At 36.4% G+C, this 62,665-nt stretch overlaps 1 long non-coding RNA gene across 3 annotated transcripts; it reads right to left on the reverse strand.

Annotated features, from left to right (window-relative positions):
- Positions 1-29,071: 29,071 nt before the first annotated feature.
- On the reverse strand, positions 29,072-60,649 carry LOC106505835 (uncharacterized). Of its 3 annotated transcripts, XR_014823721.1 has the most exons (7): positions 60,562-60,649; positions 58,435-59,441; positions 52,532-52,707; positions 51,786-51,921; positions 39,203-39,233; positions 38,247-38,408; positions 29,072-30,854 (listed from the first exon to the last, which is right to left on the reverse strand). It is a non-coding gene; the product is annotated as an uncharacterized LOC106505835 (long non-coding RNA). The 3 variants fall into 3 exon arrangements; XR_001300635.3 differs by lacking the exon at positions 52,532-52,707; XR_014823720.1 differs by lacking the exon at positions 52,532-52,707 and having other exon boundaries at positions 51,781-51,921.
- Positions 60,650-62,665: the final 2,016 nt, after the last annotated feature.

Consider the following 62,665-nt stretch of genomic DNA (forward strand, 5'->3'; position numbering starts at 1 on the left):
CTTTGTCCTCATGTATGCTAGTCAGGTTCATTAACAGCAATGAACCCAACTAGTATCCATGAGGATGTGGGTTCAAACCCTTTCCTCAATCAGTGGGTTAAGGATCTGGCATTGCCATGCCACAGACATGGCTCAGATGTAGTATTGCTATGGCTGTGGTGTAGCTAGCAGCTACAGCTCTGATTCAATCCCTAGCCCAGGAACTTCCATATGCCACAAGTGTGGCCCTAAAAAGTCATATATATGTATGCATATATATACACACACACATATACACACATGTATATATATATCATCACCTCATTTAAATATCCCTGGTGTCTATAGGGTTAAAGTCAAACTCTTTAGTGGAGTATAAAGTCCATTAGCATATGATGATCATTATCAAACATCCTGGCAACTTCTTCAATATGGAGTAAGCATAAGATGCATCTTTGAACTGAGTGTTGAAGAAATGTCTTACTTCCCTGGGCTCAGGGACATCCAGGAATGGATTGACCGGCTTCCAACATCACGTTTCCACAATACAAATTCTGATGTGGGAGGATTTGTGTGAAAGTGGTTTATTAAGTGGGAATTAGAAAGGACCCAGGAAAAGCAGAATATATGAGGTGAAAAGCCAACCAATGATTTGATTGATCCTGTGGGTAGCTCTGGAATGTAAGCCTTGGGGTGAGGAGGCTGGAAGTCAATCTACTTGAAGTAACAGTTAGTCATTGGCTGCCTGCTGGGCAAAGGTGGTAGGAACAAGGGTTTGTAAACTGCAGATACTTCCAGTTCCACTTCAGTAGCCAAAAAACAATCCTTCAAGAAGGCTGCAGGTGCAAGCAGTTAGAGGGAGAACACAAAGCTGGGAATATACATTTAGAACTGGCAACAGAGGCATGAAGGAATACCAATAACCTCTAATTCATCTGGTTGCAGAGAAGCATTTTAGGAGCTAATCATCACAGGCTCACCCTTTCCCCCTCCAGCAGCAGTAGTAGCAACAACATCAGCAGAACAGAGAAGTGACAACTTTGGCAATAATTTTCTGGGGAGCATGGAGTCCCCTGGCCACACGTGGCTATGTCTGGTCTCACTCGCAAGTGAGGAGATGTACCAAGACCTGGATTCCTGGGTCTTGAATATAGGAAGCACCAGTGGTCTCTGCCCACTCATTGTGCTCAACAGAACAGACTTCCTGAGGGTCACTAGAAGCAGAGCAAAAGCCTAAGAACAAAATAAGCCCAAGAGGAATGCCCAAGCAGAGTAGTTTCAAAAATCATGAAGAGATATCATGGGAAACTTCAGGAATAACTGAGAGGTGGGGGAGATTTTGAGAAAGATAAGCCAGTAGAATCTCTGGAGCCAGTTACACTTTGGGTTATGCTCTGTTCAAGGACTGGTGAGAGACTAGAATCTTCAGCCTCCCAACCCATAAGTAGCTGCATGTGGTTGATCGATCTATCAAGGAGCTAGGAGATGGAGCAAGAGTAGCTCATCTCCTCTCAGGCTTTAAGACCCAGGAACAATGTCCCAACTTGGATGAACTCTTTCCTAACCGCCTCTAGACTCAGTTTCTCCCTCCTCTGTGCTTAAAGAACACGAGCTACTTTTATTACAGAATTTGCTGCACTGGACCTTGGTCTGTTTCAGTTTCTTTCTGACTCCATAAACTCTTTAGGATTTAGCATAATTTGTACCAAATATCATAGTCTTAATAAATGTTAGCTGAATAAATGAGGTAACGAAAACCATGGCTTCATCATTTGAAGGGAGCAAAAATATCTCCAAGAGACTCGTGAAAGCTATGGAACTTCTTCCCTGGGAAATATACAAACACACAAAACCTTGTATACACTAATTGATAAGAATTTCTCAAAACAGAGAAACAAAAAACAAAAAACTATCAACATTGTTACTAAGATAAAACAGGTCCTTCAAGTTCGAGCTTGATAATATAGATCCTCCTGAATGTTTGAAATCTTGGTATGTTCTAACTCTTACAGTAAACTAATGAGAAACTTGAAATCAATCCAAGCATTAAGAATTTAGGAGCTCGCTTCTGAATTATATGCACCAACTACTTCAGAGGAAGTTCATAGGAATTGCAATTAGTGTGAAGTGAAGCACTGATGGGAACCAAGCAAGAAAACAGAAGAGAAGGAAATGAAGAGACTTTTTAGTGAACAAAGAAAACAGGCAGAGCAGGCACGTCTGGCTCTGAAAATGAATGGTGGAGAAAGGCACTATTTTCCCTCTGTTTCTTGTCCCACTCTAGACCACCTCGTTTGACTATGAAATGAGTCACGTCTATGTTCTCTTAGCCAGATGTAGGCAAAATCTCCTTTTTCATGGATTTTATCTTTTCCAAGTGTCCTAAGTCCCCCCTCTTTCATTATTCTAGCCTAAAAATGTTTTTACCCTCTAGAATTGGCTACGGCCAATTACATTGTCATCATTTATTGACGTAAAGCAAACAACTTCCAACGTTCATGTTCAATGTATTAATATTACCAATTTAGAGATTTTTGAGTCCTTTGGTTCTCTGTTGTGTTTCTACTTTTGATGAAGTGTAATAAAATATCTTGCATATAAGTTCCAGTGAATAATTTTTGACTAGCTGACTGTTGATTGTAATGAAAAAGGTATTGATTTATACACTTTATTTCTAATTTTGATGTATTTAAATCTTGTTCTCTCTTTCTCTTTTCTGAACAGATCACCCTGAAATTTCACCTTATAATTTAAGATGGACCCTTAGCTAAACACATGAGGGGAAATTAGTGAGCATACAAAAAGAATCAAATTTTGGTAGACAATTATTTAATGGTAAATTGAAAATACAATCTATTAAGTAATAATCACACTTCTCCTGGCTACAAAAACCCATTACTTCTGTTGCACTACAGCCATAAAATTTCTAAAGTATGTGTCAGCATTGAGAGTAAAAAAATTCAAGTGTGAAATCATATATGTTTGAAAATTTCTTTAAACTCGTCCATAGAAATGAATTAAATCACAATTGATTTCTTACTATCAACTGCTGTTAATGCATGTGCTCTTTTATTATATACTGTTTGAAATATACTAAAATTTTAAATTTCTGATTATTTATGATAAAATAGCACCTATTTCCTTGATTTAAAGACTCAAATATTTCTGAAATTGGGACACATTTTATAGTCTATGTAGACACATAGTGTAAAAGCTGTCTTGAAATTTATAGTGTGTTGTTTAATCAATGGAATCTTAAAATGGAGAAGATAAGATAAATACAATTCTGTTTAGTCTTCCAAAAACACTTTTCAGAGATGACTACTTTTAATTGAAATTCTATAGCTTCTAAGTTCTCTATCCTCTTTCCTCTTTTTTGTCTTCCATCTGAACTAATCTATTCAGGGAATAATTAACTAAGGCTTTCTGGGAATGGGTTAAGAATGAGACATATTTGGTTTTCTGAAACTGTAAGAAATATCCATGCATTTTCAGTGAGTCAATGGCAGATGTCCCTTTGCCACTGATTTGCAAATAGGCTTTAGGGAAGCACCTTCCTACCTGACAATATTGCCATATGGAGTCAGACTGAAATATTCCAACAAAATGTTCAAGTGATATCAAGACCATAGAGTTCCATTTTCACACTGGATGTGCTTTCTCCCCAAACATGGATCTATTTGTGTTAAAACTGGCCAAAGGGTTTGTCTCATTAAACTGTATTCAACTGAAAGCATTTTACCAGTGATGAAAAATAAAATGTTATGTCAAAGTTACTTAAAAGGTGATGGGGGAATGAAAGTCATTTCATGAAACAATGTGAAAAATGAAAAAGCTCTCTTTGATCATAGTTCATAATTGAAGGTTATTTCCATTTCCAAGGTAGTTATTTTGGCAATTAAATCTACTCAAAAGTTTTATCGCTAAAAAAATTAATTGTATGTTGAAACAGTGAATTGGAATAATGTACTCTGTAAAGGTTAAAAGAGGTTATTCCAAATGTTATTTCAGTAACATTAGATTTGTTATCATATGCAGAAAAGTTTAAGATATTAAAAAAAAGCATAAAATACTAAAAAATTCTTTAGTTTTATTATTAAGAATTGTTCTGAGTGTATACATTTGTTACCTTAAACTGCTAATTTAAATTGATTTTTGTAAGAATGATACCAGTCTATGATGCTATGTATCACGCTGCTTATAAATTTCCCTTGATTTAATAACTACATTATAAATTCCTGAGGGTATTTATCATCTTTCATAATTTTAAACAGCTGCATATGTATATATATATACGCATATATATCTGACATACAATAAACTGCATATATTTAAAATATATAATTTGATAATTTGTTCCACAACTCACGTCCTTTATCTTCTTCTAGTATTCTAGTATTTTTTCCTCTCTATTTCATTCTGAATAGTTTCTATTGCTGTGTCTCCAAGTTCACTAGTCTCTTCTTCTGCAGCATCTAATCTGCTGTAAATACCATGCAGTGTATCTTTGATTTCACACATTGTAGTTTTCTAGAGAACATCTCTAGACATTCAGTTTGGATCTTTTTTATACTCTTTTATGTCTCCATATAATATTTTGAACTTATGAAATGTAATCACAATTGCTTTAATATCCTTGGCTATTTATTCTAACATCTATATCAGTTCTGAGTCAGTTTAAACTGATTGATTAAACTTTGTTATGGATTGTATTTTCACGCTTCTTCATATATTGATCATCTTTGATTGGTTGCCAAACATTGTACTGGCATTTGCACTGAATTTTACTGTATTTGATGCTGGCTATTTTTTTTTTTTTTTTTTTAGCTATTTCTTGGGCCACTCCCATGGCATATGGAGGTTCCCAGGCTAGGGGTGGAATTGGAGCTGTAGCCACCTGCCTACGCCAGAGCCACAGCAACACGGGATCCGAGCCATGTCTGCAACCTACACCACAGCTCACGGCAACGCCGGGTTGTTAACCCTCTGAGCAAGGGCAGGGATCAAACCCGCAACCTCATGGTTCCCAGTCAGATTCGTTAACCACTGCACCACGATGGGAACTCCAAGATGCTGGCTATTTTTGTATTGCTGTAGACATTCTTGAATTTTGTTCTGAGGCATGGTTAAGTTAGTTGGTAACAGTTTCACTTTTTCAGATCTTGCTTTTAAGAATTGTTAAGTGAAGTTAGAAAGAGAAAAACAAATACCATATGATATCACATATCTGGAATCTAATATATGGCGCAAATGAACCTTTCTACAGAAAAGAAACGAAACAAACTCATGGACTTGGAGACTTTGGTTGCTAAGGGGGAGAGGGAGGGAAGGGGATGGAGTGGGAGTTTGGGGTTAGTAGATGTAAACTGTTGCATTTGGAGTGGATAAGCCATGAGATGCTGCTGTATGGCACAGGGAACTATATCTAGTTACTTGTGATGGAACATGATGGAGGATAACGTGAGAAAAAGAATATATACATATGTATGACTGAGTCACTGCTGTACAGCAAAAAATGACAGAACATTGTAAATAAACTATAATGGAAAAAATAAAAATCTTAAAAAAAAGTTGTCAGGTGGAACCAGAGTAATGTTTGCTAGGACCAATTATTTTCCACTACTGAGGAAGAATTATTCTGAGTTTCTACCCATGAATTATGACGTTTTCAAGTATGGCTGATGGGAATATGTGCCATTCCAGGCCATTCCAGAAGATTCTTCCCTAGCCTCAGACAACTTCCTTACATGCCTGTACTGATCAGTACTTTGTTGAATGCTGCTTGAAAGGAAATCTCTGCAGATTCCAGATATTTATCTTAGGGCATCCCTCTCCTCTCCAATACTCTGTCTCATGAACTTTGGCTGCCTTGGTCTTCCCCAGACTCTCAGCTCTATCTCTTCATCTCAAGGAGTCTGCCAGCCTCCTTCTGGGCTTTCCCCTTCCTTGTTCTGCATCCTGGAAGCTTTCTTAAAGCAGTAAATGGGGGGAAATCATGGGGCTTATCCCTTTAGGATCACTTCATTTGTGGTTTGATGTTCAGGGTCTTGAAAGCCATTGTTTCAAATATTTTGTCTCTCTCTCTCTTTCGGTTGTTTTAGTGGAAAGGTGAATTCAGTATCTATGTAATATTTTAAATATATATAACATATTATATTATCTTACATACATGAGTATTATCATGTTTTAATCCAAGTAAATCTCAATTATATGGAACATTTTGGGAAAAGTGTTATTACAGACTTTCCAATCCTATAAGAAATATTCATGCATTGTCTGGTCTTGACATTGTTCAAAAGTTTTGTTTGACTGTTTCAGTATGACTTCAAATGGCAACACTGCCAGGTATGAAGGTGGTTTACATTATTATATATAAATGATCACTGCTTCCTCTCTATGCTAAATTCCCATCCCAGTGTATTTTGTGAAGGGATAGAAATTGATGTATTGTTTTTATCAGAAGAACTTTGTTGCTTTTGAAGTTTATTCAGAGTTTCTCTCCTGTACTTTCAATCATCTTTTTGCTCAATTCTCATACTCAAATCTACTGAATCTCTTTTATAATAATAGCAGAAGAATTTATCAAACCTTGCCCATTTGGGGTATGGTTTTATGGGCCATCTATATACTTATTCTAATATCATGAGAACTACTGGAATGAAAAAAACATTGAAAATAAATTGGAAAACATTTCAGTCATCAAAAAAATGGGCTGTCTATGCAATTTATTTCCCTCTGCCACATACAAAAGATATCTTTAATAAGATGCTTGGTCTTAAGAATCACTGTTAAAGAATACAAAAAGTACTCTTTCTCAAGAGTAGTTAAACTTGGCTTCTAGGGTTTGATAATAAAAGCAGGACTATTCATGCATAATAGAATCAGACTTTTTTTTTTTTTAAGACATGCCTTCCTTTGCTATTCTGGACAGGTGTTTCCATAGCGCAGTTTAAACTACAAAAATGGCTCATAATTGCCAACACCTAATTTAACATTCTGAAGCTAATCATAAAACAACCTCCCCTTTCACAGGAGAGACAAAGTCTCAGCTGGGCTTTAAATCCTGATTATATGACAAGGTTCCAATTGAAATTTTAGCTATCAACCAAGTGACCTTCAATGACCACAAGCTGGGAAGCTTGGTAACTAATCTAAACAGATCTCTAGGCAAAATCCCCACCCAGCATTGGTTTCCAGACTCTTGCATTATTCACTTCAGTAAAAAAAGACAAGCAGAATAGGAAAAGCAAATGCTTGCAGCAACCTTCAGCCCTCAATTCTTGAAAGGCCAAAGGCAAGCTGTGAAAATATTCCCATAACCCTATTTCCTGTGTGAAAGTTTAGGACACTGATAAAATGTTTATATTGTCAGCCCATATATAGCAGTCAGTAATTCCTTCTGCCTTTAACAAAGTATTATTTCAAAGAAATATTGTTCATGTTAAAATAAAAAAATCTTACATTTACAGCCCCTTGTAGATCATAATAAAATCATGTTTAATTTGTTTATCTCCCATAATTTTTTTCAGCAAATTTCAGTTTGAGGGAAGCTTAAATGTTAATTATTTTGTGTGAAATTTTCCTCTCTTTATAACAAAATTATCCCATAACAAAATTTTATTTTATCTAGACAAGACTCCTTTTCCAACCTTATTAAAAACAAAATTCTGGCATAGTGGCATATGATGCAGCTTGACAAGAAATACCTCATTCCTCTCTTTAAGATGGGTAAATATATTGACTCTTAAAGGCCAAACCATAAATTTCTAGAGGGTGATCCATTTTTTAAAACAAGTTTGTATTCTCCAAAGTGACAACAAAGCTGACACAATTAAGCATTTGTTGAATGAATGCAGGACTTTATGAATGTAATGAATGAATGAACTGATTTTCCTCTATGGCTTTGGGGATTAGGCCCCTGAGATTTTTTTCCTGGTTTCTAAATTTATAAAATTTTTCCAAATGCATATGATTAAATCACACTTAATTATTCATTGAACCAAGTGTCCATCCTACATTGAATTCAATAGTATTTTATAAAACAGAAAATACCTCCAAAAAAATCTGTCAAATAAAGACATATATTTGTAAGATGTATTTGGTTAAACTCAGCCTTTTTTCTTACACAGATTTTAGCAAACCTATATAGAAAAGTTCCATACAATAATTAGAATAAATTCGAAGAAGGAAAGTTAGCATCGGTCAGAAGAATAAATTAGAGGGGATGAGATTAACATAGACAGACTGCTATATATAAAATAGATAACTAACAAGGACCTATTATATAGCAAAGGGAAATCCATTCAATATCTGTAATAACATATGTGGGGAAAAAAGAACAGATTATATATATATATGTATATATTTACATATGTATTTATATGTATTTGTAACTGATTCACTTTGCTGTATTCTTGAAAATAATACAACATTGTAAGTCAGATATACTCTAATAAATTAAAAAAAAAACAAAAATAGAACAGGCTGAATATTTAAAAATAAAAAAAAAGTTTAGGAAAAAAGGAAGAGGCAAACATGCCAACCGCAAAGGCCAACACAGTGCCAGTGGGTACAATTGCACACAAAAACTGGCTGCGTGGTTTTTTGGCAGCCAAGACAGGAAAAAAAAAAAGGAAACACAATGGCTTACATAACTCACCAATAGAAAGGAAGAAAATTTACTACTTTCTCCAAGAAGTCACATTTCTTTCCTGGTACTAAACCCCAAGCAAGTCCTCATGTGGGCCTTATGTAGGGAACATTGAGTAATTGAATGGACAATGTCCTTATACCAATTTCACAGCAAATGCAGAAATGGGCCTCCTGTGGCTCTTTCCTGTAAAGGCCTTCAATAAAAGTCAAAGGCATAGTATTAGAACACCAGGGAAGAAGACAGTTCTGAGAAGGACCTAGGCAATGAGATGCCAGCGTGTGTTCGATCCTGATCCAAAGGTAGAACTTAGAGGGCAGGGGGCGGGGAAATGCTGAAACTGGTTCTGGGTTGATATTTCTTATTTGTTAGAAGCTAGAGAGCGGCAGACCTTAAAGCAATCCTCAACTGAGGGCCTTGGTTGAGGTTTTCGTGTTTATGGTTAGGAATAAACTAGTAAGGTTTAGAACTCACAAGAGCAGGTGAAAAGCCAATCTATACTTTCAAAATTCAGACCCCTAACGATTGTTGTGGTCTGCAGCTCTCATTCACAAGACAGTGGAATGACAAAGGTGCTATTCAGTACGCCAGAGCTCCTCCATTGTTTCCATCAATCTGCTTCTTTTTTTTTTTTTTTTTTTTCTTCCAATAGCAAAGTCACAAATTACACAAAACAAGAGGATTAAAGTTTCCTAATTGCAACATATACCCCATTAATTGAAAGAACACCAGCCCCAGTGGTGGTTTGCAATGAAAAGCAACTTTGGCCTTTTTCCCAAGTAGGCCTCTCTTCTAACAAGTCAATGGAAATGCTCACCTGCCAAAACATCTGTTTGCACTTGGTGTTTTCAGTTGGCTTCAGTAGCTCAAAACACATGCCAAACATGGTCTCCTTTCTGGAGAAGACCGTTTAGGTAGATAAAGTTTCTCTTTTCACAAACAAGGAAAAGCAGCACATGGCAACACTAGGGTGGCAAGTGCCCTATGGCAATCTCAAAAATGACACAAAAACAAGAGGTTTGAGGCCTCCTACTTGCTAAGCATACTCCATTCATTGAAAGAACACCAGCCCCAATGGTGGTTTGCAATGAAAAGCTAGCCTGGTCTTTTTTCAAACTTGGCCTCTCTTGTAACAAAGTAGACGGGAACCAATCTGCTTCTTAATAAGGTCAAGGTAGACTGTTACCACTAGGATTTAGGATAAATTCCCAGAGATTTCTGCCATAAATTAGCAATCTCTTTAAAACCTCAACTTGAGATTTCAAAATGTACATACATTATTTTTCAATAAAATACTCTTTTTTTTTTTTTTCTTTTTTAGGGCTGTGCCTGTGGCATATGGAACTTCCCAGGCTAGGGATCAAATCAGAGCTGCAGCTGCCAGCCTATGCCACAGCCACCAACGCCAGATCTGAGCATCTGTGAGCTACACCTATGCAGCAGTTTGTGGCAATGCCAGATCCTTAACGCACTAAGCGAGTCCAGGGATGGAACCCATATCCTCATGGATACTAGTCGGCTTCTTAACCTGCTAGCCCACAAGGAGAATTACTACTTGCTTTACTATAAGAATAATAACAACATCACATGCGATGAAGATGTGGAGTCATGATTCACCACTGATGGGAATGCAAAATGGTAGAGACACTGTGGAAGATGGTTCGGAATTTACTGAGAAAGTTAAGAATACTCTTACCATACAATCCAGCAATTGAGCTCCTTGGTATTTACCTCAAAGGAGGTGAAAACTTACGTCCACGCAAAAACTTGCACATAGATGTTTATAACAGAATTATTCACAGTAGCCAAAACTTGGAAGCAACCAAGATGTCCTCCTGCAGGTGAATAGATAAATGAATGATGGTACATCCAGACCAATGGAATATTATTCATCACTAAAAAGAAATGAGTTCTCAAGCCATAAAAAGATATGGAGGAAACAAATGCATGTTACTAAGTAAAATAAGCCAATCTGAAAAGGCTATCTACCTTATGATTCCAACTCTATGATATTCTGGAAAAGACAATTCTATGGAGGCAGTAATAAGATCACTGGCTGCCAGGATTCAGGGGAAAGAGGGGTGAATAGGCAGAACACAGAGGATTTTTAGGGCAGTGAAATCACTCTATATGATACTATAATGGTATACAAACATCATTATACATTTGACCAAATTCATAGAATGTACAACATCAAGAGTGAAGCTTAATACACACTACTTGGGGAATAATGTTGCAATGTAGATTCATTGGTTGTAAAAAAGCCACAGCTCTGGTGGGGAAGGTTGATAATAGGGAAGGCTGGAGTTCCTGCTGTGGCTCTATGGGATCAATGTTGTCTCTGCAGCATCAGGGATGGAGGTTCTATTCCCCCAACCCAGCACAGTGGGCTAAGGATCTGACATTGCTATAACTATGGCATAAGTTGCAACTCCAGCTCAAATTTGATCCCTGGCCTAGGAACTCTGTATGCCATGGGGCAGCCAAAAAAGAAAAAATAATAATTTAAAAAAGTAGGGGAGGCTGTGTGTGTAGGAAGTGGTTATATGAGAGATTTCTGTACTTTCCATTCAAATTTGCTATGAACCTAAAACTGCTCTAAAAAAATGTCTATTTTAAAATGCTTTAAATAAACTCCAAGAAGGAAAGCCTTATGTATAGATTAATTTGGAGGGCTGCCTGTCCCACCTCTCCAAGGATAAGCCTGATCTAGTTTGAGTGGCACAGCCAAAGACTGGCAGGGTGGTTGTAACCTGAAAAACTGTCCACATATGCCACCACCTATCCACAACAGCCCTAAGTGACCCCAGTTAATGTTCCTGTGGAAAGCTGAGGTCTGAGCAGCATGATCTCCCAGAGTGCTTGCTGGAATTATCAGGAAAAAAAATAACTTAAACAACTGACCTGCTGTGAGAACTCAAATGATTCCCACGACATGAATGTCCATCAAGGGAAATAGCTTCATATTTTTTTCAGAGACAATACTGACTCTTCCCTGATAATAGGTACATTTCTCAGACTTTGAATGTTTCGGGATCAAATAATATAGAACTTTTGCCATAAATTTTGTCATTCAAACCTGATAAGACAATAACTAACACTTAACAGCTCATGGTATATGTAGGTTTTATACATATTAACTCTCACATTCATTCTCACAGTCTCATTGTCATTATGTCTACTTTACAAAAGTAGAATTTGGGACACAGAGAACACAAGTAACTTGCCAGCAATCACACAGCCAGCCGGTGGGCAAGCAGGGATTTGAACCAGTCAGCTTGACTTCAGAGCATTGCTTTTAAAGACTTGCTAAGCTGACTTGAGATTATTCTATTTCAAATCTTTAGGTTCTACAACCTTGAGTAACTTTGGAGCTCCTGTCGTGGTTCAGAAGAAATGAACCTGACTAGCATCCATGAGGATGCAGGTTCGATATTTGGCCTTGCTCAGTGGGTTAAGGATCTGGTGTTGCCTGTGAGCTGTGATATAGGTCTCAGACTAGGCTTGTATCTGGCGTTGCTGTGGCTGTGGTGTATGTGGGCAACTGCAGCTCCGATTCGACCCCTAGCCCAGGAACCTCCATATGCTGTGGGTGTGGCCCTAAAAAGACACACACACACACACCCCTTGAGTAACTTCAGGCCTGCATGTGACTTAGAACCATCTTTGGAAATGTATCTGGGCCACAGTAGTCTCAGGTATAAATGATAGGGAAGCTACCACTCTCATTCTCTCCCAGCCTTCTGCTTTCCCTTTCAGTGACTTTCTGGGGGTTCATGGATCTTTTTCTCCACAACAGTTTTACCTCGGGCACATCCCTTCATGCCCTGCAAAACATGTCCCATGTCTCCATTTTATCTTTCCTGCTTTAACTCCCTTTTTATTTTTTTTTTATTTGTTTGTTTTTGTTTTTGGTTACCCCACAGCTTATTGAGTTCTTGGCTTACTGAACCTAAGCTGCAGCTGAGGCAATGCCAGATCCCTAACCCACTGTGCCTGGCTGGGGATCAAACCTGCATCCCAGCACTATGTTGTGGATGCCACGGCTCCTGTTGCACCACAGCGGGAACTCCTAACCCCCATACTTAACCTAATCAATTTGTCCTTTCCAGTGTCTATTCTGAGAGGAAATGTTGTGTCAGCTCCTTTTTCACCTCAGACCATGCCATAATTTCTAGGCAGCCTTGTGTTTGGTGCCCTGATCTGATCTAGGCAGTAGTGGCTGGGCGAACTTGTATTTAGTTCTTTGCATTTAGTTCTATTTAAAGAACAGTGAGGTGGGTGAGCTGTCTCCTGTATGCAGGGTATGTTCACATGACAGGCTTTCTCAGATTTGGGCTGTCCACTGCAAAGTTGAAGTAGATGTTGTATCATTTTTTTGTACTTTCTTGAACTTAGCTCATTCAATAAGCACTTGTCCTTCCTCTATCAAATATACCTTGGTGAACCACTATTAATTTGTATAATAAAGAGGTGACATGGTTTCAGTGGGCACTGTGGCTGGCCCAGGCACCTAGAGTTCTTACTGTAAAAACAGCCTCTGGACTGCCGGGAATGAACACTTGAAAACATTTTTAAATGTTAGAATCCTAGCATTAGTCAATGTGAGTTTTCATGTGGCATTACTCCTTACATATTCAGTTTCTGATTTACAAAAATGTAAATAAATAAATAAAGCAACACTTTTTGTTGTTGCATGAACTTTTCCCACTTTCCAGACAGTTATAATTTTGCCTTCTTCCTCTTTGGTTACATCCTGATTCATAAGAACCTCCCTATGTCTTGGTTCCTCCCCCTCTCCCCCACCACCTCTACTGCTTTCAAATGGCCAGTGCCCTGCTGGGATTTTGCTGTTTAACTGTTTCACATCCACTTAGGTATGTGCTAACTTCGTATAGAAATGACATTGGATTTGTAGATAGATAAATCAGTTATAAGAATGAGATGAATGGTTCTGTGTAATATCTATTAGAAAAGTCTCCCGTGGTTTGGAAGCAATGACTTTTTCACAGTTGTTTTGCTTTTGTTTGTGCTAATGGAATTTTAGCTTCAAGCAATGAAAAACATAAGGTTAAAAAAGTGCATGTTTAAATCTGAAACTTTTTTCCAGAGGGTGATATGCAATTATACTTTTCCTTAGCAAAGCCTCATGTTAAGAGGACTTTTTTTTTTTATTAAAAAAGTCTTGTTGATAAAAATCCTGAAAACTACAGATTTGAGAGGTTCTTCTTTAATGGCAAGAACAACATATAAACTGGTTCACATTTCCAGGAAGAGCAATGTTTATCTTGCTAAAATATTGTGTATAAAATACTACATGAGAATACTACTGTATTTCTTTAGAGAAAGACACTTATTTTCCTTGCAAATCTTCTTTAAAAATTTTCTTTGTCTTGTCATTTCAGACCATTTTTATTATATCAAAAATTTTTAGTTACATAAAAAAAACAGTAAACAGTAAAGACAATAACTAGAATGATATTGTGTGATCTTGATTAGTTGAACGCCTTATATTACTTGTATATTACTGCCTTGCTGGAATATTTATAAACTACTTTTATAATCTCAAGATTTCAAAGACCATAGTGTTTTGCAATGAGTCCTTGATATGCATCTATGTATATCTATATATATGACAAGTATATGTTTATAGCTACTTATGAAATTACTTGTATAATTAATTATAACTAAAATTAAAATCTTCACTCTTTTTTGTGGTCCTGAATACTTTTTGCTGTTTTACTTGCATATTTTTATTTTAATGCTCACTAGCTTGTATAACTTAATCAGTATTTGCCAATATTGCACTTTCAAGTATGACTGATATTTTATGTGGTCAAGGAAATATTAGATTTAAATTAAAAACCATTTTGGAAATTCTGGTGTATATAATCCATTTTAATAGTGACTTAAAAATTAAGAGTTTAAAAAAATACATCACTTTTGAAATGGGACACTGTAATTGAAATCACACACATCATGGCACTAATTTATAATAGAGTGACCTCATTTTAATAATTTTCAGAGTATGAATTAAGCCATTATAAATGATCTTTTAAAGAAAGGGTCTAGGAAAGACAGAAAACATTTTTATAGGCTTGGAGGATATGGATGTGGTCATTTGGAAATGCATCATTAAAGACTCCATCCCAGTCATAATATGGGAGGCAATTCCACAGATGTCCAGAAGAAACACAGAGGATGTGAGGTCGGGAAGGAGGAAAGAATTTTAAAGCTAGGCACATCTGGGCTTGTTAAGAACAATCAAAAGCCATAACATAAAGAAGACAAAAGGGGAAATGCACTTCAGTTGGCTCACAGCCATCTGGCTCAACTGACTTACTGAGCATTGTTGCAAAGACTTCTTTTTTCTTGCTCTGACCTCAGCTACTAGAAAACTACAGTTTATACACAGTCTATCTTTTTGTGGAAGATGGACTGTTAATTCTGGGGTGATACATTTTTTAACAACTTCCAGCTTATGTTAGTCTTATCTTTCTATTAGTGGATTTTCAATGCCCAAGACAATTTATGGTTCACCAGAATTACACCTGGATTGCCATCCTATTGTTTATTTAACTAAGAAAACTTCATGATTTTTCCATTAACAATCAGTAACCATTTGAACTCCTAAGTGAATGGTTAAAACAAATATACTCCTGATGGTTGTTTTTAATATTCAGGATGAAAACTGAAAAGTGTTCTTTTTTAAAAAAAAAAAAATCTATTACAAAAAAAATGTCTATTTTCCTTGAGAGGAAAACCTCAAATTCTTATTTTAATACAAAGAGTGTGAACTAAAGATATGAGAATATCTTTTACAAAGTAATAAAACTTATTTTTAGTACATTTTTAGACTTACAGAATAATTGAGTAGATAATACAAAGAATTCCATATAACCCTCCCCCACCTCTCATGTTTTCCCTATTATTAACATCTTGCATTAGTGTATTACATTTGTTACATTTAATGTGTTTTGATACGTTATTCTTAATTATGGTCCATACTTTTTATTAAGGATTATGCTGCTGTATTTTTAGTTCCATGATTTTTTATTTATTTATTTATTTTGAAATTTTTCTATTTTTTTAATAGTTATTTCCCCAATACATTTTTTTTTGACAAATGGAAAATGGCATGTATTCATTACAGTTTCATACAGAATGATTTCACCACTCTAAACATTCCCGGTTTTCCACCTATGCATCCCTTCTCTCCCTTCAAACACCTGGCAACCACTGACCTTACTGTCTCTATAGTTTTACTTTTTCTAGAATGGCATACAGTTGGAATCATACAGGATGTAGCCTTTTCCGACTGACTTCTTTAATGTAGCAATACACATGTAAGTCTTCTTCATGTCTTTTTGTGACCAGAGAGCTCTTTTCTTTTTATCACTGAATGATTTTTACCTATGCAAAATTTCCCAAATATAGGACTCAAAAGTAAGGATACTTCAAAATGTGTCTTTAAGTAAAATGGAATATTAAAAAATTGTTTATTTCAGATGCACAGTTTTCAACAATCACTAAGCTCAATAAAATTCCTTTTATTCTGAAAAATGTATTAGCCTCATTTACATTTTCCAGCACCACTAAATTGCCTCGAAGTCATACTCAATTCCTTTCATACCCCCTTTGTAATACTTGGACCATCTGTTAATGTTTAATAGGCTCACATACCTATTAAGGAGAAGAGTTGGCTGATAATCAATATTCCATGTATCCCCAAAGCCATAAGAATTAGTGCTCCTCTCCCTGTCCTTCCAAATTGCTCCCTCACGTCCTTGGGCCCAGAATAGTAACCACTGTAATAAACAATCCCACTGCAGAGTGCAAGGTACAATACTAGCTAAGGGACAGTTGCTCCTTGGAATAATGTGTTCATCCCTTGGGTTAAAGAGAAGGGGAAAATCGCTGAGGTTAAGTGACCATCACCTCACCTTGATGACTTAGGAGACTAGAGGAGGGTTGTTACTGGGCATCTTTCCTGCTAAAGTTGCTGAATCCAGAGGAGAATTTAGGAGACTTGTTACATAACCAGTGCAGCCTCTCTGGGAGAATCCTGGACTGGTTCCTGTCCTAATCCTGCCTCTGGCTTTGCTGTGAGATCCTGAGCAAGTCGCTGGACCTATTTTGCCTTCCACTTTCTCAGGAAGGAAAGAGACCTGCCTAATACACAATAAAACACGGGAAGATTCTTCTAAAAAATGGGAAGCACTGTGGGAATGGGCAGTTATCAAAAGTGTTCCTGGGAGTTCCCTTTATGGCTCAGTGGTTAAAAAACATGACAAGGAACCATGAGGATGTGGGTTCAATCCCTGGCCTCGATCAGTGGGTTAAGGATCTGGCGTTGCTGTGAGCTGAGGTGTAGGTTGCAGACTGGGCTCATATCCCTCCTTGCTGTGGCTGTGATGTAGGCCATAGCTGTAGCTCCGTTTTGACCCCTAAGCTGGGAATTTTCATATGCCTTGAGTATAGACCTAAAAAAAAAAAAAAAAAAGAGTTCCTGGATCTACGAGATGCATATTTATTTTCTTCTAGGTTTATTTCAGATTGATTATGAAGAATTTTTTAATTGAAAGACATCTTCAATTAGAAATTTGCCATTTTTAGAAAATGAAAGTAATTCCAAACTTAGATTCTCACTGCAGTCTGATTTCTTACCATGTGATTTCTCACCATATTCTCATAGTTTTCTATGTGGCCTTTTCCTGCTTTTCACATTTTTGTCTCCTTCCCCTTCCTTCCACCCTCTTTTTTCTCCCACTCTCCACCTCCCCTCCACCATTTTCTGCTATAGAATAATTTCTATTTTCAAACCAAATATATTATTACTTTTATTTGACACACACCTACAAACTCTTTGGGATAAATTCTGAAGAGCCGAAATTGTTGTGTAATTTTATGAAAGCCAGGTCCAGCGAAGACTGCTTTGGGTCAAGTGAGTATCATATAGGAATTGTCTGAGGTTAGTTTTAGGTCTGAAAACTGGTAGAAGAAGAATAACAATTTCCTCTAGATTTAGAAAGGACTTTTTAATTATCTAGCAGTTTCTAATAATGCTACTAATAGAGGATTGGAATGTTAGTTTGGAATATAATTGATAGTAGATATCAAAACCTCAAAAAATATGAATTAATCTGCTAACTACAGAATGCTTATCAGAATGAACAGAGGTTTGGAAACTGAAAAAAGTGTGTTCCCTAAGTAGCAGAACCTACATTCATGTAGAAAAATATGTTAGAGTTATAGTTGTATAATTTATTGAATATTAAGCAAACTTTCTGTTATGATTCCCCACTTTCCAAAGAGAAAATCCTAAAAGGTGGGAGGTTTTTTGGTCATGCCCATGGCATGAGGAAATTCCTGGGCCAGGGATCAAACCTGTGCCACAGCAGTGACCCAAACCACAGCAGTGACAATGTAGGATCCTTTACCTGCTGTGCCATGAGGGAATTCCAAAGGAGGGTTTTTTGGTTATTTGCTCTGTTTTTCTTTGTTTGCCAATTTGAATGTAGGGATGTAGTTTAAAGAGCTATTTATAAAATTTAATTATTTTTGGCAACACATTATTTTAAATGATACAGTAATGAACAAACTTTGCTATTTTTCATGCTCTCATTCTATGAAGCAACTATATTAAGACTCCTAACTTGCATGAACACTTTAATAGTGATAGTATTTTCTGAAAATTACCCTCCAGACATCAGTGCCTTTGTTATACCTAGAACCACTTTTTGAATTATCTAAACCAAAGTACTTACCTTCCTTTCCATCTGAGTTGGAAATAGAGCTCTTTCACAATTTGTGGGTTAGGTGATCACTGGAAATTTTATCCCAAGCAACAAATATCCATTTGGGAGTCTCACTGCAACAACGTAAAATCATTACTACTTTCCTTTTTAAAGTGATATATAAGCGGTGTGTTTACATCCAAAACTTGTGATTATCAGGTCATACTTGAGGAGTAATTATTAATGATATATACATTTATTGGCTACCTTAAAAAATTTTAATTCCATTGTTACTTGAGTGATTTTGGATTAGAGTCTCTTTCCTATATAGAATTTTGCAGCTAAAACAAAAGGACACCCTTTAATATAAGAGATCCTATAAGGTGAATTTTTTGTTTCTAAAGAAAAGTTCTGGGAAAAAAACACCTTTACGTAAGCATATATGGTATTAGTGCTTTTTAATGATTGGGTCAATTGAGAGTAATGTAATCAGGACAATATTTCTGAGATACATTCTGAAGTATGTATCTTCTTTTGGGTAACCACTTTCATTCTCTATGGCCCTTCAGCTAACTCTGTCATAAAGAAAGGGATCATGAATTCCCAGGATTGAAGATAAAAGAGCACAAAGAAGCTCCTACCAGCTAGGAGAGGAAGTAGAAAAGCCTTCTGACTCCAGAAAAAGGTAGAGAAGAAAATGAGAGTGAGAGGCAGGTAATGGCAGAATAAGACGTAAGTACTCATTCGTTCCCACTGTTTGGTTAAAACTCAAAGGCAGAAGAGCACATTAATACTCAGATTTGGGCCAGTCCCAGACATATCCTGGAGGAGATAGCAAGCCTCTCAGGGACGCTGTCTCTTTGGGGCCATATTCAATACGACACCAGGCATTAGAACAGAAAAAGTCAAGGGAGGTGATCTGGAGGAAAACTTTACAGAGCTCTGTGCACTTCAGGTGAGAATTCCAGGTGGAAATGAAGAAGAGCAGAGGGAATCTGAGAACCTGCGGTCAGGATGAGGAGACTAGCACCCAGGGACTTCATATGTTCTGGCTACACAGACTTTAGCAGCGGGTAATCAACACCATGCTCTCACCACTTGTGAGAATGGGATCTTCTGATCAAAATACTATTTTAGAAATAGATAAAATACATTTATATTTTGCTAGTCTGCATTATGAAGTTTCAATACTTCATCCTGATTTATATATTGAGGTATCAACCAGGATAGTTTCACTTATATTGCAGTAACAGGCAACCTCCAAATCTCCAGATCTTAAAACAAAAAAGGTAGATTTCTTCTGCTGCACACATGAGAGTTTGTAGGGGCTGCTATTTATTGCAATTACTCAGAAATCAAGGCTGATGGAGGGTGGATCATCTCAGCTAACAGTGACAAAGGAAAAAAGAGAGCATAGCAGTCCTGTCTAAAAGAAGTTAGGAAGTGAACTTATATGTATTTCTTCTGCTCAAATTCTATGGGCCAAAGCAAGTCCCATGGTCACGTCAAATATCGAGGGTACACAGGAGTGTAATCTTCTATATGCCCTTGAGGAGAAACAGAAATAGTTAGTAAAGAGCACTGAGAGACACCATAATTTGTAAGCCCTTTTTAACTTTCTGGATTATGGTTTCCACATGGAAAAACCTCTGACTGGGACCAGAGGTGAGAAATAGGAAAGATAGTGGTGACTGTTAATTTCAGCATAATTAATATATTGCCTATAATGTGTGCCACCATTTTTTTCCTATTTCTTAACATAGCAGCATCAACATCACTCAGAGTTCAGTAAAACCAAGACAGTTTACTCTAGATCAGGAGCTGGCAAACTTTTTGTGTAAAGGGCCAGATAATTAATATTTTAAACTTTGTGGGCCATATGGTCGGCTGCTGTAATGCAAAAGCAAAAGTAGCTATAGCTAATATGCAAATGTGTGGGAGCAGTATGTTCTGATACAATTTTATTTAAGGACACTGAAATTTGAATCTCATATAATTTTTACATGTCACTGAATATTATTTTTCTTTTGATTTTTTTTTTCCAACCAGTTACAAATTTGAAAACCATTTTAAGTTAGCAGACGGTACCAAAACAGACGGTGGGTTGGACTGAGGGTGATAAGGAATCTTCTAGAGAGAACTGAGAATGTACAAAACCATTAAAAGGAATGGAGGAATAGTTTCAGCTTTAACAACCAGGAACAACTAGTAGCTCCAGAAATGACTCTGCCTTTGCCTTTAGCAGGTAAAAAACACTATTAGGCATACAGGAGGCTGAGAAATTATAAATCTGCTGCTAATAGTGCTGACTTCCCAGGCTGCCTTCCCAGGCTACTCTGCCATGATCCAGAAAAATGCCACCGCTGCTCTCGGAAGTGCTGAATCAGGAATCCACCCACCACACTGGGAAGGCACTGCTAGAGCTGTCACCTCGGCCTTGATCCTTGCCAGCAAAATGCATGCCTCAAACTTGCCTTTTTCCTACATTTGATTCAGTTCTTAAACATTCCCACAAGCATATGGTAGAAACTAAATTATCATCTCCTAGCCCTCAAAGAACCTGAGAAATGGTTTGTGACTTTGTAGCTATTACATGCTAACAGTGATTAGTGTAGATGTCAGACAAAGCAATGAAAGGTATCAAACATCACCTAATATAAGGGAGACAGACTCAGTTAAGATGACTTCTTTGGGGGAGTGTCCAATGTGGCTCAGCAGTAATGAACATGACTAGCATCTGTGAGGATAGGGGTTTGATCCCTGGCCTCTCTCAGTGGGTTAAGGATCCAGCGTTGCCGTGAGCTGCGGTGTAGTTCACAGATAGGCCTTGGATCTCACCGTGCTGTGGCTGTGGCATAGGCCTGCACCTGCAGATTGAATAAGATTCGTCCCCTATCCTAGGAACCTCCGGCCATAAAAAGAGAGAAAAAGAAAAGGATTTCAAAATCTTCTGTGAGCTCCCAGGAAAATAAGGTCCCCTGTATAACTCCCACAAAATAGCAGAAAGGTGAAAATAATAATTGTGTCCATGCTTCCTTCCCACCAGGGCTTTGGGAATTCCCAAAGCAATTCTATCCCACTAACCTGGGGACTTCCCACAGTGGCACAAAAAGATTTGTGTATTCATGGTCATGGCAGTGCTGTTGGAAATCGCAGCAAAAAGCATTGGCAAGAGAGAAAAGGGTAAAATTTGAGGTATAGACATGCTATAAAGCAATTAAAAGATACGGTTGAAGATACAAACATGAAAATACTTCTGAGACATGCTGTAAACAAAATGAGTTAAAGGAATAGTTGGTAAAGTATGATCCTACTTTTCCAAAGAAAAAAATTTTTTAAATGCATTACTATCTTTAGCGCTTTGTTTTAATTTTACTTATTTAAATTTTTATTGAAGTATATTTGATTTACAATGTTGTGATAATTTCTTCTGTACAACAAAATGATTCAGTTACACATATAAATACATTCATTCTTTTTCAGATTTTTAATATAGTCCAAAGATGTAAATATGGTTCATAGATGTATAGAAAATAGAAAGCAAGAGTTCTCTATAATCCTAATCTCCCAACATAACTGCTGTCAATTTTTTGGTATTGTGTTACTTTCTTTTGTACACATACAAAATTTAGATTACATTTTTAAAGGAATTTCGTTTTGCGTCAGATGCTCGTTTTTATTTCAGGACTAAGACTTGTGTCAAGGCTCTACTACTCAGGGAACTTGGTGGTGCCCTGAATTCATTTTTGTATGAAATAAACCACAGGATACCACGGATTCCTTCATAGGTACAATTTCTATGGATTAACTAGTTTCATTAATTTGGGTTCAGTGGTTCAGTCTTACACAATTCTAAACAGTAAGCCATTTCAGAAGCTGTTGTTTTCCACTAGTACTGAAGAGGACTATTATTTTCAGGTCAAATATGCCATTTAATCAGTCCGAGACTGACAAGGTACTTGCAAACATTGAACAAAAATTGATAACATATGTGAGAAGCACAGCATTCCATCAGGCCCTCCCTGAACACTTGTGTCTCATAAAGTAAGACTTCTAGACGACATACTTCCTTTCCCTATTGTTGCACAAAAAGAGAATTTACATAAAATAAGTATGGGGGCTAATTCAATCATTACTTAATATTTAATGAGAGCATCTCCATCATAGTTTCCCTATGCAGGTGGGTCCATCATTGCTACCCATGAAATAAGGTACAAAACTTATAAGTTTATCAGATCTGTTACTACAACATTTTTTAAAGTTTCTTTTAAATTTTTTCTATTATAGTTGATTTACAATGTTCTGTCAATTTCTGTTGTACAGCACAGTGACCCAGTCATACACAAGACTTGAGCAAAATATACATAGATGAGTAAGTTACATCTGGAACTAACTGGAAAACATAATATTCAATAGCAATGAAGTCTAGAGGTAATGAGTAACTTAAAGTAATTATAGTTAAACTTCAGTAATTCTGAGTAAATAGAAGAAAAGGAAAACAAAATAGAAAAAGATTGAACAGTAGGATGCATTTAAGCAGTGGTTTAAAACCATTTGGTCTTAGGATTTCTTTATGCTCTTTTTTCCCCTTTTTTCCCACTTTTTTTTATTATTTTGGGATTTCTTTATACTCAAAAAATTATTGATGATGCCAAAGTAGCCTACCAGATAAAATGCGAGATGCCTAGTTAAATTTGAATTTCAAATAAACAATGAACAGTTTATTAGTATAAGTGTGTCTAAATATTACATGGGACATATATATGTATATATTATAAAAACAGTTATGCAATGTTTATCTGAAATTCAAATTTATTCTGTGTCCTGCAGTCTTGTTTTCTAAATCTGACAACCCTACCCCATTTTGCTTCCTTGGCTTATACCTGGTGGTATTTATGATCTTATAAACTAAAACTCAGAGATTTTAAAATACATATGTGTGGATTAATTCACTTAATAAACAAGAGATAGAAAAATTATGTAAGCAACAATTTTTTATTAAAAAAAAAAAACCTTACCTTTTCCTTAAAAAAGTGAGAGGCTTGGAATTATTTTACAGTTTTGGGAGGGACAATCTCTTTAATACCTAGCTTAATTTAGATTCTCAGACCTGCTTCCACATTGAATCTGTTGCAGTATGTTGTTCTGGTTAAAGTATATAAAGAAAATATGGCCTTTCTCAGCTAAGTAGTTTATAAAAGGGAAGGCTATTTTAATACCTTTTCAGATAATTGTAGTTATTCTTCTTTGATCCCAAAATTCACAATGGATAGTTTCTTAAAGGTCAATTGCAATAAAGAATCTGATATCATGGTGGTGTATTTTCCATACTGTCATGTTAAAATCCATTGGTCTTCTTATCCCTTTACCGATATTCTATCCCTGATGATTTGATAACATCATGAGCATTGGCCATTTGAGAAATAATCAGTTTATTGATTTATGTAATTTTCAAGTGATTTTATACAATATGTTTAAAAAATTACATTTGTTAATAGCACTAAAAATCTCATCAGAGAAGTCTTAATTATTGAAAAGTTGTCAAGCTCAAAGTGGTAGATCTATATTTTCCAAAACACTAGTTTTTGCTTGGAAGTTCAATATTGATCATTGGCAACAGATTCTAACAATTCCTTTTTCTTGAAGTAACAGGCTAATTTTGTTTATTTTCAAGAAAACCTCTCAGCCCAAAATACAAGTCTGAATAAATCATAGTTAGTCATTTTCTCAAGCAAAGATGATGCTCCATTTAAAAATGCATCTAGGTGCTCCCACCATGGCACAGTAGGTTAAGACTCTGACTGAAGCAGCTCAGGTTGCTGTGGAGGTGTAGGTTCAGTCCCTGGCCTGCTTCAATGGGTTAATGGATCTGGCCTTGCTATAGTGGTGGAATAGTCCACAGCTATGGCTGGGATTCAATCCCTGGCCCAGAACTTCCCTATGCCGAGGGTGCAGCCACTAAAAAAAAAAAAAAAAAAAAAAAAATTCTAGTTCATCTTGCAACACAAATATTTTCCTTAAGGCTGCCATCATACTTTGGCAGAAGTGCTTTCATGTGTACTTCCAATTTTCACTACACATAATGCTTCAAAATTCATGTATTCAAGGGTAGAGATTTAATTAAATTAATGCTTGATCAAAGGTATTTTCTTTTTCCCATGAAGATGAGGCAGGGAAGGCTACAATGATTACTAGGACAATTTGGTGCCCTTGCCTCGACTCATGCTAAGGTGACAGAATCATTGCTTTCTCACCATCGGTTCAAATGTTGGCACAGTGAAAAAGCAAATGGCTTTGTAGTATTATTACAAAAATAGTTTTGACTTTGTGGACTTCCTGAAGAAGTCTTGGGAAGTCTCAGAGGTCTGCATACCAGGCTTTGAGAAGTGCTACTTTAAACAATTTTTTTTTTTTTACATAGATTTCAATAGTACTTTAAAAAGCAAGTAGTTACAGTAAAAAATAACAGTATATTTATACATACAACAATTAATGGACTAAGCCAATATATTTTCTTTTCTTTCTTTCTTTCTTTCTTTCTTTCTTTCTTTCTTTCTTTCTTTCTTTCTTTCTTTCTTTCTTTCTTCCTTCCTTCCTTCCTTCCTTCCTTCCTTCCTTCCTTTCTTCCTTTCTTTCTTTCTTTCGTCTTTTTAGAGCCATACCTGCGGCATATGGAAGTTCCCAGGCTAGGGGTGGAAACAGAGCTGTAGCTGCAGGCCTGTGCCATGGCCACAGCAACGCTGGATCCTTAATCCACTGAGTAAGGCCAGAAATTGAACCGGTGTCCTCATAGATACTAGTCAGGTTCATTACCCCTGAGCCACAGCGGGAACTCCCACCAAAATATTTTCTTAAACATTTATAACTCAGATGCCTTTATTTTTTGCAGCTCCAATGCACTATCTCTTTTGGATACAGTACCAACTTTTCATTTGCGCCTCTGCTCTTGCACACCAATGATTCTGTCCACTGGTACCTATTTTCAAGATGAAATCATTTATGAGTGCGAAGAAAAATCGGAACAGCTACACATGGAGAGGTCTTGGTTTGTTTGGAGTTAAGCACTACTTAATGTCAGCCATGCACCAATGCCATAGCAACATTGCTCCTGTGAACCTTCTAGCATCACATCTTATCATTTTCTTGTTTAAAAGCTTGCGATGTAACCTTTTCATCCTGATAAGGCTCAAATCCCTTAGCCAGGTGAATAGGTTCCTCATACCTTGGTCTCAATCCAGTCTCCCTTTTACTTTTTTTGTCAACACTACACACACACACACACACACACACACACACACACACTTCAGCCCCACAACTTGCTATTTCCTAAAAATACATTATATTTGTAGGTTTCAATGTCTTTGTGCATGCTCTTTTCAGTCTCGAATGTTTCCTCCAAACCCTCAGCTACCTGGATATTTCTCCTCCAAAAGTCTTTACTCATAATTTATCTTCTCAAGGAGGCCACATAAATCGAAATGTCAAAAATGCCCCCGCTTCAATATTTCATTTCCTTCTTCTCTGCTTTGTCTTTCATTCTCACTTCTTATATATAATATATATTATTAATACTAATTATTTTTTGTCTCACCCCATGGAATGTGCATACATACCATGAGGATAGAGATTTTTGTCTGCATTGCCCACAATTGTATCTTCCATATCCACAGGTACTTTCCAAGTATTTTTAGGTGCTCAAAAGTATTTGTTGGATGAATAAATGGTTTCAGGTAGTGTTGCCTCTGTTACCTACCTTTACTTCAGTAAGGCTAATTTAATCACATGTTTTCCTAATACTTTCATGAAACATAAGTCGCTACACCATTTATCACTTTGCTTTGGCCTTATTTTATTTATGTATTTATTTCTTGGCTGCACCAATAAATATTAGAAGTTCCTGAGCCAGGGTTGGAATCAGAACCATAGCTAGATCCCACGCCACAGCTGCTGTGGCAATGCCAGGTCCTTAACCCACTGTACCATAGTGGGAACTCCTGGCCTTATTTATTTTAAAATGTAGCATTTCTACCAGACTATGAGTCCCTTAACAGATATAACTTGCCTTATTTATCCTCGGTTATTGGCACAGGCCGACCATGTTTTGGAAACACTTGCTGAATCAAAAAGTGAGTGAAGTTCCATAAGACAATTTAAAGCAGAAATGTAGAATAATTCAGGGTCTGCGTAAAATGCTAATATAAGCAGCTATTTTAAATAAAATAATACCATTGAATGGCTTTTACTCACATGGTTTAGAACTGCTATCCCTACTGAAACAAATAGAATCTATAAATGCTGGTTTCTGTATTCAAACACCATTGATATTAACTGGGCCGTCATGAAGCCTAAACTTCCCAGAAATGCTGTCTTTGATGCGGGAGGCCACCTCTTGTTTCGCCACCCTCCTTCTGGTATTCCTTTTGCTCTTACTCCCTCCTTGAAAGTTATTCTGATCTCAATCAGTTTGTAGTTTCATTTCTAATGTATTTATGGGATAGTATTTTCTCCTTTAAAGAAAATTGATACACTAGCCACCTTGAGAAGGAAATGTTTGTCAGAACTGTCCCTTAACCAATGATGTCATACTGTACAAAGGTTCTTCCTGAGGATGTCTGATTTATTCCGTGATTAGTCACAATAAAATGCCTTTATCTTTTAATGTCACTATCCACATTAGAGTTAAAAAATAGAATTGAGAATTTTATCCAAAGGAGAAAAAAATTACCCTTATGGTTCAGATATTTGGCTACTGCAAGCCCTCCAGACCGTAGGGAACCCACTGCAGGGGCTAGAGTAGGAGTGAGAGTAGGGAGAGGTTGGGTGCAGAGGGAGCAGCTGGATGGGCTGTTTGAGAACCCAGCAGGTTTCCTGGGGTCTGAGAGGGGCCGGTGGAGGTGAAAGGGTAGTGGGAAGAGTTCAGGGACCAGCAGCCTGAGGCCAAAGGTCAGACCTTTGACCTTTTATTTTAACATATGTCTGTGGGAAAAGGTCTGCCATGAAGATTGAACTAAATGGTTTACTCTCCAACTTGATCCTCATAGAAATGGGAGAAATGATAGTGAAAAAGAGGAAAGTGAAGATTTAAGGCTTGACTGTATAAAATTAATAGTCATTTATGTAGATTCTGTGTAGCTTGTTGGCATGTGACAATAACAATGGACCTGCTATTCAGTGTGATTTATTAACCGTTATAAACTTTGATTTGATTAGAATTGCTGATGCTTTCTGAGTCGGCTGTTAACAAACAACATTATAATCTGTCTACAATTTTAAAAATGGGTGCATTGTCACAAAGACTCCTGCTAAATTACCTAGGCCAGATAACATTTTGATGTTTAGAGAAAATGTTACCAATGAAAGAGTGCATGTATGTTTCAAATAGAACTTTTGTATGTTATTTGCATTTTATGAGATGTGGTAAACTATTCCCAGCTGACCTTGCTGTTCTTGCTGATTATAGTTTTAAGTTCCGGTGATTCAAGTTCTTGAAAATATCTACGTATGTCTAAGTGATTTCTAAGGCATCTTCTGCAGAAACAAAATATGGCCTATAATACGACCTTTGTTATCCCATGCATAATCTGCAATTGAATATGGCAGGCTTCCATTTCCAAGTAGTCCCCACACATGCGATAAATTTTAGCATCAGAAATGTGTGGAATAAAATGTAAATCACCTAGCCACACAGATCTTGGCATGGTGTGTGATAACACCTTTTAAATTCCTTACCAAGGGAATAAACATAGACTTTTCATAACTCTGCAGAATGTTTGAAAAGAAGGTGTTCACATTTTCAGAGACCAGCTTTCAACTGCGAACATATTTGGTGGCATAATAATGATTGGGTTCACTGGTCCATCAAGCTGTATCCTTCTGTCTGAAGCAGCTTTTCATTTGCATATTGACAAAAAGCTGACCTTCTCTTCTGACCTTTTAACCCCATCCAAGCTAATCTTGCCTTTATTCCAGAAAGAGAGTGGGGGTAGTCCTATTGCTTCAATTGTTTTCCAGATTTAAGAACAGGGATCTTGCCATTTTAACAAAAACTAAGATTATTAACACAATTAATAATTAACAATATAGGATTCCATAAAACATTTGACATGACATTTTGTGCTATATAAAAGCTATTAAGATCAATTGTCATAAAAGTAAAAAAAGTGCATGAACTTCATTGCTCATCACATCAGTAAGCAATAAAATGAATAGTTATATACAGAGCTTTGCCTTTTACTAAGTCAAACAGGCTTTTTTTTTGTTTTTTTTTTTTTTCCTAGCAGTCCTGTAAGACTACTGAACCCAAACATAAACTGGCTGGAGATCTTACTTGTAGTTTGAGAATAAAAGGTAAAAATCTTTCCCATCCATCCCCGACTATCTAACCTTTGGAGCTGATAATCTGAAATAGGACGAAATGTCCCAGAAGAGATATATCTGGGGGTCATCTCTGTTGTAGACTGAAGGTCACTTCCAACAAAGCAATCAAATATCTAATAAAACCTGAAGATCACATCTTTGGCATATTGGCAATCAGAATAAACTCGATAAGAGAGAAAGAGCTTGGAATCCTTTTATCTGTAGTAAGAGAAACATAGTCACTGAATGTTATTCCTTCTCTAAGCATCAATGTGGAGTTTGGCAAATGCTCATTAAGGCTGAATTTGCTTAATAACAAATTTAGGCATCGTGACTTCACCGATTTATAAAGTGAGAAAAGAAAGTTGTTTTATTATCATTGAAAATGTAAATTTTTACAATTATAATTGTAATTTTTACAAAAATACTATAAACTTTATTGTTTTGATTAATTTGACTTTCTGATTGACTCTACAAAGATAATTTCTTCTGGAATTATGGGAGAAACTGAAGTCCTGTTAAAGGGTACATCAATCAGTATTTATCAGATAATATGAAAGTAAGTAAAATAAATATTAATTTATCCCGCTCAACACTTTTCTATGAAGAACAAACATAAATTTGCTTTCAAGACAGTCTTATACTGTTTCTAGTTTTGGTTATTTGAAAAATGTAATTTTGTTGTTTACAGGGGTTGACAATTTAGAGATTTGATTTGAAATAATATAGAAGAGTTCAAAGAAAAGCTCTGAATAAAAGAGAGTTTAAAATATTTATTACCTGCATTACTCATACAAACAAATTCAGTAGGTAACCCATATTTTCTTTTTTCGTCATCAGTCACTGACTTTTCAAATCAGATTATATGGACTGCCTTTAAAGTTGTGTTCATTATAAAATACCATAAATCAAACAAAATATCTTTAAATTCTATTCTCTTTCCCATAACATCCTCCTTTCCTCTATCAAAACCTCATTCAAAAGTAAATCTCTGTAAAGACTTTATCAAATATTAAGTCTCTGACCCAAATTTTCATAGTGCTAATTTATATTTATTAACATAGCTTATTTGTAGCCTCTCCCTGCCCTCCTTAGATGGTCCATGTCTTCCTTTTTTTTTCTGTATTTCATTGAAATAGCTACTTGAATAAGTTCTTTGGAGCACTTTGGTTATTACTAGATATTTTTTGAGACTGCATTAACAAATTAAAACTGTTCTTTACTATATTCCTACCTCAGGGTGCTGAAACATACAATTTCATCTGAAAGAGAATAAAATCACTTTTGCATTATAACTTTCACAAGGTATTTGATTGCTTATTGCCCCTTTAAAAGTAATTAACTAGTTCATCTTTATTCTGAAACTCTGGAAAGTAGGTGAATGATGTGGACTTTTAAGTGTTCTTCACTCTTCTTGGAAGTTACCATTTAATATAATCTTTTAAAGAGAATATTTTTATATAGGTAATTATGCTCAGATGCCATTGAACCCAATCCCTGGAATAGAAACTCCATCATTTTTTCATATGACTATTATATTTATTCACGGTGTTGGAATTTGAGAAGAGCAAAATTCTGCGAAATATAATAATTTACACTTAAAACATGTTCATTATTGTGCTGATAATGGAAGAGTAGGAGTGTTTGTTCTTCTTACTAAAGTTGTGAGAATTCTGATCATACAGGCTGCACGTTATGTACCTTTGTTATTAAGCTGTGATTACTGAAGAAATTATGTTTGAAGCAAGGCAATTTATAATGTGAATAGCAATTGGTGTCACATGGGTCCTGTCTTTGATTTTGATCCAGTCACTCTGAGCATGGAGTAGTGTTATGAACAAGTAGATTCACAATTAAACATCCCAATGCACTAAAAACTAAATCACATTCATGTAAGATGGAGAGGCTCCAAGAACTTTATGACCAGATATGTGGAAGTTTGAGTTCTTGGCCCTGATATGCAGGACTCTGTAGAACAGAGCAGCAGATAGATCATCTCCCTGTAGAAGTCATTGTCAGGAACTGGCACATAATTAGTTGGATAGTGACACCAAGTTCTGATCTTGCACAAAACTGAAGCAATTTCCCCAACACGATGTGTCATCTCCATGAGTCTGTCTTTAAGATTCATTCTGCCAGATCAAGATGAGACAGTTTAAGTTGCTTTATGTAGAGGAAAAAAATAATTGTGTTGAAAAAATTCAAACATTCACAAAAAGTATAGAATGTATTGGAACACTTGTATAGCCAACGCCTAGTTTCTACAATTAACATTTTTCATAGTCGCTTTATTATCTGTCAACTCATATTTCAACCCTATCCATGTTTTAATCTGTTATTTTTATGCATTTCAAAAGAAGCTGCACACATCAGCACACTTCCCCACTTGCCATGTCTGCTTGCATTTCATTAAAGTTTAATCTTTTTCTACTGGTTTTCTTTCTTGATGTAAAATTTACTTATAATAAGATGCATAAATCTTAATTGTTCCATTCAATGAGATTTGACAAATCCATATATCTATGGAGATGTAACCTAATCCCCTATCAATATTTAGAACATTGCTATCACCCCAGAATATTCTTTGGTGTCTCTTTTCAGTCTCTTTGTTTCTGCCCCCAGGAGGGAACTACTACTCTGATTTTTCACCACCACAAATGTTTTACCTGTTTTAGAACTTGACGTAAATGGAATCATGCAATAGGTTTTCTTTTTTATAAGCCTCTCTCACGCTCAGTAAAAAATATTTGAGATTCATTTTTGTTATATGTGTCTGTAGTTCATTTTGTAAAATTCCTTGTTAGCATTTCATTTTATGAATATACTATATTTTGTCCATTCTTCTTTTGATAGAGACATGGTCCATTTCTAGTTTTTAGCTAAAATGAATAAAACTACCACGAACATCCTTGTAAAGTCTTTTGTGGACTTATATTTCCATTTCTTTTGAGAAACACCTAAGAGTGAAACTACTAAGTGATACACAATTTAGTTTTATGAGAAACTGCCAGTTGTTGTTGTTTTCCAAAGTGGGTTGTGATATTTTATGCTCCTGCAACAATGTATGAGAAAGTTGTAGTTGCAAAATATCCTCACCAATATTCGGTGTTGCTGGTCTTTTCGAATTTAGCCATTTTTGTTTGTATGTAGTGTTTACTAAGCTAGCTCCACAGTATTGGGTATGAATTGGGTATCATTGGAAGTTTAAGAAATAAATTTCTGGGGAGTTCCTGTGGTGGCTCAGTGGTTAACGAATCCAACTAGGAACCATGAGGTTGTGTGTTTGATCCCTGGCCTTGCTCAGTGGGCTGGGGATCCGGCATTGTCGTGAGCTGTGGTGTAGGTCAGGTCACAGACGAGGTGTGGATCCCGAGTTGCTGTGGCTCTGGTGTAAGCCGGCTGCTACAGCTCCAATTGGACCCTTAGCCTGGGAACCTCCATATGCTGTGGGTGCAGCCCTAGAAAAGGCAAAAAGACAAAAAAAAAAAAAAGAAAAAAAAAAAAAAAAAGAAAAATTTCTGGAGTTCCCATTGTTCAGTGGGTTAAGAACCTGACTAGTACCCATGAGGATGTGGGTTCAATCCTTGCCCTCACTCAGTGGGTTAAGGATTCAGCATTGCCACAAGTTGTGATGTCACGGACACAGCTGGGATCCAGTGTTGCTGCAGCTGTGTCATAGGCCGGTTTTATTTATGTTCTTACTGTCAGTCTGATAATCAAGGGCTCTTTCTTTTTTTATTTAGTTTGCATTTTTGTGAGTACTAAAATAAGTTTGAGAATTTCTTCAAATACTTGGTTAGCTATGTAGGTTAATTCTTTTTGTGCATATTCTACATTGTCCATTTTTTTTTTTTTTTGGTTGCAGAGTTGTAGGCATTCTTTCAATATTTTAGACTAGATAATAATCCCTTAAAAGTTTAGAATTTGAAATGTCTTCTCCCAGGCTATCAACTAACTGATCAACTGTAGGTTAACTTTCTTCTTTCATCTATTTCATTGCATAGAATATCCATCAGTTTAGGGTGGTTTGTGTTTTTTGGTTCTGGTTTAAGAAACTTCCCTCTATTCAAAGATCACAATCATAATGTCTTTATAATCAACTAATCCCATTCTGGCTGACCTAGGACATGTAAGTTTTGATCTCTATGAAGTTTGTTTTTCTCTGTAAAGCAAACCAGTTCTCCCAAAGCAATCACTAGGTAAGTCACTCTTTCTCTATTGACATTGCCACCTTTCCGCACCAGTGTCTGCTTTCTATTCAGTGCCACTGATTATTTGCCTGTTTCCAACTAGTACTTCAGAGTCTTATGTCTTCAAAATATGTCTTACTATCTAGTGGGGCAAGAAATCCTAGTTTGCTTTTCTCTCCCCTAATATTGCATGAGGTCTTAATTTCATTTAAAATTACTTATGAATGTCGAAGTTTGCTGAATATCTCAAAAAATTTTGGTAGAGTTTTGATGAGAATTCTATGGGACTTGTAGATTAATTTGGGGAAAATTCAACCTTTAAATTATTGTCATCCTATCCATATATATGGCCATTCTCTCCACTTATTTATCTTCTTTTTTTTTATAGTTTAACTCATTTCTTCTTTAAAGGTATGTGGGTTCTTTTTAGTTTATTTCTTAGATGGAGCTTAACATGGTCAATTTTATTTTCTTTATTTTTTATTTTTTCAACCTGTTATTTTTAGTTTAGAAAAAAATGTCACTGAATTTTGAAAGTTATTCATTCATCTGACCTCTCACTTGTCACTAGGTTTTATAGTTTATTGATTCTTTTGGGTTTTCATGTAGTTGATCATAAACAATCTATAAATAATAACATTTTTCCTTACCAGCACTTATATCTCTATCTTATGTGTGTGTGACTTAATGTAATAGTGGAAGTATCTATTTCTATGTGGAACAGTACAGATGTGAGCCAATTCCTTCTCTTATTTTGGTCTTCCAGAGATTGTATCTAAGGTTTCTGCCTTAATGTGATATTTGCTTCTGGATTTGCTAATTTTTTTTATCAAGTTAAAGTTAATCCTTTCTATACTGATTTTCTGAGAACCCATATCAGACATAGAGTGAAATTTATCAAATAATCTTTCTGCATCTATTGTGATAATCATGTGAATATTTCTTCTTTAATATATTAATATGCTGAGTTAACCTGACATATTTTTCTGATGTTAAAATAGTCTTGCCTTCCCAGGATAAACCTTATTTATCATGATACATTACTATTATTATTATTTAACTCTGGATTATATTTAGCTATTACTTTAATTAAGACTTTGCGTCTTTGCTTACAAGAGTTATAGACTCATATCTTTCTTTTTTATGTATTGCCATTATCTGGTTTTGAAATCAAGGTTACCCTAGTCTTTTAAAAGGGCTTGGTCAATGTTTCCTTCTTTTCTATTTTCTGAAGGAATTTGTAATAAAAATGGATGATATGTGCCTTGAATTTTGTCACATTCAGTATAAAACTCTCTCAGCTAGCGGCTCTTTGTTTAGTGAGGGGAGAGGGGAATTGATTGATTACTTTAACATTTAATTGGTATTAATCTATTCAAGATTATATTATTTTCTGCCAGTTTTTCCATCTTATAATATGCAAAAATTTATCTACCATGCAATTTTCAAATGTATTGCTTTATAGTTCTTTATAGCATTTTATTCTATTTTAAATTTCTGTCTGTAGTTATTTCTCATTTATCAGTCTTATTTTGAGGTATATCCTTGTCACATTCTCTCCATCCTGCCATTGCCTAGGAGTAAATTCATACAAAGAAAACAACTTCTGATTTTATTTTCCTCTTTCTCTCTCTTTTGGTTTGTTTTGATTTCATAGTTTTCTGTCTCTTTCTTCCTGTTTTATTGGTATAGACTCTTTCTTTTTTTTCCAGTTTTTAGCTAACTGTTTACTGAGTTTTTTTTAATCATTATTGCTTCATGATAATTTACTTCATATTAAAAATTTTTCTAATTGCATCTTTGTCTTCTTTCTTTTAACTTTTTCATCCATGTGTTTAAAAAAATTTCCAATTCTCATCTTGGAGAGCCAACATTTCTGTGTTTAGAATATGCTCAAACATGCTGGCCTGGTCACTGTGGAGCCAGCCATGTAGCTCTTCTCAGAAAGCCCTGTACTCTGGTACTAGAGACCTAGAAAGCTGATGGCTAACTGGGTGTGCATCCCTGTTTGTCAGACCCTCTGCAGTCAGCTGAGGCTTTGAAGCTGGCTGCTGGATCACTGAAGAGCATGAGTCTCCTTTGAGACCTTCAGCCAACATACCTGACCATGCATTTTAGAATTTGTTTTAGCTTTGGGCATTTTTCATATACAGTTATTATTTGCTCATTATAGAAAATCTTGGAAAATATTTATGGAATAATAATACAGTAGGTATATCTCACCATAAATCCTTCACTCATAATTAACTATCAACAAATGGTGTATACACTTCCAGGTTTTTGGTGGTTTATTTATATGTTTCTTTGTTTATTTTATATACAATAACAAAATAAACTCTCATGTACCTACCACTGAGTTACTTTTGATGATCCTCAAATGCATTCAACTTTCTTTCCCTTCTAAAAGTAACAACAACCATGAATTTTATATCAGTCAATGCCTTGACTAATTTTCCTTTATAGTTTTGCCAAATACATATCTAGGTTCTTCACTTTAATGCAAATGAAACCCATTCTGTTTTTCTGTCTGTAAATTTCTTTTCTTGTTTGATATTAATTTTTGTTACCCAATTTCATTTAAATAAATAACTGTAATTAATTACTCTTTGTTCTTGTGTAACATTTTATTTTATAAAGGTGCTACAGTGTATTTTTCTGTTCTATTATTGGTGGGCATTTGGGTTGTTTCCTGTTCCCTGTTATCACTACTGTGGAAATTCTGCACATCTATTCTGGTTCACACATAGGAGAGCTTCTCTAGGGGATAGTTTCCAGAGTGAAACTGATGCTTCATGGAGTTTGCATCATCAACTTCACTAAGAAAAGCCAAATTATCTTTCAAAATGGTTGTATCCTCATTGTGTGAGAATTTCTATGGCTTCACATGCTTGACAACATTTGGTACTATTGGTCTTTTTTATTTTAGTCAATTTGGCCAGTGAGAACAAGTATATCATTGGGCAAATACATATATATATGTGAATGTATATTTATATCCTTAATAAGTTATTCTTTAACCTATGGATTATTTATCAGGGTCTCTTTTAGTTTTAGACATGGAGTTTATAAAACGTAAAATAATCTTCATTAATTATGACATGATCAGAAAATACAGTCCACAAAGTGATGATTAGTTGGAATTAAATGTTCCCTTTTACAGGAAAAATAGTACATGGACTATTTTTCTGTTCGAAAAAATATTTTTTTCCATTCGTAAATTTTTAATATATTTATATCTTGGGCATATTAGTTCAAGCTGATAGATATTTTAATTTAAGTACTTCACACATTGTTCATTTTAATCTTACAGATGTATCCGTTTGTGAGATATTCATTTACTGTTCAGATATATATCATATATATACATATATGTATATATGAAGTGTGTTTATACTGTTAAGTACATATATTTTGATGATCATTACATCCTCTTAATCTACTTTTTCTTTTGCCACCATCCTACTTGGAGACTTAATTTTATTTTTTAATTTTTTGATTGAATTATATATTTTTTCCTTATTAAAATTTGTTATCAGAGTTCCTGTCATGGCTCAGCAGTTAAAGAACCCAACTAGTATGCATGAGGACATGGGTTCAATCCCTGGCCTCCCTCAGTGGGTTAAAGGATCCGTTGTTGCTGTGAGCTGTGGCGTAAGTCATAGATGCAGCTCAGATCTATCATTGCTGTGGCTGTGATGTAGGCCAGCAGCTATAGCTCCAATTCAATGCCTAGCCTGGGAACCTCCATATGCTGCAGATGCAGCCCTAAAGACAAAAAAAAAAAAATTGTTATCCTCACTTTCTGTTGCTTCTATTTGACCAGAATATCTGTTCTCGTCCCTCCATTTTTAGCCCTTTTATGCCTTTTGTTTCAAGTATATCTCTTCTTGATGTTAGCATATGAGTGGATATATATATATTTTTTAAGTTCAATCAGAGAATTTGCCTTTTGGTTTGAGAGTTTTATCTACTGACTTTTTTTTTTTTTTTTTTTTTTTTTTGTCTTTTCTAGGGCCACTCCCACGGCATATGGAGGTTCCCAGGCTAGGGGTCCAATCAGAGCTGTAGCCACTGGCCTACACCAGAGCCACAGCAACGTGGGATCTGAGCCACCTCTTCAAACTACACCACAGCTTATGGAAATGCTGCATCCTTAACCCACTGAGCAAGGCCAGGGATCGAACCCGAAACCTCATGGTTCCTAGTCGGATTCATTAACCACTGCGCCACGACGGGAACTCCATTTTTTTTCTTTTGCTCTGACAATTAATCAACTCTATCTATCTGTCCATCTATCTATCTATCACTATCAGTCGATCACACCTCTCTATCCTCACCACCATCAGCCTGGACCAAACCACCAGCATCTCTCACTTGCCTTTTGGCAACAACCTCTTTACTTCCCTTGTTGCTTCTGTAGTTGCTCCACCACACCCTATCTCAACTTAGAAGCCACCATAATTCTGTCTAAAAGTGAGTCAGATAACAATTATTTTCTACTCAAAACCTTTCTATGGATTCTCTTCTTATTCAGAGGAAAAGACAAAAATCTTTACAGTGAATTCTCAGGCAGATGTAAACCTTCACCCCTCCCATCTTCTCTGACACTGGCCACCCTGACCTCCTTTTTTTTACTAAATTGGCCAGGTTTGTTCCCTGCAGCATCTTTGCAAGTCTGTTCCCTCTTCCTGGTGTGCTCTTCCACTGCTATCTTAAGGGTTTATTCCCTTACCTCCTGGACACTTTGACTCAAATTTCAACTACTCATTGCAAACCAAACCCAGCACCCCTTAACCCCTTGCCTGATTTATTATTTTTCCATAGCACTTAGTATTCTCAATATGCCAAACTCTTTCCTTATTTTATTTATTGTATATTTCTCCCAGTGGGCAGTTAATAGACATGCAATGAAGATTTGCTTAAGTAATGAGCAAATTATAATTACTAAGTTTTTAGGTCTATTTCTGCCATTTTTTTTCATGTTTTATCCTCACCATATACTTTCTTTCTTTCTTTCTTTCTTTCTTTCTTTCTTTCTTTTTTTTTTGTCTCTTGTCTTTTTAGGCCCATACTTTTTAGGGCATATGGAAGTTCCCAGGCTATGGGTTGAATCAGAGATACAGCTGCCAGCCTATACCACAGCCACAGAAACACTGGATCTGAGCTGTATCTGTGATCTACAACAGAGTTCACAGCAACGCCAGCTCCTTAACTCACTGAGTGAGGACAGGGATCAAACCTGTGTCCTCATGGATCCTAGTCACATTCATTAACCACTGAGCCACGACGAGAACTCCATCCTTACCATATACTTTCTTTTTTATCTCATCATACCTTTAATAAATAGATTTTTCCCCTAATGAATCCATGCAATAGAATTGAGAGTCCAAAAATAAATCCATATGTCCATAGTCAATTGATTTTCCACAATGTGTCAGGCACGCCACAGGAAAAGAATAGTCTTTTCAATGTGTCCTGGGACAACAAGCTCTTCACCTGCAAATGAACAAAATTAGGCTCCCAACTCACACACATATAAGAATTAAGTCCTAATGGATCAAAGACGTACATGTAAGAGCTAAAATTATAAAACTTGTAGAAGAAAAAAATAGGTATAAATATGTATCCTCTTTGAATAGGCAATGTTTTCTAAGATATGACACCAAAGGCATGAATAACAACAACAAAGATAAACTGGACTTCATTAAATTAAATACTTGTGTGTTTTAAATGACTTTATCAAGAAAGTGAAATGACATGGGGTTGTGGCTCAGTGTGTTAAGGACCTGACCTTGTCTCCATGAGGATGTGAGTTCAATCCTTGGCCTCACTCAGTGGGTTAAGGATCCAGTGATGCCACAAGCTGCAACATAAGTCACGGATGCAGCTTGGATCTGGTGTTTCTGTGGCTGTGACAGCTCTAACTCAACCCCTAGTCTGGGAATTTCCATATGCTGCAGGTGTGCCCATTAAAAAAAAACAAAAACAAAAACAAAAAAAAACAAAAAAAAACTTACAAGTCATATAACTGATAAAGATCTAGTGTTCAGAGTATAAAAAGAATGCTTAAAACTCAACAGTATAAAGACAAATAATCCAATCAAAAGTGGACAAAGAACAGACAGTTTTAGGCAAAAGATATAAAAAGAGCCAATAAGCACATAAGATACTGAATTTTATTAATCATTAGGGAAATGTAAATCATATGTCCATCAATAGATGAATGAATAAACAAGTGCAGTATGTCCATACAATTATTCAACCATAAAAAAGAAGTAAAATACTCTTACCTGCTACAAATATGTGAGCCTTGAAAACATGCTAGTGGGAAAAAAGCCAGACACAAAAGGTCATTTATTGTATGATACCATATATATAGAATGTCTAGAACAAATAAATCCACACGGAAAATAGATCAGTGGTTCCCTGGGAATTGTGTGTATGTGTGTGCTCACATGTGTATGGTGCAGTGGTGATTGGCATGGATGACTTATAGAGTTTTAAGTCATCCATGGGAATGATAAAAATATTCTGTAATTAGATAATGGTTATGGTTGTACAACATAGCAACTATACTAAAAAATCTTTTAAGTTGTAACTAGAGGCAAGGGGGAGAAGAGAAATAGATGGGGGCATTTAAGAGGTACAACTTCCAGTTGCAAAATAAATGTCGAAAGTATGAAATGTACAGTGTGGGGAATATAGTCCATAATTATGTACTATCTTAGTGTAGTGACAGATGGTAACTAGCCTTATCATGGTGATCATTTTGTAATGTATAGAAATATTGAATCATCGTGTTGTGTAACAGGAACTAACATAATTTATAGGTCAATTATGCTTCAAAAACAAACATATTCATAGAAAAAGAGATCAGATTTGCGAGTTACCAGAGGTGGGGAGAGGAGAGGAGGGGGGAGGAGGAATTGGACGTAGGTAGTCAAAAGGTACAAACCTCTAGTTTTAAGATAAATTCATACTATGATTGAAATATGTAGTGCACATGATCAAAAATTAACACTGCTGTATGTTGTGTATAAGTGCTGTTAAGAGAGTAAATCCTAATAGTGCTCATTACAAGGAAAAAATATTTTTTATTTCTCTAATTTTGTATTTATATGAGATTATAAATACACTAAACATATCGTGGCAATCATTTCGTGATGTAAGTCAAATCATTATGCTGTACACCTTAAACATATACAGTGCTGTGTGTCAATATATCTCAGGAAAACTGAAAGAAAAAAATAAAATAGTGAATGAACACATCATGTGAATTATGACAATTAAAAAAACTAAAATATATGGTTGATTTTAAGTTGTACATTATTTTCAGTAATATTTTCCATCACAATGTCTATTAATAATTTATTCTATTCTATTTTATTTTATTTTATCTTATTTTAGCTGCACCAGTGGCATATGGAAGTTTCCAGGCCAGAGATCGAATCTGAGCTGTAACTGCCACCTGTGCCATAACTGTGGCAATGCCAGGTCCTTAATCCACTGCACCAAGCCAGGGATTGAACCTTGAGCCTCAGCAGTGACCTGAGACACTGCTGAGACACCACCAGATCCCTGACTCACTGGGCCACAGTGGGAACTCTTGCATATTAATATTTTAAATTAAGTAAGTGCTCCTGTCTATTAATATTTTAAATTAATTTAATTAAGTGCTTTTTATATAAGAATGGCTATTTCAAAGTCATACTATTTAAAACTAATAGTATGAGTATAGTCTCAAAATATACATAAGACTCCCCATGTTCTCATTCTTCATTTGCAGAGAAGAGCTTTCTAACTGTATCTGAACAATACGTATACAGAATCTAAGTTCTTTTAGCATGTTCCAAATATTTATAGGCTACTTATTAGAAATTCAATGATGTTTATAATTTATTTTCTAAATGATTATTGGTAGGTACCTAGAGTAATTTACAATAAAATATTTCTTATCAATGTTCATTACCCAAGACATTATAAAAGACACCATCAGGTTAAGAATCTCATATGTACTGATGGAATGAGGGGAGCTATTTCATTTTTTCCCATTTCGAAACCGATTCATACACTAAACTACTACAGATTATCTTTTAAAATATGTCATCTAAGAAAAAAAGAGTTTTAAATGATTAAAATGAAAAGGATAAGTAATCCATTACTAATAATCACAATTTTGTTCATTTTAACTACAGGTGGAGTTTCTTATTTAGAGACACCAATAGTTTAATATGTTGGGTATAAGGGTATAAGATAATAAAGTATAGGTCAAAATGAGACCCAAAAGTACCTATCTTATCCTTTAGGTAGATGCCCAAGAACAAACTCTTGATTCTCTTCTTTTCCAGGAAAAAAACCTAAACCCAATTAAACTCATCTCAGGAAGCGGCATCATGTCTCACGTCTTGCTGTCTATTTCAAGCCATATTCAATCTATTGCAATTTGACTTTAAAACATAATGTGAACATCCTGGCAGTGAAAGTGTCCCTCATTGGTTGGGTCACTGTGGGAGACTGAGCCCATCATTGAGGATAGAAGGTAAAGGGAGGTAAATTATCCCCCTCCTGCTCCCAGAGTCACTGGGGCTCTGGCCCATAAACTATGCTCAGGGAAGTTAATGCTCTGGTTGGGTCTTTGGGTCTTGATATGTAAAGATGTGAAGATGCAAAGTAGTTTGAGATTGTCCACAGTAGCCATAGTTGCAGTGAGAGTCCAGAGAAGTGATTTTGGCTGTGTACTTGGGTGTCTACTCTTCTTTTCACCTGTTTCCCAAGCTCATTTTTCTAATTTCTCTTCAATTCTGCTACCTTCTTGATATCTTTCCAATAATTTTCTCTTTTTCTAGAGTTGGTTTTTACTATTTTCAATCAAGAAACTTGATCAGCGCAATTGCTAGATAATTATTCCTAATTGACTTTAAAACCATCCACTTGTCTCAGTCTCCATCACTCCTCCTAGCCAAGTCCAAGCTACAGCATCTTTTTCTCACATCTGCTCTTCTTAACTCTTTTACTCATAGCCATGCTGATTTTTTGGAATCCATCCTATATCCTACAGCAGAAGGGAGCTCTTGAAAACATAAACTGATCATTCATTCTGCTTAAATCCTTTCATAGTTTTTACTTGTTCCTGGGATAGAGACTAAAGCCCAGTATTGGGTTGCTCTGTACTAACTTATCCTGCATCAGTTTAAGCTTGGCTCTCAATGCTTCAACTCCACTGACTTTCAAATTTTCAGGTGACTCATGCTGCCCTCCATCACAGGAAAATTACTTGGAATTTATTTTCATTTATTTAATAAATACTGTTTTGAAAGAGCCCCTTTCACCTAGTTAATTTCTATTCGACCACTAAACCAAGACTCAAGTATCCTCTTACTTCTCAGGGCAAGCCTGTTTTCTTTGTCGTAAACCCACATTCTTTGTCTTGAGAACCCACAGGGCAAAATTTGTAGTTGGACACCTTTTGTGTGATTTGATAATTTCCTGTCCTCCTCACCAGCCTGTGAATCTTTAGGTGATCCAGAATCATGTCTGCTTTATTCTGCCTATTGCATGCCTAGTACCTACGCAATGATAGGAAGCTAGCAAACATTCAACTAATATATCTTAAAATAGTCATCAAATAATTCATAGAATATCAATTAGATTTATAAAGCTATTATATATATATATATGCAAGTGTGTGTGTGTGTACACATAGTCTTTTGTCTTTTTAGGGCCGCACCAGCAGCATATGGAGGTTCCCAGGCTAAGAGTCCAATTGGAGCTACAGCTGCTGGCCTATGCCAGAGCCACAGCAATGCCAGATCTAAACCATGGCTGCGACCTACACCATAGCTCACAGCAATGCCGGATCCTTAACCCACTGAGCAAGGCCAGGGATCGAACCCAAAACCTCATAGTTCCTAGTTGGATTCATTTCCACTGAGCCATGACAAGAACTCCTATTATATTTTTAAAGTTAAAATATATATAGTATAATTCCTTCCTTGTGGATCCACCTTGTTAAATTTTGTGGTTTATCTCTAGATTTCTAGAAGTAAATATTCCCTTATCATTTGTGTTTTCATTCATGCTTCCCAGGCTACATTATTCCTTGCACTGGGTTTCTCTAAGAAAACAGTGTTTGGGATCAGGTATTCTGAGTTTATTGAAGCTTCTCCCTTTTTTATTTTTTCTTTTTAGGGCCACACCTGCACCATATGCAAGTTCCCAGGCTAGGGGTAGAATTAGAGTTGCAGCTGCCAGCCTACGTCACAGCCATAGGAACGCAGGAATCAAGCTGCAACTGAGACCTACACCACAGCTCACGGCAGTGCTGGATCCTTAACCCACTGAGAGAGGCCAGGGATCAAACCCACAACCCCATGGATACTAGTCAGATTTGTTTCTGCTGCACCACAATAGGAACTCCCTGAAGTTTCTTAATTTAAAGCCAATTATCTTAAATCCTTCTATAGACTTCTAAACTGACCTTCCACTAAGAAAAAGAAAGGCTTATCTGAAGGCCAAAAAAAAAAAAAAAAAAAAAAAAGGCAGCTTTCATATTGAAGATTCTTCATCCAACATGGACATATAAAAAATTCCCTCTCTCCCTGAATTTTACTTAGTCATAAGTTTTTAGCTCAAGTTTCAATTATAAGAGCTGACAAATATTTAATGCCGAAAAAAAAATGAATGGCTCCTTCCAAATAACACATTGTTCTTTGAGAAAGATCACTTAAAATATCAAATTTATCTCAGTCCAATTATCAATTGTTCTGAAAGTCTCCTTTGGGTCATTTATCTTTGCAATCATTGTTTTAATCCATATATTGGCATTTGGACAGGTGAGACAGATGGACAATATCTAAAAAAATACAGATTATAAAAATGCACCCATTATACTCTTACTAAAATATTAATGATAAAGGAACTAAATTTAATGTGTTCATTTTTATAATAACTTTAAAGAATTCATGTTTAATTAAAAGTGATCTATAAATCATGCTGTTTGCTAGCACTATTGACTGTGCCGTTCCCATTCTGCCAAACTTAATATAAAATTAATTGTTAATTTTCAGGCCAGTAGTCTGCTCTTCACCAAGACATATGCTGATTGTTTAGACATGAGTCAGTGAAATATTAAACTTCATAATTGAGGGCTCTTTTTGTGATGTCTTAAAGTAAATTGCAAGATCTGACACTACTCTCAATATCTAAGATTTCCCCTTTTATACATTGAAAATAATGTTTTAAAATATAAATTTCAAGACATGCTACACATTAAATATATTTCACATTCAGTTGAATGGTTACTATATCTGTAAATGCACTTAGTATTAAGAGTAGTCTGACCTTGTAGGGCGGTAAAGGATGGCTTATCTTTTGTACAATCACATACACAACTGTGGACCAATCTAAACTTTTCTCACTTTATACTTGAAGACCTCTGGGTTAGTCTGACCTTACATAAACAAATATAGCATTTCAGCAGCCTTTCACATGCTTGTTCCGAACAAAACTTCAAGCCAAAATAGCCACCAACTCCAAAATAAGTGATGATTAACTTAGGGAGTACTTGGCTCTATCTTCAAGAAGGTTAACATGACCTCAAATGACAAAATTATATTACTTACTTATATTGTATGCATTTTGTGCGCTGTTAGGATAATGGCTATTTCATTTTTTGGAGGCGGCTGTACTGAAAAACTTGACCAGTAAATGTTTCTGACATTGCCCTTCTTAAACCAGTCTCCAAACTTACCAAATAGCTTTTATTTCTACTACTATTTTTTTTTTTGACCTGGTATTAAGGCACATCGACCCTTTCATTAAATAGAAATTCAATTCCTTTTATGTAGGTGAGTGAAAAGTGTATTTCCCAATATTTTCACCCAATGAATAACAGAACACAGTTCTCATCATTTCATATCTCTATAGCATCTCATAGAGCCTTCCAGTCTCCTCAACTAGGCTGGTTCAAGCCCTTCTCTTATGTCAAACGTATTCTGGCCTCTGTTCTCTTATCACGTCCATTAATTGTTGATATGATAGTTTCTTTCCACTTGATATTTTCCTCTTCCCTATATCTACATACTCAACACTTTTCATGATTTTCTATGTACCTAGATATCTTGATGGAAGAAGCCTGTGTTTGGGAACCACTACCATGGCGTCATGTAACCAGAGTTTCCTGTGCTTCTTAGAAATTCAGCTCTGAATCTCCTCATTTATCTTTTACTCAAGAAATCAAGTTAGAATGTGAGTGAGAATATAGTCATTAGACACCATAAATTCAAGGCATTGTTTTAAATGTAATCATTGGCAAGGTTTTGTAAATTATTTTTTTGCAGCAAATTACTTGTGGCCCAAGTAGGATGTCATGACATTTGATTGAGAAGCACTGACCCGGTCAGACTGAATCTTGTTTATTTCTCAAGGCCAAACTCAAATCCACTGCAATTCAATGTGTATTCATTCGTTTATTCATTCACTCAGCGGTTATTTATTGCCAGGAGCAGACACTGCACAAGGTGTTGGACTATAAAGAAAGACGGAAAAAGTCCCTGTTCTCAAAGTGAACATGCAGTACTCCCCAGTTCTTTCTCTATGACAAATACTTCTGGCACTTTTAAGATGAGCTTGTAGAAACCCTCAGAATCCTTCTGAGCACAGTTCTACAACTACTGTAACTAATCATCTATTAAAGATACTACTCTATTACTAATCTGTTAAAGACAATATAGAAGTAAATATTTCTACTAAAGCTAAACAGACATACAATTTTTTTAAATAGGTAAAAATTGTAAGAGCATAACTTTAATGTTTCAAGTTAAAGTGTATAATTTCTATACAGCACCATTAAATCTTTGTGCAAGAGTCAAAGAAATACTCTAAATAGAATAAAAATTCAGATATAGTCTCCATGCATTGCTTCAGTTTTCTCTTTTCCAAGTCATCATTTGACCTACTGCCCTCTGACTTCTGTGCCTGGTCTAAGGACTCAGATCTCCTTCCTTGATTTTTCATCCCTGGCTTATTCCATAAATTAGCCTCATGGTTGATTCCACCTATAAAATAACTCCCAAATCTATACCTGCTGTCCCAAATACTCCAAACTTCCAGATATGTGTTTCTACCTTTCTACTGCACATCTCCACCAGGAACTAGTATAAGTTCCTTCCTACATTGTGCTGTAAGCTGCACGTCAAACCTCTTATTCCTACTCTAATCAATATTTTAGTTAAGCAGGCTATTACACATTCAATTCCCCAAGCTAAAACTTTAGGAGCCAACTTTTACTTCTCTCACCTCTCCATCCAAATCCAATCAGTCATTGTATCTTGTCAAGTCTAACTCTAAAATCTTTTTCAAATCTGTCACTTCTTATCCATTCTTACATAATTTTATTTATATACCATATGTGATCATCTTTTTTATGTGACTCAGCCTAGTCTTAATGTGTCTCAATGCCACAAGTTCTTTTACGCCTATTCATATTTTTTTGTTCATTTTTACTATTTTCTGAAAAATCTTTGCTCTATTTCCTTGTTGTTTTCTTCCTGAGTAATGGTTTTTACTGAACTCTTATCACAAAAATAATTTTCAAGTTTCAACTCAAATGCTGCTCCCTTTAAAATATATACTGATCTTTTCATAGTTCGATTCTCCTCCATGAAATATTACCCTTTTCTTCTTCAGGGTCTCACTTACGATAATAATTACCACTTACAAAACACTTGTTTCTTTTATTAGACTGTAAATTCCTTTAGGGCAGGAATCAGAAATCTTATTCATGTATGATCTTTAAAATACAAATAAATGATTAAAACATAAAAGATACTCAATAAATTTGGGCTGTTAAATTCCACTCTAAGCATCTGTATTGAAGAGCTAAATGGATTCATTGATTCTGATTCAAAAAATACATATATTTTAACGCAAAGTGTTTAGTAATTCTACTTATGAAAGTAAAGGAAAATTGACGAGTAGACAAAAATCTGTGTATGGTTCCTGAAACTCACAACTGCCATTAAGGTTCACAATGATTTGAGGTGGGTACTAGTAACTTTATCTCGCTGCAACTCTTAATGATTATAAGGAGAGAAAGGTGGTTTTGATTCTTACAGATTTACTTGCTTCACTTTTCTACTCCCTTCTGCTTTGGCTCTATAATCTTGAAAATGAACTTTTCAATAATCACTATTTATGCCTTAAATATACTAACTTATTATAAGCAAGTAACACACATAAACCCACACTGACTTTGTTTATCAACTCATCTTTCCATTTTGCTCCTGAAAATGAGCCAGAATAAATGGATCAACTATCTTTTCCAGGTGTCTAGAGCAGAATGCTTCCCTCTTGTTAAACCTAGACTCACCCTTGCTCCCCTCATTCATATTCTCCTGCCTGACCTTTGCAGCTTTCTTCAAGATTACTTCTGCTTGCCCCAGTCTTCCACTTGGTTCACTTCTCATTCTATCTTCAAACCTTTTTTATAGCTTCTACAGTTGATCTCTCCCATTTGGTTTATGCAAGCAGAGTTCAGAGAGCAATGAAAGAAAAACTGAACACTAGAAATCACAGGATGACAAAGGCTTCAGAAGTCACTTGGGGGGAACATCAGGCCCTTGATGTATTGTCTTTCCTCAGATTTCAGAATCAAGCTGCCAACATGGAGCCATCCCAGTACTCTGATGGACTAAATCCTCTGCTCATGTTATTTAAAATGTAATTCCATTCATTTATTCATTCACTCATTCATTCATTCACCATATAATAATTGTGTCCCTACTACACACCTATTTCTGCTCTAGGCTTAAGGATACTTCAGAGTACAACATAGTTCCTTTTCAAATAGAGCATCCCATTGCATTCTTATGGGAGAATAGAGGCAATACACAAAGAGATATGTAACATGTCAGTGGGTAAAACAGGTTATGCAGCACAAAAACTAACAAGGCAATGAGATAGAGAGAAGTGGAGGAGGTTGTGTTATTTTACTTAGAATAATCAAGGAGCACCTCTCTTCTGGGGTGATATTTGGATGGAGGTAGATGTGAGGAAAGGAAATGAGCCATAGGACTATCAAGGAGATGAATGTACCTAGGTTGGGAAGGAGTAAATGCAAAGGTCTGAAGTCTTGAAGCGGGAGAGTTCTTGGAATTTATAACAGTCATGGTCTCTGAGGAGTAATCTGAGTTGAGCCTCTTCTCAGGTCTCCATGTAAAGAGCAAAGACACAGCACAAGTAAGTTGTTGGGAAGAGCACGGTACCTAAGCTGCTGACAGTGGGTCTCCTTTACTGATATAGGCCTGAAGGGCTGAGGTGTTAGACTAGTTGCAGGAATCCTGAGACAGGACTTGTTTGGAGGATTGGATTCCTTTTTTTTTTTTTTTTTTTTTTGTCTTTTGTCTTTTGTTGTTGTTGTTGCTACTTTTTGGGCCACTCCCGCGGCATATGGAGGTTCCCAGGCTAGGGGTTGAATCGGAGCTGTAGCCACCGGCCTACGCCAGAGCCACAGCAACGCGAGATCCGAGCCGCGCGCATCTGCAACCTACACCACAGCTCACGGCAACGCCGGATCATTAACCCACTGAGCAAGGGCAGGGACCGAACCCGCAACCTCATGGTTCCTGGTCGGATTCGTTAACCACTGCGCCACGACGGGAACTCCATGGATTGGATTCCTTTATGAGGGTTGTTGCCCACTCAGAGAGAACCTTAGGGAGAGAGTTTTCTCTGACCTTTCTCACTTCCTCCTTCTGATCTCTTGGCTAAAACCAGAGGGCTAAGGCATCAGTTGATGGAGTCCATAGCTTTCTCTCTATCTAGGCACAGAAGAAAGGTTAAAAACATTAAGGGTGGATCTTGGGAGACAAATAGAAGGTATCCAGCATAGAGGAGGACACAAGAAGGCCAGAGCGTCTGGAATCTAGTGACTAAAAGGGAGAATGGAGATGAGAACAAACAAGAGGTAGAGGGCCAGATCACGTAGGGTTTTGTATCCTTAAGTGGACTTGATAGTTTATTCTTAGTGATATGTGAACACTTTGGGTGTTTCTGAGCAGAGGCAAATCATGGATAGAAGCAGAAAGAGCACTTGGGAATAGTGTAGTCATTCAGGTGAGAGATGATGGTGGCTTAGTCTAGGGAAATTGTGGACATGATGGTGGGAGAAAGGGCCAGATTCTGGATGTCTTTGGAAACTAGAAATAACATCATTTACTTACACTGCCTGTGAGAGAGAGAGAGGATTATCGAGGAATACTCGAGGTTTGGGGCAACAGTAAGAATAGAGTTGCCATTTACCATTTACTGAGATGAGACAACTTCAGAAAAAAGTAGGTTCCATAAGTCCATTAGACATCTAAGTAGAAGTGTTATATGGGAAGTTGGAAGACATTGGGCCTGGGTATATACCTTTGACATTTGTCAGATATGGAAGTTACATAAAGCTATGGTACCAGATGTGATCCACCAGGAATTAAGTGTAACTAAATAGCAGTGCCCTACTACTAACTTCTGGGGAAAATCCACCATGGAAACTTTAGTAATGCAGGGATCATCCAGCAAAGAAGACTAAGAAGGGTTAGAATGTTAAAGCAGGATTCCAGTTACTGAATGTAACTGGATGGCATAAGTTGAAAACAATTTAGGTCAAAAAACGCCTAAAGCTATAGTGAGGAAATAATCAGAATATGAGACCCACTGACATATTTTATGACCTTGGGAAACCTAAAATGGACAGAAATATAGCTAACTATGTTTTGGTGATGATTAAGACATAGTTTTGATCTTACTATTTTTTGAAATTGATAGTTTCATCAAGTTGTTAGATTATTCAACATTTTTTACCAAATTTTTCTCAAACTAATATTTGAAAATAATTTGGTTAAGAACATATCTTGAACATCGTCTGACCCCAAAACTAGATGTATTTAAATTTATTAATCATTCAATTTACCTTCATATTATCACCTTTGAGAGAGGGAAACTACTTGGAGGATTATGAAAAGCTCTAAAATTGTCCAGGTGTATCCTAAAAACAGGGTTGAGCTTCCAGGTATTTTCTCATAAGTAACAAAGAACATTTATATGATTCCACGATTTTCTAGTGAATGTAGGCAGAATAATGGCTCCCAAAAGTGTCTACAACCTACTTCCGGGAACCTGTGAATATGTTACCTTACATGGCAAAAAGGACTGCTCAGATGTGATTAACTTAAGGGCTCTGCAATGAGGTTACCCCAGGTGATCTCGGTGTAGTGATATGAGTCCTTAAATATCAGAAAACATTTTCTGACTGTGGCCAGGGATATAAATTTACTAACTTTGAAGATGAAGGTAGGGGTGCAGGAGCCAGTGGGTAGCTCTGTAAGAGGAAAGGAAACAGATTATCCCCTAGAGCCTCTAGAAAAAAAAAAAAAAAAATGAAGCCTTGCCAACACTTTGATCTTAGTCTGTGACACTAGCATCAAACTTCTAACCTAGAGAAATACAAGAATACATTTGGGTTGTTTTATGCCATAAAGTTTGTGGTAATTTGTTGTAGCAGCAAGAGAGAGCTAATATACCACATCAGAGTTTTTTGTTCTTTAAATGATCATCTCCTCTGAATGAAGAACAACCAAAATGGTGATTGTTAAGATAGTTAAATGAGAAGCAGTTTCCCTCCTTATATTCAAATGCAGGGTGTGTCTAGGGCAGCCTAAACTCTTATCTACTATATTCTACTATCCTGAAAACATGATATTTATCTTGTAGATGAAGCAACAGAAGCTCAAAAGGATTGAGTGCATTCATAAAATCATCCATATAATCAGACTGTTCCCCAAAATAAAACCCATTTATTTCCCTCAAAGCCTTTCCAACATTCGCTTATCCATATGCACTCATGAAGTCCAAACAAGATTGGGAGTGGAATGATTACACACGATTTCCTTTTGGCTTTCTGCACTTAGGAAGAGGGTGCATTTGTAGGGTGGTATAGTATAAGAAGGAAAAAACCAGTACGCATAGAGTCTAATCAGTAGCTTGCCAAAGTCAAAACAAAATTGGCCTCTGAGAGGTTCTGCAGTCACCAAAGAAAAGAGCAAAATGTGTTTACTCTGAAAACAAAACAAAATAATCCTGCTGTATAGCACAGGGAACTATATCTAGTCACTTGTGATGGAACATGGTGGAAAATAATGTGAGAAAAAGAATATATATATATTATCTATATAATATATATGTATGTATGATACACGTAATATATATACATATATTATATATACGTATGACTGGGTCACTTTGCTGTATAGTAGAAATTGACAGAACACTGTAAGTCAATTATAATAGAAAAAATAAAGCTATATAAAAATAAAAATTAAAAAAACTAAAGAAAAATCAAAACAAAACAAAGCAAAAAAAAAAAACCCTCAAAAGCATATCATGTTGAACGATGATAATCATAGCCCACTTCTGAGTTTCCTGTCCCTTTCACTTTTTGTTGGTGGGGAAGGGGCAAAAATTGGGGCATCAGGTGTAGATTGCTCATTAAACTAATTAACAGTCCTTTGGGGAGCTCCAATAGCCTCCCTGCTTTGTCCAGTTACTGGCAGGAAACTGGGTGGGCCAGGTGGTCTTCTGCTGCTATCACTTTGCCAAGGGGCTGCTGGAGGTTGGAAAAGGGCTTCAAATTCTCCCTTCTAGATCCTCAGTCTCTCAGCCCTGGCTTCTCTCTCATTTCCACCCTTGTCACATGGCTATGTTTGATCACGGAAATCTGCTAAAAAGGTAGCATGTCTTTGCTACCCCTTTTTGAGTTTCAAGGTTCAAATTCAGTAAGTTATAGCAATCTTACTTTTATAGTTAATTTTTATGAAAATGTAATTACCTTACCCAGGAGATGCTTGAGGAATTGCAATGATCAACCCAGAGTCTTCTCTTTTGTTGTGTTGCTTACTGAGTGTTATCTTGGTGGAAATGGCTTGTATTTCAATACATGGAATGCTGCTGGACTGTTCATTTCCTGTATCTACAAAACATAGAAACAGTTCAATGAAAGGAGTAGCTGGGAGTGAGGCGTTTGACAGCAAGGAAATGGGAATATTGGTTTGTTTGGGTTATTAGGCGAGTTCAAAGATGGAGACTTTTGTTTTCTGAAACCATGGTGAGTTGTTCCGGTTTCATGTCAAACATCAGGGGTTCATGCAGGATGTAAACACTTCCTGCTGGCCAAGTCTGTTTCTATAATGGTAACCCCATAGGTTCTGTGCTGCTTGTGCTGTAATTGTGCCAAGAGTTCCTGTGTTCAACAGGGGAGGTTAAAAGTCAGTCTGGTTTCGCAGCTGTTTTTGGTAAGAATTGACTTTCCAGCAGCTCTCAAAACATGCAGTTACACTCCTCAGACAAACATTAATCAGTGGCCATCATCTCACAGAGATACTGTGGAGTTGTCTGGAATGAAACTGGAAAGATGCTTCTCTGTGTCCATATGTAATGGTTATGGGTAGGGGTGAGTAGGACATTAATTTTAAGTGAGGTCTTTGTTGAATTGCATTGATAATATGTTCAGATGCACATTAAGGAGGAATGAACAGAAACTGAACATTTAAACAGTGGATCTAATTTCTCCTTTGACTTACGGTATAAGTTTGGAAATGGTTTGTCTTCATTTTTGATTAATCTCAATTTGGCACCAGTTCCCATCACTTTAGCTTTCATTTTTCTTGTTTCTCCAGTCTCTCTTTCAAGTAGTTATTGATTTATAAACAAATACTTAAATGCAAGGAAGAGAGAGATGTTTTGATTTAAAACAATCCTGTGGTGAAAAGAAGAATCATTTTGAAATGTAGAGAAACCCCATCTAATGGATCTGTTTCACAGGTTTGGGTTTTCATACTTCTGGTCTTCTTTAATGAGGGGTTACCTCTCTTTCATTATGGTTTTTGGAACTTGTGCCTTAGCATGTAATATGAGTTGTCTTTGATGAACCCATTTTAGAGCTTGCTCTGTGATCTAGATCACAAAGTGAGCAATAAGAATTATGTTCTTTCCTTTGATAAAGGTAGCCAGAAATGGCAGAACAAATGTAAGAGATTTTGAAAGTACTTGAAAGAGAAGCTATCCCGTGGGCTTTTTTTGACTAATAAGGTGTGCTGTGCATCGCTCTTCTCAAGAGGCAAGGGAAATCTTTAAAAGGGAAATAGGGTACAGACATCACAAATATTTTATAGATACCATAACATTCTAAGGAGAGCCAGAGCTGTGATCTTTTTAAAACCATAATGGAAAAAACACAACATAAATGGTGAATGCAGTATTTTTTCAGAGTGAATTATCCAAGCCACTTGGTTTTTCTGGGAGACTATAAATGAGAAGATGTGTGTGCAAGAGCCTTTTTAGAGAAGTCAATCAGACAAAGCAGTTTCAGTGTGCTTTTCCATTCTCGCCTCATCCACCAATGAGTGAGGAAAAAATCTGTAGTTGTGTCCACACAGAGGAAGGGTTTTAAGTTTTTAAAAGAGATGATAAGAGTAAAAGCTCTCATGAGAGTAGTATTTTTCAGCATGTCAGTAATTTAGCAAATACTCTGAAGTCCTTTTTTTTTTTTTTTTTTTTTTTTGTCTTTTTTTTGCCATTTCTAGGGCCGCTCCCACGGCAAATGGAGGTTCCCAGGCTAGGGGTCAAATTGGAGCTATAGCCGCCGGCCTATGCCACAGCCAGAGCAATGCAGGATCTGAGCCGCGTCTGCAACCCACACCACAGCTCATGGCAACGCTAGTTCCTTAACCTACTGAGAAAGGCCAGGGATCGAACCCACAACCTCATGGTTCCTAGTAGGATTCACTAACCACTGAGCCACAATGGGAACTCCTACTCTGAAGTCCTTGATGAAGACTGATGAAGAGGTGTCTTCCCTGGGTCTAAAATGTATACTGTTCTTGTTTATGAACAGCATTTCACATTTCATGGTAAAAAAAATTAAGACTTTTGTGAATATGTGTATATATATATTTATCATTTGATGATAAGTCCCTAGTCACATGTGGCTATTGGACCATTCAAGGGAGGCTAATCTGAATTGAAATATACTGTAAACATGAAATACACACAAGATTTGAAATAACCAAAAAAAAACAGTAATATTTTTATATCAACCACATGTTGCAATGATAATAATTTTGCATATATTAGGGTAAATACAGATATTATTAAAATGAATTTTTTTTCCTTTTCAACATGGCTATTAGAAAATATCCAATTTTTTTTTATGGCTGCACCCACAGCATATGAAAGTTCCCAGGCTAGGGCTCCAATTGGAGCTGCAGCTGCTATCCTACACCACAGCCATGGCAATGCAGGATCTGAGCCACATCTGTGACCTATACCACAGCTCATGGCAATGCCAGATCCTTAACCCACTGAGCGAGGCCAGGGATCGAACCTATGTCCTCGTGGATACTACTTGTGTTCATTACCACTGAGCCATACTGGGAACTCCAGAAAATATCCAATTATAGTTTAATTTAAAATTAGGTAGGTAGCTCATGTTATCTTTTTATTGAACAGCACTGATCTAAGGGCCAGCCTTGGATATTTGTATCTCTACAACTTCAGGCACTGGAGCAGCTTTTTCAAAAAAAAAAAAAAAAAAAAAAAAAGGGAAATGAAAGATTTCAACTGTGGGGGTTAAATAAGGGTGGATAGACTTTAACTTGAATATATGCAGAAGAGAGTCAAGAGAGAAGAAATGGGGCATAGGGTTAGGGAATCCAAAGACTGGAGGAACTGGGGACAAGGATCAGATGATGACTCATGAATGTAAAATAACAAGAATACCACACCACAGTGCGTGCATGAGCGAACACCACACACGCACACGTACACACACACACACACACACACACACACACAGACTCGCCATCCTCATGCTTTGAATCCCTGGTCTGCGAGTTTCTTTTACTTGATGTCCAAACAAATTCACCAAGGTCAATGACTTTGTGCCTTTGCTCATGAAATTGTTTCCTGCATTTTGGGTGGACTCCCTTTAACAGTACAAGTTGTTATTATTATATTTCCAGATTTTTATGTCTGCTGCAGTGGTCATTGTCTATATTTTCATTATCTTCTCCATTGGCTTCTTCCATGTGCTGCATCTCAGCCAAAGAGTCTAAGTCTGAAACATCAAAGTAATTTGACAAATCTATAGGCTCATATCTTATCTCAGACCTTCAGAGTTATATGGAAGAAATATAATAAAAATTGATTCTACAAAGATACCCAAGCCCTTACCCATCCTTACCTGGTCAGGATAATAAAAAGATATGTACTGTCCAAAAATAAATTTCCACATCTCCCCTGGCCTTGGGTGAATGAAAAACTATAGTTTTCAGTTTTATGGATCTCCAAGCCTTCCCTAGCACCCATGTTGAGCAAATTAAACAATTAATCTTTCTTTTAATTGTATGGGAATGTCAGTCAGTGAAGTAAACACAACTCATTCCACTCATGCTCAATGAAAGTTATCTACTGTGAAGGATTAGCTGCCACATTCAACAATAACGAAGCTCTTGTTTTCCAATAAAGAGGTTAATTGGCTTCAGAGAAAATACATGTACAGAACACATAGGCCTAATATTGGTTTTGCAAAGGCCCTGTGTGAGGGAAGTTAATGTTTCCTGTTTATTAGCTGTTTTACAACAATCTGCCCTTGACCAATAATTATGCTTACACAGCTGATGCTAATATTGTCAGCACAACAGCTACGAAATGTGTCCTCTACACCTGTGTGCAATTGAGTTTGTCATCATTCCACGCCGTCCTCAGTGCTTGCTCCTTGGGTGTTATTTCCTCTATCCAAATAGACTGTAATGCATAGATGGTGGAAATTCCACTGTCAAAAAATGGGCTGCCTTTTTCCAAGAGCTTAAAAAAAAATTTTTAATGTACTCATCTCTTCAGCAGGTTTAACTACGTGGTTAAAAATTAGAACAACAAAAGTAAAGGACATTCTCTAAGCCTTTTTTTTCAACGAAATTCACCCAGGTGTCCCACACATATCTGCTGGGGAGGTGCTTTTGGAGTTTTAATAGCATAAACATCCCTGGGTTGGGGGGGGTCGTGTTAAATGGCAGTGTCTGATCTGGTAATTCTGGGAAAAGGCCAGGCAATCAGCAATTCCAATGCCCCCTCCCCCACTCCCTCATGGCCAAGGGATGCTGATGATGTTGGTTGTTCATGGAGCAAGGTTTGAGTAGCAAGGCACTGGGCTCCTTAGGACCTCAGTCACCAGGATAATTACTCACTGACACTTACTGAAATTGAGGCAAGTTATTACTTTTAGATGGCAACCAGAACATCTTTTTCCCTGGAAAAGGCTCGTAAAGTTTGGGTACAGTATAGCTCTACATACAGAAATCTCCTGGTAAGTTTTGTGAAGGAATTTGGACCATTAGATAACAATATGCTGAGACCAATTTTGTCATTGAAGATACACAAATCCTGACCTATTAGTGTTAAAAACAAGACAACAGGCCCCAAATGGAGTCCCTTATGCTAAGCCCCATGCGACCAAAACAAAACTCTCCTTAATTATGGCTTCATCTCTCCAAGGCATGGAATCGTAAACCTCCCTGGTAAAACCCTGACATGCCTAAGGGAAAGTAACTTTGCAATAACTAACCCGCTTTTTTGCCTAGTTTAACTTCCTTGTTTATGCCCCCTTCTGCCTCTCAATTTGTACATCTCCTTGGAGCTCTTTTTCATCTGCTAGGATGCTCAACTTTTGCTTGAATAAAACCCCAGCATTTAAAATATGCCTCAGTTTATCTTTTAACAGTGCTATGCACTGAAATAGAAATTTGAGGAAAATGATTCAAATAAAAATGGCAAAGAGAATTCCCAACTGGGTCGATTCAATTCATTCTCTCCTTAATTTCCTACCTTTCCCTTATTTTCAATTCTCTCACTCTCCCTGAGAATATTTATTTCAGTTTGCTCAGCGTACCTCCTTCTGAGGGCATGCTCCCTGGGTTTCAAATAGCTCTTTGAAAAACACCCCATGTCATAAATAGGGCACATAAAGTTCATTGATGGTGAAAAAACAAGAATCAGGAACCACAACCATCTCTGAGACTTTGAACATTTTTAAGTAGAAGGGAAGTCCTCCCCCTTGTTAAGTATTTTTCATGGCTATGGGAAATATTCATATTAGTTTCTAAAAAAAATGATGACCGGGATAAAGAGGCTATGTAAAAATAGACCGAAGGACAATCACCGGACCGATTCTATTTCACCAAGCAAGTTTTCAGTGAGAGCTCTAAACTAGCAACTTTTCAATTAAATCCAATCTGTCACGGTGGGGAAAACAGTGCAGCCGACAGGCCTGCAAAGAGATTTGGCTCTGAGTGGCCACGTTAGCAAAAATAAGCTATATTTGTTTAAACCATTGCTTAAATAGCACTGCATATTTTTATTCCTTGGTAAGCATTTATGCCATTAATTTTTACAGCATACAATTAGGCACTGCAAACTCCATGTTGGAATCTCCATTTTTTTAAAAATCCTTTCTCCTGTCTAAGTTGGGCTTGCTAGGAATAAAGCAGAGTGATCATCTATCCTTCCTTCCTTTCTCTCTCTACCACACTGGGAGAAATTTTTGTCCTTGAAAATGTTAAGTGTCCAAATCATCTGTGAGCCAGTTCATGGTCAGTGCTTGAAGGAAACAGTTTGAGACAGCAGGAGCCTCTTAAACCACCCTGCCACAAATCTATCACAATATAAAAAGACAGGAGAGAATGCATTCCTTCCCAGCTTCAAACCCCAGTGACACACGCCTTTAGTGCAGCATCAAGTACCTTCTTTTCAAGGTTGTTCTTAAGAGCTATGGAATTGTACATTTCAAAAGACTTTGCATTATTAACAAGGTTTATATTCTAATAAAAATAAAAGAAGAGAGAGAGGTCATAGATTAATAGCATCCATTTCCCCCTGGAACTAGACGTTAGCTGTTTTTGGTTAGAGACTTTCTTGCCTACACTGGTCTAATAAACAGGACCCTTCTCTATCATCATACTTGAGCAATTTGGATCATCTGCATCATTAGTTCCATAGCGCAAGTACCAGAACCCAGCCTCACGTTCTTCTTCATGTCCTCTCTCTTTTTTTTCTTTATATAATGATTTTTATTTTTTTCCATTATAGCTGGTTTACCGTGTTCTGTCAATTTTCTACTGTACAGCAAGGTGACCCAGTTACACACACTTGTATATATTCTTTTTTCTCACATTGTCATGCTTTTTTTTTTTAGTTGTACAATGATCATCACAATCCAATTTTATAGCTTTTCTATCCCAAACCCCCAAGTTCTCTCTTCTCTGCCCCCTCTTTTTTCTCTCTCTCATATTCAGATTTAATTGACTTGAAATTAAATTTTCTGTGAAATAAGGTTACATGCAAACCTCGGCTTGCAGGTGGAGACTGGCTTCCTTTCCCCCTTTACTCGTTGTAAGATGATCAGCCTCAGGAAGGGTGAGGGTGCACATACCGATATTTCATTGAGGGCAGCTGCCCCACGTTCCTTCAACTGTTGGATGTCCCTTGATTTAAGTCAAGTGAATCAGAGGCTTGCTTTCCTTCCACTTATGGATTTTCAGTTCCAGGCAATTTTTTCAGAAGTCAACAAGCTTCTCATATTGTTCACATGCTGGTTAAAAACTGTGTGTCTGTGGAAGGTTTAAAAGTCCTTTACGAAGTTCTCAGTGTGTGCTGTCAGTCAGTTGTGCTCGGACAATGACTGGAATTTTTATAAATAAAGTAGTAACTGGCTAGTGTTCATCCCACGTGGATGAACACTACTCGTTGGGACATGGTGTAGCTTGTAGGTGAAGCACAAGAGTAACACGGAGAAAAAGGAAAGAGAACTCTGGGCTGGTGGTGCTGAATTTTGTGAGAGGACAAACCAGTCACCTCACTGGAGGATGACTTGAGCTCTACCACAAACACGCAAAGCAAGGAAATTGCATCCTCGGGGGGCATACTTCATAAGACTGCATAAGACAGCATAGTTTCCTATTTCAGGAAACTAACATAACAGTGGGTGATGCTAAATGCTACTTGAGGATCTTGCAATATTTTGCACATATGGACTGACTACGTGGTAGCATATATAAATATTTCATTTGCTAATTGTAGTTAGTTATCAGATTGCACATGAACAGACAGAATGACATATGAGAAGTTCCAAGAACACTGTGTAACAGTACATACAGCTGAGATACAGTTTTCTCACACTTGGCGGGCATTCGAGCTCAGCTAACGCAACTTTTTCTTTATGCTTTAATTAGGATTAAAATATTTGAAAATCACCGAATTGAGAACATCATTATGTTGTCATGTTCAAGGACCAATGCCAAATGGAAAGTCAGAAACTAGAGCTGAAGAGCTATCCATCTTTCAAGTTGCTTGATGTTTTTGGAATCGGTGGAGAGTTCAACATCTGGCTTTCCCCCAGTTAAGTATCTCTCTTTTCTGTTTTGGAACTTAATGGATGAGCTAAATAGAAAGGAGAAAAATACAGAAAACCCCAAATAATAATTTAAAACATTATAAAATCTTCAAAAATCAAACTATTATGTCCACTATATATAATTTTTCAAAGCAGAAGTGATTCGGTAATATTTAAAGCCAGAAGGGAAGGGACCATAAACATAACTGAATACCTCCCCTCTTTATGGGGATTTATACATAAATCTGCCATAGGTAAAGCATCTTTCCAAGCTCATAAGGCTAGTTTGTCAGGGCCAAGACTAGAATTCCTCCTTTCTACACCTCTAGTCTTTCCAGCTTATGTTATTCTTATTAACAGACCTTTTTTACCTTATCTCTAAAATACGATTTGGGAGGCAGAGTGGTTTAGTGAGATGAATCTGGGTTTTTGAACTAGCGGTATTTGATTTTAAATCCTGGCTCCATCTCATTTTTTCCATCTAGAAAATAGGTATAATTACACCTCATTTCCAGACATGGTTTATGGATTAGCAATAAAGAGTGTACAGTGCCACGAATCTTAAGATACTCAGAAAATGGTAGCTGTTGTTGCCTTTCTATATCCTCAAGGCCTGGGTACTTAGTTTACACTCAATAAACATTTGCGAATAAACAGAACAAAAGAACAAAGGAATGAATGACAGAGCACATAAGAATGAATAAGTGAATGAATGGCAACAATAAAAATTGTCACTAAAAAATAAATGAAGAAACCTGTGAATATTTTCTTTGGCTTCTTTCAATCTATTAGGAATGCTTTGCTTCCTCTTTGATTTTACTCATTCATCAAATTTGTTCTTTTGGCCTCCATAGTACTTGGAAACATGACCCAGAAAATTGAAAATCAAAATGCACAAAATCACTCAAAAATGTATATCAACTCAGTGCAGCCTAAATTGGAAAATCTAATTGAACACCTATTCAAACAGAGTTTTGTAAACGTTACCTGCACTCACCAGCCCATCTCAAGCAGAAAACCTCTCCTAGGAACAGGCCAATTTAATTAAATTTACTAAGTGGTAGAGGACAACATGGCCTTGTGCCTAGGTATTCCTTTTTATTTTTTTAATTAATGTACACAAAATTACCCTCATACCATTTCAACAACCTGCTTAATCAGACTTGCCTGTAAAAGTTGGGAGTCTCCGATATTAACTTTGCTAAAGTGTCCTTAGGACCAGAAGAGCAAAGAGAGCATGGAGAGGTCGGCAGTTCCCTGTGGAAATACTGAAAGAAACACTATCCCTTCTGTTCCAAAGAAGCTGAACTTTCACCACGCAGAGGTCAGGATGAGGCAGCCGAGTGATCATAAACAATCGCTCTGCCCAGCTCTTCAGCCCATAAAGCATGGAGAGGACCTTGTATGTGAGGGATTTTTTTTTACTTGAAATCAGTCTGGTCTGGAGACGGAAAATAAGTTAGATATTCTCTCTAATACTCTTTTAGTGCTCCAGGTTTTTTTTGTTTGTTTGTTTTGTTTTTTAGAAAAGCAAAGACATTGCAAGCAGGATGAAATGCCATCAAGCACATCTCTACAGAAATTTGTGTAAAAGATTTAAAAAACATTAGGGCTTTTCTGGCATGGAAGAAATACTTGTGCATTTAAAAAAAAAAAAGTGGGAATGATTGGAGCAAATATAAAGCAAGGGGGAAATAATTCCATATTTCAGTCCATCACAACAAAGCCAGACTTGGCAGGATTTTTTTTTTTTTTTTTTTTTGGTAAGCTTTTTAAAATTTTTTATTTTTTAATTTAATTAAATTATTATTACTATTATTATTTTAGGGCCGCACACATGGCATATGGAAGTTCCCAGACTAGGGTTCGAATCAGCTACAGCTGCTGGCTTACTCCAGAGCCACAATAACGCCAGATCCTTCCGAGCCATGTCTGCAGTCTACACCACAGCACACGGCAAAGCAAGATCCTTAACCCACTGAGCGAGGCCAGGGATCAAACCAAGTCCTCATGGATGCTAGTCGGATTCATTATCGCCAAGCCACAAGAAGAACTCCCATCTCTCTCTTTTTTTTTTTTTTAATGTTATTGAGGCATAATTTGTAATCAAGAAAATATACTTTTTAGGTGTACAGTTTAATGAGTTTTGAGAAACATGTACACTGAAGCAACTACCACCACAGAAAAAAAGATTTTTTAGAGCATTTTTTTCTATATGCCCCTATTTGGTCCTAGACAACCATCATTATAAATTGGTTTCCATTTTGTAGAATTTCATAAAATAAAATCATACAGTGCATATTCCTTTCTGTATGCTTCTTTTACTTAACACATTTTTCATATTCACTCATATTGTAGCAAGTATCAGGGATTTGTTCCTTTTTGATTCTGGGAAGTATTCCTTTGTATGGACACACTACAGTGTGTTTGTTCATCTCTCGATAGACTTGGTTTTTAGTTTCTTACTATTATGAACTTAGATATTATGAACATTTATCACAAGTCTTCATGTAGACAAATACTATGTCCTTTCTCTTGGATAAATAACTAGGAATGGAATTGCAGAGTTGTATGATAATGGATGTTTAACCTTATTTAAAAAAAAAAAAAACTGCCAAATTGTTTTCCAAAGTGATTGTAAAATGTTACTTTTCCTGTAACAGTGATAACCATTCACTTGCTCCATGTCCTTGGCAACATTTGGCACTGCTCATTATTTCAATTTTAGCCATTCTGGTAGATGTGTAGTGATATTTTATTGTTGCTTTTAATTTGCATTTTCCTGATGACTAATGATGGGCATATTTTAATGTTCTTATTGGCCTTTCTTTGGTAGTTTTCAGTTCGAATCTTCTGCTTATTTAAAAATTGTCTTATTGGGTTATTCTTAATATTTTATGGATATAAATTGTCAGAAATATGACTATTAATATTTACTTTCAATCTTTCTGCCTTTTAATTTCTAAATGACATCTTTCAAAGACCAGAAGTTTTTCACTGGATGGTCTAATTTATTGTTTTGTTCTTTTAAGACACGTTCTTTGTGTTCTAAGAATTTTTGCTTATCTACTAATAGAAAGATGTTGTCCTGTGTTTATTCTAGAAGTTTTGGCAAAAGCATTAAGCAACACTTTATAGCTTAGAACACTTTTAAAATTTGATATATTTTCTTTTTTAAAGTAATTAATTTATTTTTAATTATTTCCCAAATACAATCTTCTTCTACTGTTTTAATTTACTTTCAACTTATTTTTTTGTAGTACACTCTTGA

Source organism: Sus scrofa, chromosome 13 (assembly GCF_054392235.1).
Source record: "Sus scrofa isolate SSC_HxYL_T2T_F1_AM1 chromosome 13, Sscrofa_HxYL_maternal_Yorkshire_Landrace_v2.0, whole genome shotgun sequence".
Classification (NCBI taxonomy): domain Eukaryota; kingdom Metazoa; phylum Chordata; class Mammalia; order Artiodactyla; family Suidae; genus Sus; species Sus scrofa.